Raw genomic sequence first — 63,632 nt, 5'->3', positions numbered from 1 at the left:
GAACGGCTATTGAAGAAGGCCGAGATGCGTGGTTTTCCTGGGATGATTGGAAGCATTGATTGTATGCACTGGACGTGGAAAAACTGTCCAAGTGCATGGCAATGCACTTATGGGGACAAAAAATGAGCAAAAAGTATCATTCTGGAGACGGTGGCATCTTTTGATACATGGATTTGACACGCCTTTTTCGGGGTCCCGGGAGCTCAAAATGACATCAACGTCCTTGCCCAATCCCCTGTGTTCAACGATGTCTTGCAAAGAAAGGCACCAAAAGTCACGTATGAGGTCAACGGACGTATGTACGACGGGCCATATTACCTAGCTGACGGCATTTACCCGCGATGGTCAACATTTGTCAAAACAGTGCCACGTCCGCGAATTGTAAAGGAAAAACACTTTGCAAGCTGTCAAGAAGGGTGCAGGAAGGATGTGGAGCGTTGTTTCGGTATCCTCCAAGCTCGCTGGGCGATCGTCAGGGGTGCTGCCAGATTGTTTGATGTAGAGTCGCTTCGATCCATCATGATGACGTGCATCATTCTTCACAACATGATTGTGGAAGATGAGTACGATTATGAAGCCGTTGATGAATATGAGCCACACACGATTAACAATTCAAGAACACGTATATATTGTGCTCATGACGCCACCGATGAGCCCGTGCAACATGAGCCATTACAAAAGGATGAACGTTACAATGAAAGGCTCATTCAACGATATACTCCATTTCAAAGGCCAGACATGCACAATGCCCGACAAATTGACTTGATAGAGCACCAGTGGGCATTGAAACAAGCTGAAGATAATTAAGTTCATTTAGTGTGTTTTTGAATTTGGCATGTTTATGTTATTTTATTTGGTGTGTTTTATTATTTGGTATGTTTATGTAATTTTTTTAATGAGTTTTTAATTATTCCGTATGCTTATGTAATTTTATTTGGTATGTTTTTGTCATTTCAATAAATATTCTCTTAGTATAAATAACTTACCAAATTAATTTGAATAAATATTCAATAAATTGAAAACAACATAAATAATACAAACAATAAATAATAAATTACAACCCAAAGTGATTGGAAAATTATGGGCTCCAATTACAAAAAGTACTCTATTCATCATCACTTAACCAATTTGTGGTGCTAGGATGATCTTCTCTTGTGGTGCTAGAACCACCTTGGCTTGCTATCGCTTCTCTTGCACGCCTCCTTCGCACCATGTCCGCTTTCTCTGACTTCCAAAAAAATTTAGAATTTGGAGACTTCCCTTCTAAAGGCGTGTTCATAATCTCACGATCTCGTTGAGCCCGTCTTTCTTCTCTAACATGTTCCCTTTCTTGCCTAAGTAGCTCTATTTCTCTCTCATTAGCCTGAAATTCTCTCTCAATAGCTGCTGCTTTTGCGTCATCTCTAGCCTTATCAGCCTCATATTTCGCCAGTTCCCTCGCCAAAGTCAATTCACCTTGGCAAGTAAGTTCTTCCATGAACTTTGCATAATCATTCTTGGACGCACTCCCTTTTCTCTTTGAAGCCTTCTTATCTTGAGGCCTAATTGGATAACCGGTCGAACCCGACGCTTGTTCAGGGAGGGGCGTTTCGGGCACTTCTTTTGCATCATCTTCATGAACATGCGAGACATGATCGGGTGTAGAGTGTAGAGGGGTGCTGTTCATGTGCACTTCTGGACCGACTGGCACAACTCTAAATTTAGGACAATCTTTGACAATATTCCAACATTCCCACTGGTTGAATGATTTATTTTTGCTTTTGGTTTTGGCAGCGTACCAAGCTTGTGCATGAAGTTCCTACACAATGAAAATAAGTAACAAATAAATAATACAAATAAATAATTATAATGAAAATAAGTAACAAATAAATAATACAAACAACATAATTATAATGTAAGTAGGTAACAAATAAATAATACAAACAATAAATAATAAATTATGTAGGTAACAAATAAATAATAAAAACAAATAATTATAATGTAAATTTGGGTATCAAATAAATAATATATTGTTACCTGATCTGAGTAATTTTCCCCACTTTGAATATTACTACTAGCTTGTGCCAAGGTATCTCTCCACGTACTAAACGATTGGCTAAGTAATTTCCAATGACTGGACATCGATTCTTTGGTTCTTTTCCCACCAATTTTCTCAAGATAATTGGTATGAATAAGACTCCACATTTCTCGCAATTGCATCTCATTACCCGTAAGCGAACTATGAGTAACTTCAACCCAGCTAGTACACAACGCAACATCTTCAATAAGCGACCAATTCGTACCTGCACCAGTGGTCATTTTGTTGAAAAAAAATGGATTTAAACTTTGAGACAAAGAAAGGAATGTGATTGAAAGTAGTTGAGAAAATATGAAATTGTTGTGTAAGGTAGATGATAATGAGAAGGTATTTATAGAAAAGTAAAAACAATTTTTTTTACAATTTTTTTTTCAGATTTTTCAGATTTTTTCAGACTTTTCAGATTTTTTTTTGAATTTTTTTGAATTTTTTTGAATTTTTTAAAATTTTTATTCAATTAATTAATCTCTGCCATTGGATATAAAAAAATTTGAATTCCAACACTCCAGATTGTGCCACGTGTCACAACGGTAACTTTTCTTAATTTTAAAACTATTTTTTCTTTTATTTTTTTATTTATAAAGCATATTAATATCCACCGTTGATCTCAGATCGAACGGTGGATATTAAATAAGACTTTTTTATTTTTTTGACCGTTGAGATCGAACGGTCCAAATTAAATAACCGTTGAGATCTAACGGACCGTGGGAAGCCATGTGGCTTCCCAACGGTAACTGACAAAGTTTTTTTTCTTTTGATTTTGTGTCGGCGACGCGCCCCCACGCACGAGTGGGGTGCACGCGCCTGACACAAAAAAAATTAAATATTGCCTGACGCCAGACTGACGTCAACGCTGACGTCACATGGCATCAGGCTCTCGGGCTAGCAATTCCCCACAGGCCCAGAGCTCGGGCCTCCACCTTCACTCGGGCTTGCCCACACTGGAGCTGATCCACCGGGCCTCGGGCCCTTGTTCTGTCCCCTGTCCCCCGAGCTTGCACCCAGGCTTGCTCTAATAAGTAATCTAATCCTAATAGGAATATATAATACTTTCCCAGATTTCATAATATTTACACAATTACATTCCTATTCTAATATGACTGCAACAAAAATTACTATTTTAACTCATTTTAATTTAATTGTAATTTTTAGAGTTCTAGAGGAACAATTTGTGGTATTTTAAATGCTTGACCCTTTTAGGCTACTCTGTTTATATATAGAAAAAAAGAAAAACAAATTTACTGCCTTAAACTACCAAAAAAATTCCATATTCTTAAGGTCTTTCAAATTATTATAATAAAGTTCTCAAACTGCACTATTATTGTTGTAAATTGACAATATTAACAAAATTGTAGTAATCAGCAATATATCGATACTTTTATTGAGACAATATCGACTATATAAATAGCAGATCGAGATGATATTTTATTACATTTATAACACTACTAACAATAATGCTATTTAAAAGCATTTTTAAATTTGGAATCACTTCCTTTTTCTTTTCTCGTTGCTTTGGGCAACTAGTAATGAATTACCTATTGACTTTCTTCATTCTCAGTCCCACCCAACCCTTAGCACGTAGCCCACGTGTATTTGGGTCGAAGGTGTCCCTTCCATTTCTATACTCTTCACATGCCCTTCTGTAATATATGGTCACGATTAAGCCACGTCAACATTTTATATTAATTTTTTATAGAAATAATAAAACAAAAAGTAATATGTATATAAAATGTTGACGCATCTTAACCGTGACCACACAAATAGGAGGATACAAGAAGAGTATGAAAATGAAAAGGCAAACAATTCATCTTCATTTGGGTTAGTGCCCGGTTTTTTCTCTTCTTTTTTTTTTCTTTCTAAATAATACCTAGCTAATCAAACAATGAGAGGAAATCTTTCTGAAAACATTTCATAATCGATTTACTAAACTTTATACTTATGGCTGAAATAATTCATATTATAAATTGCTATATAAAAATTATTTATATGAAAAGAATCAAATAACATATGAGATCGTTTCGCGATTGAACTTTATAAAAACTTGTGGTTGTAATGTATTACGAGTGTGCAGTTATCATTTGCTATTGTTGATTGACTAAACGACTTTTGTTGAATTAACTAAACATTATTTCTTTTTTAACGTCAGTGTGGCTCGTAAAGTCTCCTACCTCTTATGTCACGATTGTATTAGAAATTTAATCACCCATTGACAATTAACCATTTTCCAGGTACACCAGAAAAATGCATTAACGTTAAATATACAAGTGAGTTGTTTTCATCCATTTAATAAACCATGTTGTAGAAGAAAAAAGTACAACCACTCGGAAATATTAAAAAGTACCTCAACGAACAAAATAAAATATTAAACAGAAAAGAAAGAAATGAATAAATAAACAAACACAAACACTAGGCTCCAAATCAAAATTAGGTAGGTTGGAAAAAAAAAATCCCATCAAATAAATAATGCCATTTGTTTTTGTCTTTTTGGTCAGCTGAGCAGCATCCTTATCACATACCTCCAAATACTATTATAATATTTACAATCATGATTAAATAATTACACCAGTATATATAAAATAATACAGTAATGATAATAATATGAGAAATGTTAAGAAAATTCTCTCAAATTGAGATTCTTAATAATCTTTTTGTCACATTATATTTTTGATATAATTTCTCAACATTATAAAGTATTGTTCCCAAAATATGAGGTGACAAAAAATTTACAAATATCTCAATTATAAGAGAATTTTTATTTTAATATTATAAAATATAAAGTTTTACTGTGTTACTGTTCACTTTAACGAAAAACTATATTTTAACACTAAAAATTCACATTATTCTTTATTTTATCCTTATCATTAAAATTTAATATAATTTATAAAAAATCACCTCAGAGCCTTTTTAGTATTTCTCTAATATTATATGTGCTGCCGACACTATCCTTCGATCAATTTATAACATGTGAGGGCACAGCTTCTTATTGGTTCTTAACAAAAGCGTCACTTCACTCTCTCTCCTTTTCTTACCGACACACAGAGAAACACATTGATTTGTGGCGGCTGTTGATTTTTTTATCGCCGTCTCATCTGTTCAAGAAGTTTTCTGGTGAAATTTTCTGAAAGCGTTTTCAAATTTATTCATTTATTTTTCTCTCTCCAGTACTGAATTCCAAGTGATCAATTTGTTCAGTTTCTCACCCGACCATGGAAACCAGCTCATATTTTTCAAAACCCTTTTCTGGGTACCCAAGAATTTGATGAAAGTTTTAATCTTTCGTGAAATTCCACTCAATTTCTGTGTTTCTTTTCACTTGTGTTTCCAAATTTGTGGTGGAATTTTTTGGCACAAAACTTTGACTTGTAAGTTTGTAATTCAAATCCTGCGTAGTTATTACTAATCAGGCAATGATGCATTCAACAAAATCTGAGTCTGATGTCACAAGCTTAGCTGCATCATCACCATCAAGGTCCCCAAAGGCACCTGTGTATTATGTGCAGAGCCCTTCAAGGGACTCACACGATGGGGACAAGTCCTCGTCAATGCATGCCACTCCAATGTACAACAACAGCCCCATGGAGTCACCCTCACACCCCTCTTTCGGCCGCCACTCGAGGAACTCCTCCGCGAGCCGATTCTCTGGGATTTTCAGGTCATCCTCCGGTAGAAAAGGCGGTAGGAAGCCGAGGAATGACAAGGGGTGGCCGGAATGTAAGGTGATTATGGAGGAAGGGGGTTATGATGACTTCAACGACAAGTCGCTTTCGCGGCGTGTGCAGGTCTTGATTGCTCTTCTTAGCTTTGTGTTGTTGTTCACTGTCTTCTGCTTGATCATATGGGGTGCAAGCAGGCCTTACAAACCAGAAGTTGTAGTTAAGGTAAGCCAATTTTTGAACTAGTGTAATATTTTGTTCAAGATGCCCATAATATTTATTACACAAAAAAAAAAAAAAAAAAAATTGATGCTGAATTTTGTCTAAGTTGTTATTGTGATGATGTATAATGTGTTTCGTTTTGCCATAGTTAGTTTGTAATTTGGAAAAACCGAAAAGGGTGTCTGGGGTTCTTCAATTCAAGGAATGTAGCAGGAAAAATGGGAACTATGCAGTTTCAATAGGATGAAATTGTTTCGATCTAACGGAGGACTTGTGATTCTTGCAGAGTTTGGATATCAGTAACTTCTACATTGGTGAGGGTTCAGACTTCAGTGGAGTTCCAACAAAGCTGGTGACGGTGAATGGCTCATTAAGACTCAGTGTACGCAACTCTGCTTCAATTTTCGGCATTCATGTTACCTCCTCACCTATCGGTCTCCTCTATTCAGAGATTGCGGTAGCAATTGGTCAGGTTGGATTCGCTATTCCATGACTACAATTTTAATCTCTAAGAAAATTTATGAATGTATAGGGTAAACTGTGCTATTTCGGTTTCTGTGCTCTCACATGTTGGTGCTTCGAGTTTCAAATTTTCATATGTGCGCCTGGGTTTTTTTGCCGCTTACCATTCGAGTTCCATTGACAATTTTCGGACGAAGTAATTTACTGTACAAGGACATAATGTTGCCGAACTATGAACGTTCGGTCTTGACTCTTGATTCATATAGTCTAGCAACTTACAAAATTTTCTGGATTTTGTTATCGCAGTTGAAGAAATATTATCAGCCAAGAAAGAGCCTCCGAACTATATCAGTAAACTTGCAAGGAACCAAGGTTCCTCTATACGGGGCTGGATCAAGTTTGACGTACTCAAAGACTGGTGCATTGGTTCCAATTCCGTTGACCTTAAAATTTGAAATCCGGTCTCGAGCGTACGTGGTAGGGAAGCTAGTGAAAACGAAGCGTCGAAGGCGAATCTCTTGTCCTTTGGTTTTGGATCCCACTGTCACCAAACCCATCAAGTTCAACAAGACTTCATGCGCTTATGACTGATGATCCCCTTCTGTGAATGCTTGTGAAAATCGAGTACAGAATTTACTGCAATTTGAGTTTACTTTTTGGCCAGGGACTGCTAACCGAGTTGAGTTGTTCATTCCACATATGACATCCTTTTTCAAGAAATAAAAAATAAACATTTTTTTGGCCAGCGTAAACTCTTTACTGTAATAATTCCAGTAACTGGTGGTTTTTTTTTTTTTTTTTTTTTTTTTTTTTTTTTGTTTTTAACTCCAAATTCATGTCACTGATTTAGTTATGATTTTCTGTAAAATAAATGTAAATAGGTTTGTTTGAAATTGTGGAATGCATGTTGTATGTATGTTTTTAAAGACGGAGATTTGGACGAGCAGAACAATGTTTGGAGTGGTTGTACGTAGTCAACTTGAAATATGTATCTATTGAAAGCTATGTGAATAGACAACCCATCAAGTCGTTCTCCTAAAATACCGTTCTCTTTTTTTTCTTCACTAATTCTCTCACTGCACTATTTGTTGAAATATCTCACATCGGTCGTATCTTTGAGAAAAGAAGAGTTTTAATATCCTAACTTCAATCCAATTAATATCGAAACCTTTTGTGATAAAACTGCACACTTGTCAGACTGGGCAGATGGTAATTATCGAGTCGGTTTTGTTGAAGTGGGATCCTCGGCCCGTCGACCTGGAAAATTCAACAAGTATCTCTCTCTCTATCAATTTTTGTTTTATGGTACTACATGTTAGAATACAAAGAAATCTTCATCATATATGTTCTTGATATAGAGAGAGAAATCTGAGAGAATAGCAATTTAGAGAGAGAAAGGAATTATATCTTGTATGTATTGAATTGAATGAATGAAATGAGTTACAACAGTTGCATATATATATATATATATATAGACAAGGCTATCTTAGTCACTAAGTAAGCTAACTACTAATAACAAACTTAACTACTTAGCAACCTAATCTACGTACACTTGTCAACATCTGAAGCTTCTAATGCATCTTTACATCCCCCCGCAATCTCATGCTTGGATGAACCAAGCATTAGATTGGAACAATGAGACTGAAACAAAGGTGCAGCAAGACCCTTGGTCTGTTCTTTGGAGGACACATGACAAACATTCAAATCTCCGCGAACCACCCTTTCTCTGACAAAATGATAATCTATTTCAATGTGCTTCACTCGAGAATGAAACACTGGATTCGAAGACAAAGCAATTGCTAAAATATTATCACAGTAAATCACTGGTGCAGTGAACACAGAAACATGAAGATCACACAATCATTGTCTAATCCAGGCCAGTTCTGCAGCTGTAATAGCTAATGCTCTATATTCTGTCTCAGTTGAAGATCTTGACACGGTGTGTTGCTTCTTGGAAGCCCAAGATATTGGACTTGAACCAAAATATACAATATGATCAGAAGTTGAGCTACGATCATTAGGATCACCCGCCTAATTTGCATCACTGTATGCTTGCAGATGTGGTTTTCCAGGTTTGAAACTCAGACCATAGTCCATTGTTCCACTGAGGTATCTAAGAATTCTCTTAACTGCAACAACATGAGAATTCATGGGATTATGCATAAATTGGCAGCATTGATTTACTAAAAAGGCTATGTCTGGCCTTGTAAAAGTCACATATTGCAAAGCCCCAACAATGCTTCTGTATTGCTCTGGACTGTGATATGGAGTGCCATCATCTTTAAGAAGTCGATGATATAGTAAACAAGGAATAGGACATGGCTTGGAATCTTGCAAATCAACTTTGTTTAACAGATCCTTGATGTATTGAGACTGAGAGACAAACAAGCCACCAGAGTGATAAGTAATTTGCAACCCCAGAGAGTAACTCAACTTGCCTATATCCTTCATTTCAAACTCTTTGCTTAATTCCACAATAACATCATCAATCATTGTAGAGGAGCTGCCTGTAAGAATAATATCGTCCACATAGAGTAACAACACAACTGTACCAGTAGCAGTATGTTTAACAAATAATGATGGATGTGCAAAAAAGGACTTAAAACCCAAACCAGGCAAGTAGCTTGTAAATTTTCCATTCCAAGCGCTAGAAACTTATTTCAATTCATACAATGACTTATTTAGCTTACACACATACTGAGAAGAATGAATAGCACTCTGAAATCATGGAGGTTGGGCCATATACACTTCTTCAGTTAACTCACCATGTAGAAATGCATTCTTGACATCTAATTGTCTCAATGACCAATTGAATTGTGCTGCCAAAGCAAGAATCAACCTCATAGTGGTAGGTTTAACTACAAGACTGAAAGTCTCACTATAATAAATACCTTCATGTTGATTATATCCTTTTGCAACTAAGCGGGCTTTGTATCGAGCTATAGAACCATCATAGTGTGTTTTAATCCTATATACCCATTTACAGCCAACCAAATTCTTCCCAGAGGGTAAAGGAACTAGATTCCAAGTGTTCTGTGCATGAAAGGCATCTATCTCTTCTTGCATAGCTGCTTGCCACTTAGGATGTTTACTAGCAGATTTGTATGAAGTGGGTTCAATAGCATTTGCAGATGATTGAACAGTTGTTGTGAACACTTTCCTTTTTGAGATTCCACTTTTGAACCAAGTTTGCATGAGATGCAAACTAACTGAGGGAATGGGAAGAACAACAGATAGATTTTCTGTTTGAAAATCTAGATCAACAGGGATTTGAGACTATGTAGAACTCTGAGATGCTGGCTCATAAGATGGATTATGGTTAAAGGAGTCCAAAGATTCTGAGGCAGTAAAAGGAAGGTGTTGCAAAGACTATGTGGCTCTAGTGGTTATGGAATTCAAAGACTCTGACTGTAGGGGATAAAGCAAGTGAATAAGATGGGTGAGAAGGAATGACTATGTTTTGGGAAGTGACTAATGGTGGTACTGATTGTGGTATATGGACAGATGCTTGTGGTAGAGATGAAATGTTATGAGATTGAGTGGATAAGTGCAAAGAATTTGAAAATGGAAAATCAAATTCATCAAATAACACATGTCTGGAAACCATGATTTTTCCAGTAAGTGGATTAAGACACAAATAACCTTTGTAATGGCCTGCATATCCTATAAACACACACTGAGTTGTTTTGGGTTGTAACTTAGTGGTATTATAGGGTTTCAAAAGAGAATAGTATGCGCAACCAAAAATTTTTAGATGAGAAATCTGAGGAGGCTGACCAAAGAGACATTTATATGGTGAAAACATATGCAATGTTTGACAGGGCATTCGATTAATAAGGTACACAGAAGCAACACAGGCATGAAACCAATATTTAGAGGGCATATAAGCATTTTGTAAAAGGGTAATAGCAGTTTCTAAAATGTGTCTATGCTTTCTTTCTGCAAGACCATTTTGCTCAGGAGTGTGAGGACATGATTTTTGGTGAACTATACCCTTGTTAAGCAAGAAATGTTTGAACTAATGACTGGAGTATTCACCTCCTCCATCACTTTGAAAGACTTTGATATGGGCAGAAAATTGAGTATTTAAAAAAATGATAGAAATGAACAAAGATATTGAACACTTCACTTTTATTTATCAATGGAAAGATCTAGGTAAACCTGGTACATTCATCCACAAAGGTAACATAATATCTGTAACCTTCAACTGAAATAGTAGATGAAGGTCCCCAAACATCACTATGTATCACCTCCAAGGGTTTTACATTTTTATTCGCAGGAAAAACAAAAGGAATCTTTGTAAATTTACCCTCTAAACATGATTTACAAACTAAAGACACATGAGAAACAGGCATAGGTATATTAGATTGTTTTAACATTGCGGATGTCACAATGTTGGAAGGATGTCTTAGCCTGTGGTGCCACAACGTTATTTTGACTTGTTGTCCAAGAAAACATGAGTGTGTTGAAGTGAATGCAGATGATTGTTGTGCTAGATTGATAAGATGTGGTGGAATGTAGAAGGGAATGGGATATAAGCCAGCTCTATACAGTCCCTAAAGAAGGATTCTCCTTGTGACCTTGTCCTGAATCCAATAAGAGAACTCATCACATATAAATCGACATTTGATATCCTTACAAAGTCTATAAATGGATAATAAATGTTGAGTTATATGAGGAACGTGCAGAATTTTCTTCAGTTCAAATTCATATTTAGGTGTCCTTAATGTACTAGAGCCAATATGGGAGATGTGCAAACCTGAACCACTAGTTGTAGTTACTGTATCTGTGCCAGAAAATGGAGTTGCAAGATGAAGGTTTGCCAAGTCAGAAGTCATGTAAGATGTTGCTCCTGTATCAGCTACCCAAAACTGGTCATGAGGTGTTGATGGTTGAAAAGTTGTATGCATGGCAGATAGATGAGGAAAGGGAGCCCTTCTTTGGTATAAGAAATCAGTTATATGCTAACATTGCAAGGCAGTATGTCCAAATTTCCAACAGATTTGACACTATGGCTTGGAAGATGGAATAGTGGAAGATAAATGTCTCTGGAAGCAATCAACAACAATGTGACCTTTTTTGTTGCAAATTTGGCAAGTTGGAATATCATAACCATGATCAAGATATGTAGAAACATATGGTTTTCCTGGACCAAGCATTCCTGCACTGGAGTTTGAAAAACCAGAATTGAGTCTGTTATTAGAATTGTAGGTGTTTCTGCCTTTTCCTCTCCCTTTGTAATTGGAACTATACCCTCAATTATGATTAGAATAACCACCATTATAAGTACCAGTGTTGGTTGATCCATTAAGAGTATAGTTCTGTGATTGAGATTGATTAGACCTTTCTCCCAACATCAGAGTCTTTCCCTTGCCTTTGTGCTCATTTGCCATCATCGTAGACACAAAGGTTTCACTCACATAATTATTTTCAACAACAGCTTCTTCTGCTAATAGCTGGCACCTGAAATCCTTGAGTCAAATGACATTATCTATCCCCCTTATAACAGTTCAAAAAGTATTATACTCAACAGGCAAGCCTTTAAGTGCCAAAATGTCAATATCATCATCTTTAAAAAGAACTCCTGCAACAGAGAGATGGTCCCTAACTTCCTTGATCCACTGAAGATATTGAGAGACTAAATTAGAACCTTTCTTTATATTCTGCAATTCAGTTTTCAACTGAAAAATACTGGCTTTTGTTACTGTGGATAACCTATCCTTCAAATTTGTCCACATATCATGAGAAGTGAGATAACCAATGATACAAGACATGGATGTGGGAGATATAGTAGCAATGATCAACTGCATGAGAGCACGATCATGCATTTTCCAAATCTGAAACTCCTCAGTTTTAACACCTTCAACATCCGAATCATCGTTAAACTGAGGAAGACATGGATGAATGCCAGCAACAAAGTCAAAGATTCCATGACTTTCAAGAAGTAACCGAATTTGATAGTTCCATACAAGATAATTTGTATCATCAAGCTTCACAATAACAGAATTAGAGACATTCGTAATGAGATTCATAATCGGAGACTGTACAATCTGTAATTGTGCAGCAGTCACCATATTTGCAGAGATAACTATGCAAGAATTCAAGAATTCGTGAACAAAATCATAGAATCACATAATTAAGGTTTTAGAAAGAGGAATCGTGCAAAATCACAAGGAATTCAACTTGCAGATATCTTGTAAACTGATATCAATGCAAACAGATCTTGTAAGGAGCAATTAATCGAACAATTGGTGTGCATAATCATGCATACACTTCACATAACAACTTCACATATACTTCTCAGAACCACTTCGCAGATACACAAACGCACAGAGTAATGGAGATAGAGAAAAGATTAGAAATTCACACCAGAAGAAATTGATCAGGAATGCGGAAGCAAAACTACAGCTCAAGATCGAGAAATCTTCATCCCCGGCGAGGATACTATGTCAAAGTACAAAGAAATCTTCATCATATGTGTTCTTGATATAGAGAGAGAAATATAAGAGAATAGCAGTTTAGAGAGAGAGAAAGGAATTATATCTTGTATGTATTGAATTGAATGAATGAAATGAGTTACAACAGCTGCATATACATATAGACAAGGCTATCTTAGTCACTAAGTAAGCTAACCACTAATAACGAACTTAACTACTTAGCAACCTAATCTACGTACACTTGTTAACATTTGAAGCTTCTAATGCATCTTTACATTACAGAGCCCAAAGGCCAACGCCAACTCGATCATGATGTATTCTACCGAAACCTCTTTTGTTCTTTCTAACGAAACCTCTTTTGTTCTTTCTTCCTTCACCTCAACTCAAACGTCACAAAACTCATCATCTTCGCTTATGGCAGCTGTTTCTTCTCTCCTCACTTCTTTCAATACTTCTCACCTATTCACCACTCTAATGGACCGCACAAATTTTTTGTGTTGGAACTTGGAAGTCACAATTCCAAGATGTTGTTGAGTTACATAACCTTAACCAAGTTGTCACCACTGCAACTAGCAATACCTCTAAAGAAATTACCTGATGGCACCATCAATCCGGCTTACTCAAAAGACAAACTTGTCTTTAAGTTGGGTCAAAGCTACTGCATCCCCGTCAATCAAGACTATTCTAATTCATTGCACATCTGCTTATAAAGCCTAGAATCTTTTGGAGAAGAGTCTGTCTCCTCTTTCAAGGACCCATGTCAGAACCTTGTGCGATCAGATTCGCACTCTCAAGGTACCTGAACAAGTTGTTTCTGTAGAAGTGCAACAACTACAATTTCCAATATTATATTTCTTGGTTCTTAGTGGCTACCATGACAATGAGTGTATCTGTGCATGTTCCTAAAAATGCAAATCTAATTTTGGTTGTGCTCTCTACCTTACTTATTATCATTAGATGAGTTTAAATTTTAAAATTTATATCCACTACATATATATCAAAATTCAAATTCATCTAAAGACAATAAATAAGATGGTGAACATCACATCATCACTACTTGAGAGTGATGAGAAAAAAATTCTCGAATTTATATGAACATAACTCAATGTATGCACAACCAACAATGATTATATATATGCATGATTTTTAAAAAATGCATATTAATGTTAATAAATAAGAATTTTAGACTCGACATGTTACACATCTCGGAAGTAAGAGTCATTTTATTCAAAAATATTATTCAAGCTACCTATTTGTATCATTTCTTCAATATAAATGAGACCCATATGCATTGACGAGTCCTAACCCTTTTAGAAAGATGGTACAAATGATAGTACAAATAGGTGGAATGACTAGCATTACTACAATTTATATACACACAAACACAGTTAATGAAATGATTACTGTGGTAATTCACAGGCCATTCATTGTGGATGGCCACCTATCCCACTACCAATTCACTGCTCATCCCACCACAACTTTGTCTAAAGCTTTGTCTATAAAATGGATGAGAAGAAGGATAGCAAATATACACAGATAGACATACGGCTAGTAGAGGAAGAAAGAATAGAGGAAGAATAGAGGAGATAATAGAAAGAGTTATCTTTGTAATCTTATTATTTCAGATTATAATGAAAGCACCACTGCTGCACCGAGGACGTACTCCAGTCACACTGACTGTAGAGGAACCTCGTAAATTTTGTCTTGTTTATTTATTTCACTACACACACCATTAGTTTTACAACACGTTATCAGCACGAGAAGCTCTTATGTCAGTGGAAAGCACAAAGCCACAAATCATGTTCACCTATGTTGACTGGAATCTCACAGATAAGAAAATCTTTTCATTTCATCATAAAATCTTCGTACTACTGATTTTCCTGAAGCAAATATATCTTGTTGTATGACTGTATATCATCCCTTGTAGAAGCAAAAGAGTACAGACTCAAAATTCGTAAAGAATCTGACAGCTATGTAAACAGCCTCGGAACTCCAACTTGCCGACCTCAGATTGAAATACTTTCTTCTTCAAAGTTGTTCGTCCGCCCAGTATCTACAACATATCAAATTTTTATAAAATTCCAACGATGCTATCATTGCAGATGCCTGAAATACCAAACCAGTTTCTAATTTTCGCATAAAATTGGACAAACACCTTATGAGTACCAAAACTCCATTTCGGTAGCTCAGATCAAAATTGTTTCTTCATGAAAGTTGTTCGGTATCCTCTTATCCATATCATACTAAAATTTGAACTAAATATAACGGTTTGATCTTCTCATAAGTTATAGACACTCTTGACTCCAAAACTTATGGGAACCGTTTCAAATTTTTCGAAACTGATAGGAGGAGGAACACCAATTGGAAATTAGTCTTACTATTATTTCCTGGATAACTAAAATGAATTCGAACTGTGAAATAATAATAAAAGTAAAAGAGATGAAATAAAAGAAAATGGCAGACCAAGAAAAAGAAAAAAGCAAAAGATAAGGACTTAATCATTGCATTTTTTGTTTTGGCATATTTATGTGCATGGTGTTGGTTTAAAGCCCTATCACAAGTTCTATTTATTTAAAGCAATTTATTTACCATGGTTCGAATTACCGTCTATTGCTTTAATTTATTCATTGTACTTTTTTTTTTGTTACGATGAATACATACTGGACCCGAAGTTCCTTGATCAGATAAGAACCTGAAGTTTCTTGATCATCATCACATAAAATGATTAGACCTGAAGTTCCATCATGCAAAAAGATCAGGAATGAAGTCATTGGATCCTCAAGATTGGACATGAAGTTTCTTGATAAGTACCTTAAGTTTGAAGAGCCGAAGTGCCACAACTTAATTGTAATAAAGGCCAAGAGAGTCCCAATTCATAGGCTATTAAATAAGGACCATAAGTTCCTTGATATATGATACATTTTGCTGGAGAGTTTACATCTCGAAGTTTTGATGATTATTGCATGTCATTGGACATTGATGTTGAAGACCATGTTCCTCATGTTCATACTCAAAAATGATTTAGTAGAAGAATTTATTAAGTGGATGAAATTGATTGCCCACACTATGCTCATGAAAATGAGATTGCAAGTTTTTCTACATGTGGACATACCATTATACATAATTCACTATTAAGTTTGGTTGAGACCAGTTACCAACCATCAATATTTCTCAGTACAACTCGTGTTTGGGCACCAGCCAAACATTACACATGTACGAGTTTTTTTATTATGTTATCTATGTGCCTATTGCACTGCCACAGTGTACTAAAAATGAGGCCTGAATGCAAACTGGAAATTTATGTTGAATTTGATTCACCATCTATCATTCAATATTTGGAACCCTTGACTGGGGATGTGTTTACCACGCAACTTGCAAACTAGGATTTTGATAAGACAGTTTTCCCGCCGTTAGGGGGAGAAAATAACATCATTCCAGAAGAATGATAAGAAAAGACCGTTCCAGAAAAACGAAGAAAATTTGTCTTATTTTGATTCATGAAGCAATCAATATAAAAACGAAGTGAGAATAATTGAATGATGCAACGATATGCAAATCAAATGTCAGATGCATTTAATGATGCAACAAAAGTAATAAAATCACATATACTTGTTGCAAATGTGCCTACATGAATTGATGTTCCTGTTGGACAAAATAATGTGGTAACAAATCTATTATACGCCTGAAGCATGGCAAACCTTTAGATTCAAAAGGTTCAGTACTTCGAAAGAAGAAGAATATGACACTACTGAACTATTGCATTCCCAAAGCATAACTGTTGCATGTCAGAAACATGACAGTCGTCGTATGGATACATGTCCCAAAAAGGACAATCCGCGGACATGGGAATGTTGATGTCTCATGCATGAAGCATGATAGACATATAGGTTCCAATGACTCAACTTCCGGAAGTGGAGATTAAAATCCCAGCTTTATAACGCTCTAGAAGAGGTTATGATCCACATTCTCTAAATTATGACTATCCTAGAAGAAATAATGTAATGCCCTTGAAGAGGCAATGGATATCCAAAGAAATGAAAAGCTTTTATGCATGTGCATGCACATAAGAATATGGGATCAATGATTGATGACAACCAATGGTAATTTTGGTTTTTACAAGTAGCTACTAAATTCATCAATGAGTTGTATTGATATTGAGTCATGTTCTTTTGTTCATCGACGAAAGGAAATATTATTTGCCAAAAATGGAGAAAGGCAATTCCATTACAATCTTGTAAGAACATGGAAAAACAGACTTATATATATATATATATATATGTGTGTGTGTGTGTATATAATACAAATAGCCAAAAGATGTTGAACCGAATAAGGTTACATATGGGCATTTGTAATACAATGAATTACACTACATGATATAACATAAGGTTACTAATTGAAACCTAAAATTATACTTGTTTGACCATATATTGGGCCTCAGTATTTGGGCTTCATTACTTAGCCCATGATTCATGTAAGAAGGGAGAAAACCCTTATTCTATAAAAGGGCTCCCTCGCACTCACTAGAGGGGAGAGGCAAACAGAATAGCAAAGAGAGCAAACACTGCCTCTACAGCCTCCATGTATATTCAACATTCATTTACATAGTGAAAGAGAATCAACACTAGTGTGGACGTAGCCTCAACTTGAGGTGAACCACGATATATCTTGTGTTATTTGCTTCCGTCTCTATTCATTTACATAATTATCCACACTAATGTCCAGAGCAACCTAGCGAAGGTCATAAACTTCACACTTTCTGTTGTACCAAAGTCCTCGCCGATTTTGTGCATCAACATTTGGCGCTGCCTGTGGGAAATCGACACGAAAAGCTATGTCGGTTCTCTTTCATTTTTTTTCATCAAACCACTTGTCTCTACCGTGGATCTGCAAAAAACCAAATTCCATAAATCCCAGAAAAACCCAAATCCCAGCCTCGTCATCTTCATGCAAATATCCGGCCATATTCAACTTCGGCAACTCAAACTCCGACACCGCCGGCTTGTCTGCAGTTTTCGGTGAGATGCAACCATATATTTAGTTTTGCAGGCCAGGGAATTGGATAAAATCAAAGTTTGCGGTTCGAAGAGTAATTCTATGCTTCTCAAACATAGGACCATTGAGGCAAAGGTAGCTGCCAAGAAAGCGAACGCATCGGGTTTGATCTTTGTGGCATCTTTGACAAGGCGGGTTGTCGTCGACATCATCCTCTCAGTCCATGTCAACCTTTAGCAGGGGACTAAAATCAAGCACTACCTTGCTCAATCTTCCACTTTTCGGTGAGATGCGTTTGCCCCACGGAGAGTCCTACTTCCACCGCCATGCCGGCTACCAGTCATTACTGCAGTTGACAGGCTCGCATTACCGTATCTTAGTGCATATCTTGATTACGTGGGAAACAACTTCACGTACGGAGCCAACTTTGCCACAACGGGCTCAACCATCCAGAGTGGGTATAGTCCCGTCTCCTTGGACGTTCAGCATAGCGAGTTCTGCAAGTTTCAATCAAGGTCCCAAACCGCTCATAGTCGAGGGTGAAACTTTAATCATTCATGGCATGATACAATCAGAGAAGTCAGGTCCTTATTCCACTATCTGGAAAAACTCACGAAGAAGATAAGAGCATCTTTATCTTCCTTTACAGCTTATTGTTTATTATTTTAATATTATGTTGACTAAAAACATATCACATCATATACATTTTATTATTTTAATCCATTAGACACATGGGTATCATTATTTAAATGATAAAGTGAAACTTTAATCATTCATGGCATGGTACAATCAAGTCCCTATTCCACTTTCTGAAAAAACCCAGGGAAAATCAGGAAGAAGATAAGCTTTCTTATAATAATTTTATTATTATCCCCCCTTTGATATTGTCGGCCATGCCTGAAAGAAACCCATCATTACGTTTTCCCAATATCATTGTCTATTAATATTTTATATTATTATTTAATGTTTATTACAAGACCACTTGTCTGACACACGACTTAGTCTTGCCAATTTTATTATAATTATTTTCATACATGACTACTGAGACATCCACCTAGAACCCTCATTATTCTTTACACCCAAACTACACCATTTACATTATTTAATGATTTTATCACATGATTATACTACAACACATAATGCCTTCTGATCAAACCATTTATTTTCATTATTTGAATGTTAGGGCACAGTACACAATACAGGGTTATGCACGTATATATATGTATAGTTATGCATGTATATATATGTGTGTATTATCCCTACATCCATCACGTTAAGATTATTATGCTAAGAATGCTTCCCAAATCCATAACTCGGATTTCACTAATCTTAGTCGCATCACACATGTTTAAATAGGCATTTATTTATGCAACCTTAAAGTGCTGCCTAGTGTCATATGATTGCCTTTAACCATGTCACTTATGCAACATGTGATTTACCACATAATTGAATAAATTATTTACTTATAGTAGGCACATAGTACAATATTTTACCTTGACAAACTTTGTCAATTTGATTTATTCATTATGCGTTCATACTTATACTGTCATTTATTGTCAGGAATTATTGAGCAACTAGCTCTATTGATCAACAGTGTCACTGATTAAAGAAGCCTACCAACCTATAGATCGATGAGCCACATTCTTATGGTGACAAAGATTTAGTCTGAATAGTAATCTCTTGTCTGACTGGACACCCACTTCCTCGGACACTCGCTCATTTGGACACCTATGTGCTTGGACACCCTCGAGCTTGGACACCCATTCGTTCGGGCACTTACGAGATTAGACACCGTCAAACTTGGACACCCTTGAGCTCGAACCTTGACTCACGGACCCAACTCAAAGACCTTACGTATGGCCCCGATTCAAAGACTCGACTTGTGGACCCGATTCGCAGATCCGACACATAGACCCAATATGCGAACCCGACAAGCGGACTCGAGTCATGTCAAGAGTTAACTCATAATGAGCTCACGCTGACGTCGAGTGCATACTCGCAATGAAGAACGCCACAAGCCGAGCCACCTCGTAACGAGCACTACCTCCAGCCGAGCAACCGCCTCACCGCAAGTATTGCTTCTAGCCGAGCAGCCTCGCAACGTGTGCTACTTCTAGCTGAGTATTGCTTTACGCTAAGCACTGTTTCATGTCGAGTACTAGTTCTAGACGACATCTAGTCACTTCGGCCCGCACATGGATTGAATTTGAAGTCTCCAGCCAAAAAACTCTCTTGACTGAAGACCTGGGGGACTCCTGTTGTACCATATATTGGGCCTCAGTATTTGGGCTTCATTACTTAGCCCATGATTCATGTAAAAAGGGAGAAAACCCTTATTCTATAAAAGGGCTCCCTCGCACTCACTAGAGGGGAAAGGCAAACAGCATAGCAAAGAGAGCAAACACTGCCTCTACAGCCTCCATGTATATTCAACATTCATTTACATAATGAAAGAGAATCAACACTAGTGTGGACGTAGCCTCAACTTGAGGTGAACCACGATACATCTTGTGTTATTTGCTTCCATGTCTTTATTCATTTACATAATTATCCACACTAATGACTAGAGCAACCTAGCGAAGGTCATAAACTTCACACTTTCTATTATACCAAAGTCCTCGCCGATTTTGTTTATCAACAATACTCTTATAAATAAGTTCATATGAATGGAGAATTATATACGAAGGGTTATGAGTCGCCCACATCATATCTCCATAAGTAAATCCCTCAAATATACATGGAAGCAAGTTGCTCTATATAAATTCCAAAGGAAAATGTATCATGAAGTGTAGAAAATCCCGGAAGGATTCAGATTGCTTGAAGAAAACCCTGGAAAGGTAAAACATAAAATATGTACTTAAATACCAATGGATGGTATAAATTCCCTTAGTGAGTACTATCATTATGATATTGTTGTAACATACTAAAATCTCTTGCAAGAGTCGGTAATATTAGATTTAGACTCCTGAAGAGTCTAGAAAGTTTATAAAGTGTTAAGAGAGATATTGTCTCGAACTACAGAATCGAACAATATACCAACACGAATCTTATCCATGATGTTTATAAAGAATCATATGGATTGAAGATTATGAGTTGAATACTCAAATTATTTAGACACTAAGAATGATCATTTATCTTCGTGAAGGTAAAGATAAATTGATATTTGGTCCAGAAGTACTACATCTTAGTGAAGTATATGCTTTATTGTATTTGGCACAAACAGGAGGGAACCTTCACAAAGGTTGCTCATGTGAAGCCTCAGTACTCGAAAGTACCCCAGAAGGGGAAGGCACCAGAGGTTGATTATTTAGAGCCTCAGCACTTGGTGAAACTCCAAACTGCTGAGACAATGGGTGTTTTTGGAATAAATACTCAAACCCTTGATTGTCATTTTGAGTCCAACCTTTGGGTTCCAATAGCTGGTCGAGCTTTCTTTCATGCTCGTCGAGTAATTATTTGCAAGCATGTGTAACACTCTATTCTCGTGCTTTAGCCCTCTAATCTCTTGTTTAAGACTTGCAACCTCAACCATCAATGATTCAACTTGGTGAGTTCGAGCAAGTAAGCGTTGACTCATATTAGAAACAGAGCCTGCACACTGATTACTGAAAGCCAAGGAGTCTTGAACGACCAACTCATCAGACCGGTTTGAAAGGATTATGTTATCCTTGGGAGTGAAAAGATTCCTAGTTACCACTATAAGGTTAGGTCATTCTTCATCACAGAGTCCCCAACCGTAAGAGGACCATTAGAAGATAAGAAGGACATGCGACATATATTATCCTGACGCGGCTCGTATGCACTACTCTTAAGACTCAAATCTAAGCAAATGTTAGATGGGCAAGCCATTTTTCAGAAATGATGAAGGAAAAAGGAGGTCAGATAAAATCTCAAAAGTGCAAGAAAGGGAAAATTCTACATGCAGTAGTTTTTCGAGCATATATTTTGAGCACAATTGATGCCTTTATAAAAGAAGAAGCAACAAGGCCACTTGTTTAAAAATCGAAGAGACACTCCTCTCCGAATTTCAAAAGCCAAATTTTCAAGATAAAGTTCATCAACATTTCTCAGAAGTAATCTTAGCTTTTGGATATCACGTGCAACTTTGTCAAAGATCTCTGATAAAGTTGAAAACACATGAATCTTACTGTTCTAATTACACCACAGTTGCTTATAAGAGTAAAGGCATAACACCACTACTTGTTATTGGGAAATTCTTATATATGTCGACTTCTATACATCCATAACAAGGCAGACCTACAAAAATATCTAACTTTTCTTCCTCTCCGAGAATGCATCTTGAACAAAGCATCTCGAAATACTCAATTTTCTTCCTCTCCGAGAATACTTCTTCAAATAAGTCACACCAGAGCAAGAATATCTCATATCATCAGGGACGAGAGTAAAAGTATCTCATATCATGCAATCTCCCTGTCATTTTCTTTGTCTTTATTCTCACCTGGAGGATTAAAAAGAAAGAAAGCGATCAGTCGGAACTTGAAATCAAATTTCCAGTCAGGAACCGACTGCCTGGAAACTTTCCTGATTGCTTACCTAACATTGCTCTCAAGTACTTATTTTCAAACTGCTGATATAATGATTGGAGCTGCCAAGCATGACGAGTCCCTGAGATGTGATTTCAAATGCAAGGTTTGCATTCCACTCCTGCATCAGAGGACAAATACTGCAAGAGAATATGCCAAACCTGCATAGGGAAAATACCACTTCTATAAGGGGAACAGATAAGGCAAGCAAAATTGATACATTGAAGCATGTGGAGACAAGCATAACAAAACACAAACTGATTCATCCCCGAAGAAGCTGAAGATCACTTGTCATGTGAAGCTATTCGTGCTTCCATTTCATTCAAGGACAAGTCCCAAGGATCTTGAAGAAATCACAAGTCTGATTCAAAATCAAGTATCCACCACCCTTGAATCAAATTTCGTTCCAGATAAAATAAGTAAATTCAGACCTTTGGTGCAAGTCTAGCAGAAAGTCCTACAACTCAGTTCAAGAAAAAGCCTGTGGAAAGTTAACAAGTAAAGCACCTCATTCGGCAAATCTGCCTGCTAAGAGACTAAAGCAGAAGAATCAATGATCAACCTAAAGAATTTGAAATCAGGGGGAAATACTCATTAGGGGGAGCATCCAAAACAGATCAAGATTTTAACAAGTCAATTGAAGACTTGTGGCCATCGAAGATGAGTGTTGTAATTCACAGGCCATTCATTATGGATGGCTACTTATCCCACTACCAATCCACTGTTCATCCCACCACAACTTTATCTAAAGCCTTGTCTATAAAATGGATGAGAAGAAGGAGAGCAAATATACATAGATAGACATACGGCTGGTAGAGGAAGAAATAAGAGAGGTGATAATAGAAAAAATTATATTTGTAATCTTATTATTCTAGATTATAATGAAAGCACCATTGTTGCCCCGATGACGTACTCCAATCACATTGACTGTAGAGGAATCTCGTAAATTTTGTCTTGTTTGTTTATTTCACTGTACGCACAGTCAGTTTTATAACAATTACGGTTTTTTATGAGTAATTGCCGCCAACAAAGGGAGTGAAAGGTAAATAGAATCTATGAAGCCCGAATCTCACTCCTTCATTCATCCCTCACCTTCTCAGTTCTGAGTCTTTTCACTCCATAGATCTCACAATATTCACAAGAACCCCACTTCCCTCTGCAAAAATCTGCAAAAGCCACAGCCACAACTACCTCAAAACCATGTCCAGATCAAAACCCACCTCCAGGTTCATCATTTTCGTCCTCACTCTCATCCTCACCCTCCCACTCCATTTCCCGACCCCCATCAAATCCTCTGAACCCCAAAACCTCACCGCAGACGAAACCGAAGATGGCGGACTTGAAGAGCTCCTGGCATTGGACCAACAAGTCGAGCAGGAAGAAGACCAAGACAGTGCGCCCACCACAAGCTCCTTGGAGGCCCAGCTTTTATCCAATGCACAGAGGATTGTTCTGGAGCTTAATCATGACAATACCAAGAGGGTTGTTGAGAACAATGAGTTTGTTCTGGTTCTTGGGTATGCTTCTTAGTGTTCCAGGAGTGCTGAGCTGATGCCTCAGTTTGCTGAGGCTGCCACTGCGCTGAAGGAATTGGGGAGCCCCCTTTTGATGGCGAAGATTGATGCCGAGCGGCACACGAAAGCTGCCTCGTCTTTGGAGATCAAGGGGTTCCCTACTCTGCTTCTGTTTGTCAATGGCACCTCCCAAGCGTACACTGGTGGATTTTCTGCGTGAGTGGCTCTAAAACTTTATCAAGATGTTTAATTGGGAATATTTTATGTTAACTTGATTTGAATATGGTATGTGAATCATTTTTTTTGGCTAGTTACTTATATTATAAGTTATAATTCAGATTGTGTTTTGTCATTTCTGTTATCTGTGTGCTTATATATTGTCCTTGTGTTTTGTCATTGCCGTAAATTACATAATTTATTATTTGAGTTGTTCTAATTTATTCGAGTAACTTTTCCTTTAAGGTTTAATATCGGTTTTTCCTGTACATTACCCATATATCTTTGAATTCATTTGTATGCAGTATCAGTATTTTGTGTGTATGGCTATGAATATATGTACCAATTGAGTTGTGCATTTCCATTAATGTGCTTGTGGGGGCAAATTGTGATTCAGGGAAGAAATAGTGATATGGGCGAGGAAGAAAACCGGTGAACCTGTTATTAGGATAAGCTCGGTGACAGAGGCTGAAGAATTTCTCAAGAAGTCTGACATATTTGTTGTTGGTTTGTTTGAACAGTTTGAGGTATGTACATTGTTATTGTTTTCAAAATTCTCTTAGAATGCTAGACCTAGGAAATACTGAAAACCTAGGATTAAGTCTGGAGTTAGTATGAGGCCTCTGCCTTGATTGTATATTTTGTTTGTACATTATGGATATTTTGGGCTTGTTTGTTATCAAAATTAATCAGGGGCCTGAGCACAAAGAGTTTGTAAAAGCAGCGACAGCTGACAATGCAATCCAGTTTGTAGAAGCAAGCAACATTGAGGTTGCTAACGTTCTCTTTCCAAATATGAAACCAACTAGCCCTTCCTTGGAATTGTGAAAAGTGAGCCAGAAAGATACACTGCATATGGTGAGTTGCTTAATTTTCTTACTGAAAGTGATGAAATTTTTGTTGTTTTCTTACTTGCATGTGCAACTTGGCCAATGTATATTATATTTTTTGTTAATCTGTCTCAAATAAATCAAAGTTTAGATTCTGTAAACCATTAACGAGACTTATGTATGACTGTGTCAACTTGCATATTTGACTGTACTTGGTTTACATTCGATGAATTTTTTGCAAGTCAGGAAGAACAGGAAGAATTACTAACATAGTTATTCTTATTCATGAATGTTTGGCTTTGCAGAAGGGACCTTTAGAGCGGATGAAATACTGCAGTTTCTGGACAATAACAAGTTTCCATTAGTTAACAGACTTACTGAAGCGAATTCTGCAAAAGTGTACTCCAGCCCTATTCAAATTCAGGTCGTTGATTCCTCCAGTACATCACATCTTCTTTTACGGTTGAGCTGCATACACATCCACATTTATATACATTTTTTTTAGTCTTGTTACAAATGAGATTTTTAAGTCTGGACAATAGTAAAAGTACACGATCATGTATTTTATCAATAAATAATGCATATAAAACAAGATCATGCATAGAGATGGCCTAGATGACTCAAAATTATAAACAAAAAGTAGTACACATATTGGATACAATAACCAGAAGATATATTTAGGTTTTTCTAAAAAACTGGCAAAAACTGTTCTTCAGGTGTTGCATTTCTCTTCCTTCTGGAATTTGATGCCTAAAATTAGAATTTGTTCTCCGTCATTTAATGCAAATCAAACATTAAATCATATTTGCGTACTTACATGGCCCTCTAAGCATTATATCTTTCTTTAGCTTGAGTCATATTTAAAGAATTAGAAATGGCATGCTAATGACTGTCATTTAATAACTCGCTTTTATTGTTGACAGGTTCATGTTTTTGCAGACGCAGATGACTTCAAGAAACTTCTTGAGCCTCTTCAAGATGTTGCTAGACAGTTCAAGTCAAAGGTACGCAAATGGACTATATGTTGAAGCAATTGTGTGAATCAGTTAAATCTACTAATGTTTTTCCTCTTTTATTCTCTTGATCCAGATACTGTTTATATATATAGACATTACGGACGGAAACCTTGCTAAGCCTTACCTAACGGTATTTGGGCTTGAAGAATCAAACAGCACTGCGGTCAGTTTCCCAGTCGTGACCTACACCTTGACCGTGAATTCTTTCTATCAAGGAATTTGCTGCTGAGGCTATTTCTAATCAGGTTTTGTCTGTGTTCTGCATAGGTCATTGCTTTTGATATCAGAGGGAGCTCTAAATATCTATTGGAATCAGATCCAACACAAAGCAATCTTGAAGTAATAATCTCTCACGTTTTGAATTTTTCTCCTGAAGATTATCTACCTAGACTACTGATATTATGAATTGGATTTTGTAGGAGTTCTGCTCAGGGCTTCTACAGGGTACTGTATCTCCACACTTCAAATCGCAACTAATACCTGATAACGTGAGTCCTGTTTCTCCTTAAAAAATATTTTTTGATCAATGATGGCAATTTAATTTTGGAATTCTACCTTAGTTTTGTTTTCTATAACTTTGGACAATAGTTGTTTGTTTTGGTTCCCTTTGTTACATTATCCTTAAGCCAAAATCTTATGTTATTCTGAAGCTGATCAACCAACCAAAACAGTACTGCAGAGTGCTGGTTTTACATAGCCTTGAAATGGTAAATATGAAAGCACTTCCTGCAACGTTGTAGTTCTATCACATTAAATGCAGTGCTAAATCAGCTCACAAAGCTGGGAATTGTTAGTTATATTCAAGTTAATATTCTATATATATAATTATATACATGTATATTATTATTGTATCACAAAGCTTTGATCTCACTTCGGTACTATTCTGAAAAATGCAGAAGAATGAAACCGTCCTGAGCGTTGTAGGAAAGACTTTTGATGACTTGGTTTTACATAGTCACAGACTCACAAGAATACATATTGTATCACAAAGTTTTGATTACTTCTGTACTATGTGAAAAATGCAGAAGAATGAAACCGTCCTGAGCGTTGTAGGAAAGACATTGGATGACTTGGTTTTACATAGTCACAAGAATGTTGTACTAGAGGTATGTGTGTCTTCCTCTCCTACATCTATTTTATTGCTGCTCACACGATCACATCCAAGTCAAAGTTCCTGAAGTTTGAAAACAAAATAATGTTTCTTATAAATCAGAACGAAACAGGGAATGAGCTTTATCAATTTCCACACACAAAAAAATGGGATCGTAGGAAACTAATGAGAAACTACTACTTTTCAAAGAACTGTAGTATTCATCAGATAAGTACTATTAAAGTTCTAAAAGATGCTCCATAAACCAAACCTTAAAAATTTGTACATTGTATATAAGTATATACATATACATATATATAAATATGTAACTAAATGTGTATGTGTGAGTATCACTTTTTCTTTATACACATCACATCTGTAGGAAACTTGCCCTTAAGAACTTGGGGTTGATCAGTCGTGTACAGCTTATGCCTTAGCTTGAGCATTGTGTCTTTAAACTTCACCCTTGAGGAATTTAGAGAGCCACTTAGCAGAATCTTTAGGAATGCGCTTGAGATTGTCTTTGGAATCAATGTGATGTAGAACTACGGTAGTATTAGGGTGAACAAGGGTGTGACGGGACCGAGAAGAAGTAAAAGATCGAGGAGACGAATTAGGGGTCGAAGAGACGAAAGGAAAGGGGAAGAAATCAGGGAGTTCCAGTAAGGAGATTTTCATTCATCAAAAACTAAAGTAAAAGATTACAATCTGCTCTATTTATAGAGACAAACTTTGAAAAATTAGGAAAGCAATTTAACTAATAAGAAATCCTTTAACAACGGAGAATTCTTAACTAAAATAGGAAAACTAATAAAAGGAAAGCTAATCCAAGTAGAATTAGGAGATGCATTCTGCATCATTCTCCCCTACTGAAAAGAACTCGACACAGGCGAGTAAGCCAATATTAAGGACAACGACGACGTTTGTAAGTATGGATGATAGGAGGACGGGATGCTGCCAAATCAAGATCCTGAAGAGCATCCTGATAATGGTGCAAAAGACTGGAATCCAACTCGCGAAATTCAGCTTCTGTAATCCAAGTATCCTCAATAGCAGGCTTTCCCACCCAACGAACCAGATAACGGGTCGATCCTCCAGTAGACGAAGTCACAACTTCATGATCCAAAACGTCAGCAATCTGCTCTGTAAGGGCAGAAATAGTGGACGGAAGTCGTGGTACCATAGGAGGAATGGAACTCTGAGCAACATCCATCGACAGAGGTGGTGAAAAGGTTCCCCGATAAGGAGATAAATCAGAGACATTAAAAATGGGACTGATCTGCATCGTGGCAGGTAACTCAATCAAATAAGCATTGGACCCAAGCTTCCTAAGGACACGATAAGGACCCATCGAACGAGCATGAAGCTTTTTAAAAGATTGCTTAGGAAAACGCTCAGGACAGATCCGCACCATAACAGAATCCCCGTGCTGAAACTCCTGGTGACGACGATGAGCATTGGCGGCCAGTTGATAACTGTCGGTGTGCATGGCTATTTGCCGACGGACGTCATCATGCAGTTGACTAATATGTTCAGCAAACGACGTAGCAGAGTCGGAGGCGCGGGCAGCCATAGGAAGAGCAACTAGATCCACAGGTGATCGGGGAGAAAACCCGTGAACAACCTCAAAAGGACTTTTACCGGTGCTTCGATTAACTGAGTTGTTATAAGCAAACTCAGCCACAGGCAACAAGAGATCCCAATTACCAGGCTTATCCCCAACTAAACAGCGAAGTAAATTTCCAAGACTGCGATTAACCACCTCCGTTTGTCCATCCGTTTGGGGATGGAAAGCAGAGGAAAACTTCAAAGTAGTCCCAAAAAGCTTCCACAAGGTTTTCCAAAAATAACTAACAAATTTGACATCACGATCAGAAACAATAGAGACAGGGAGGCCATGCAAACGAACTACTTCCTTAAAAAATAATTTGGCCACATGAGAAGCATCGGTATTTTTGGCACAAGGTAGAAAATGCGCCATTTTAGAAAAGCGATCAACTACGACAAAGATAGAGTCATGGCCGCGACTAGTCTTAGGTAAACCAAGCACAAAATCCATACTAATATCCTTCCAAGGAGCATGAGGGATTGGTAGAGGGGTATACAGACCTGTGTTACGTTTGCGAGCTTTAGCTAGCTGGCATGTGCGGCATTGGGAGAGGAGCCGAGCAACATCACGTTTTAACGACGGCCAATAGAAACGATCTTCCATCAAGGCAATGGTTTTGTCTTTACCAAAATGTCCAGCCAAACCACCACCATGTAGTTCCCAAATAAGGAATTCACGAAGAGAAGTACGAGGAATGCATAATTGGGTTTTCCGAAACAAGAACCCATCCCTTGTAATAAAATCCACATACTCACGACGGTTACCGTTGGAAACTTCATGGAAAATAATTCCAAAATCTGGACACGACGAATACTCGGTCTTAATACAATCAAACCCAGTGACCTCAACTGTCATTGTGTGCAAAATAGTAGCCACGCGACTAAGGGCATCAGCTGCCTTATTGTCAATGCCGGGACGGTGTCGTAAAACAAACGTAAAGATCTGTAGATATTCGGACCACTTGACATGTTGGCTGCTGATGGTGCGTTGAGAGTGGAGATATTTCAAAGCTTGATGATCGGAATATAGCACAAATTCGTTTGGCAATAGGTAATATTGCCAATACCGAAGGGCCTGTACCACAGCATAAAACTCCTTATCATAAGTAGAATAACGTTGCTTTGCTGCATTAAGTTTCTCACTAAAGTAGGCTACTGGATGTCCTTCTTGGCTAAGCACGCCACCAATTCCGACTCCGGAAGCGTCGCATGCCACTTCAAAGACTTTAGTCAAATCAGGATGTCGAAGAACAGGTGCTTGACTCATCTTTTGCTTCAAAATTGTAAAGGCCGTGGCAGCTGCAGGGGTCCAAAGAAACGCTCCTTGTTTCATGCAATTAGTTATTGGTGCCATAATAGTACTGAACCCAGGAATAAATCGGCGATAAAAAGAGGCGAGACCATGAAAGCTGCGTGCCTCTGTTAATGTCGTAGGTGTTGGCCAACGAGTAATAGCCTCCACTTTAGTGGGATCGGTGCTAACCCCAGCCGCAGAAATATTGAACCCCAAAAATAGAACTTGCGGTTGAAGAAACGAACATTTGGGTAAGTTAGCATACAGTTTTTCCGCTCGTAATGTAAAGAATAGCGAGTGAAGATGTGTGAGATGTTCTTCTCGAGAGTGGCTGTATACAAGGATGTCATCAAAATAAACCACCAGAAATTTGCCAATATAGGGCCGTAACACATGAGTCATCACCCTCATAAACGTGCTAGGTGCATTGGACATGCCAAAGGGCATAACAAGCCACTCATATAAACCATCAGGGGTTTTAAACGCGGTTTTCCACTCATCTCCTTCACGAATTCGGATTTGATGGTAACCACTGCGAAGATCTATCTTAGAAAACCATTGGGAACCAGCCAAATCATCCAACATATCCTCAAGTCGCGGTATTGGGAAACGATACTTAACGGTAATTTTATTTATGGCGCGACTATCCACACACATTCGCCAGGAGCCATCTTTTTTTGGTGTAAGGAGAACTGGAACAGCACAAGGACTTAAACTATGACGAATAAAACCCTTAGCCAGCAACCCCTGGATTTGTTGATTTAATTCCGCTCGCTCAGGTGGGTTCATACGATAATGGGGAAGGTTAGGAAGTTGTGAACCAGGAACAAGGTCGATGGCATGCTGAATCTCTCGTGCTGGAGGTAGTTCATCTGGTAAGTCCTCAGGTATAACATCAGAGAATTCCGTGAGTAGCTGCCGTATGGGTTCGGCAAATGGAGTGGGGGTACATGTAGAGACCGGTTTAAGCAAGAGAGCAAAGACCACACCCGTGTCTTGTAGTTCATGTGTAAAATCTACAGGTGATAAGATACTTAAACGATGCTCCGAAGCCTTCCCGTTTAAGGGCAGTGTCGGTTGAACCTCCTTAATTGGTTTGATGGCTGGGTTGGAAGGCTTGAGTGTTATGTTTTTCCCTTCATGTTGGAAAGTATAGGTGTTCTCTCGGCCGCAACTTTTGACTTTACGATCATAAAGCCAAGGCCGGCCTAGTAGCACATGTGCAACACTCATAGGTAGGATATCACAATAAAGCTTCTCGTGACAGGGACCCAATTGAAGAGGAACAAGACATCTTTCAGTAACAGGTAACCGAGTTTTATCTACCCAGCCAACTTGAAAAGGATGGGGATGTGGTTCGGCCTGAAGGTGAAGACGATCGACGGCAGCTTTAGAAATAACATTCAGCGTACTTCCCCCATCAATAACTAGCTGGCATCGAGTGGTACCGCAAGGGACATAAGTCTGGAAGATACTTGTGCGTTTCCATGAATCAGGAGGTGGAGGTGTAGATGCTGAATAAATACAACGCATAACTCTCAGTTGTTGCAATGCTTCTTCCTCACAACAATTATCAAGGTCGGGATCATAAATAGGTTCAAGGGGCTCCACATATTCGTCCACACGAGGGTCCTCAGTGTTGGAGCTAATATTTAAAGTTCTATGGGGGCAACGGGAGGCGATGTGGCCCTTAGCATGGCAACGATAGCATTCGAGGTGAGTAGCCGTGGATAGGGCTGGTCCCTTCTCTGTGGCAGGTACCGTGGGAGCAGGTGGACCAGTGATGCCATATTTGGAGCTTGGATTACTGCGGTTTGGAGCAGAAGTGGAAGGATACCCGGGAGTCCCGGTGTACCTACGTTGTGGCCGCAAAAAGGTTTCAGCTTCCAATGCATGGCAATATGCATCTTCCAAAGTATACGGACGGAACCGACGGACTTCACGCTTGATATCGTCACGAAGACCATGAATAAAACGAGACATGGTGATGTCGGGTTCTTCACGAAGCCCCGCACGTATTTTGTGTTCAATAAAACGAGCGTGGAATTCTGTAACGGTAAAACTTCCTTGTGAAAGGGTCCATAACTGATCATACAATTGATGGCGATAAAATGTAGGAAGATATTGTTCGCGAAGCTTGAATTTCATCTCATCCCAAAGAGTCACCGGCTGTTGTCCCAGTTGGTATAGTTGCTCCTCCACGGAATTCCAATATTGTCTAGCGGCTCCCTGTAATGTCATCTTCCCAATGCGTAGTTTATAAGCATCCGTCAAATCATACCAAGCAAAATAATCTTCCAGGGCTTGGATCCAATCAAGAAACATCGTAGGATCCCCACGACCATCAAAAGTAGGAGCGATAGGTTTGATGTGGCGGATGATCTCGTTGTCAAACTGGCGAGGGGGAGGAGGGTACTGATCATGTGGAGCGGGTGGGAGGTTTAGAGCCTGAGGAGTCACTAGAGGAGGACCTATCGTGTGTTGAGTATAATGGAGTGGCGGCAAAGACCCAGTGGAGCTAAGCGGCCTTCCGTAGGACACTGCCTTTAATTTAGGATCCACCGGTGGAGTGGGCAAAAGGCCACTTGTTGGTGGTGGCGTAGACGAACTTGGGATCACTGTGGAGGAAGACGAAGTTGCAGCGTGTTCAACCCGAAAGTGGTTGATAAGTAACTGAACGGAGTTTTGAAGTTTAGTGATGGCAAGGTCCGTCGTTGAACGATGGGCGTGAGCCTGTACCAACTCTTCTTTGAGGTCAGTGCTGAGTTTAGAGAGTTGGGTTTCTATGCCCGCGATATCGTCCGTGACTTTGTTTTGGAACGTATGACATTGTTCTGCAAGGTTGGCCACGGTTTGGGGTGCCATGGCAGGGATCAAACGCCAACGAAAGGGATTGTAGGCTCTGATACCAAATTGATGTAGAACTACGGTAGTATTAGGGTGAACAAGGGTGTGACGGGACCGAGAAGAAGTAAAAGATCGAGGAGACGAATTAGGGGTCGAAGAGACGAAAGGAAAGGGGAAGAAATCAGGGAGTTCCAGTAAGGAGATTTTCATTCATCAAAAACTAAAGTAAAAGATTACAATCTGCTCTATTTATAGAGACAAACTTTGAAAAATTAGGAAAGCAATTTAACTAATAAGAAATCCTTTAACAACGGAGAATTCTTAACTAAAATAGGAAAACTAATAAAAGGAAAGCTAATCCAAGTAGAATTAGGAGATGCATTCTGCATCACAATGTAATAAAGCCCAAATCTTGTGGTATAGCCATCACCCCATTCAAAGTCGTCAAGCAGTGCCCAATAGAAATATCCTTTCACATTCACACCAATCTTGATTGCCTTGCTGAGCCAGTACAAATGCCAAAGAGTATTTTTAACTCTATGCGGATCCTTCAGTGCCTCATCAAGTCTGCGAGCATCCTTCTTTGCGTCGTTGATTCCATTTTCAGTAATGTAGATTTTAGGACTTTGGTAGTTTTTCTTCATGAAGTCGATGTTTCTGCAGACCTTGCTGACAAATGGACACGAAACTACTTCCTTCAGCCTTAGGCCAATAGGATCTCCATTTTTATTTTTTCGGGTGATTCAGCTAAAGCATTAGTTGTATAGCTAATTGGCTTCTGTGGACTCGGTAGGGAGTTTTTAGCATATATTGAGGTATAATAATTGATGCCAATAAAGTCAAAGGACCCTTTGACCAAGTTCTTCTCTTCATTGGTAAAACTAGGTAGTCTGTCCTTAAACAAATCTTTCATACTCTTTGGATAATCTCCATAGACTAATGGCTCCACCTACCATCTCGGACTGAAGTCCAGAACTCTCGCTGCAGCTGTCTTCTTCTGAGTCTGAAAAGGCTCAACATATTATCCTACAAGCCTGATTCCAATTTGTCCTCCTTGGTTTGCTTGGAACTTCTCTTTGTATAGCTTAACAACAGTAGTACGGGCAAGGAGAAGGTTGTGGCTCACAATGTAAGGCTCAGTAGACGAATTACCAGATGTTCATACGAATTTTGTATGCAAAGAACATCTGCCTGGTGCAGCGAATCCAAGTACATACCTGAACGTGGAAATGATAAATGGTTCATTGATTGTAATCCAGTTTTTGAAAATATCTCCAATTGTTTTGAAACACATTTCGCTATAATCCTTAACATCGTCCACAAAGGAATGGTGCAAAGGGCCGCCATACTTGTCTTGCAAGGTTTGGGGTGAGTCAAAATGAAAAATGGTCACATAGGGTGTGATGCCATTCTTGATTAACTCGTCAATTAGGTTGTAATGGTCAATGGCTTCTTGGTTTATTCCACCACTCAAGGTTCCATTCGGAAGAATCCTCGTCCAGGGGATGGAAAATCTGTAAGAATCGACTCACATCTTCCTTGTATCGACTATACGAGTCGATGGCAATGAACATGTTTGAGTGGTCTGAAACTCTCTCTGGGAATTTCTCAACAAAGTTGTCCCAAACACTTGGTCCTTTTCCTGAATTTTTTTCTGATCCTTCTATTTGTGTGGCAGCAGTAGAGACGCCAAACACAAAATCAGTAGGGAACTCAACCCTCTTGACTGCCAATTCTTCTGGGTTTGGATTTGATGCATTGTCATGCAATTTCTCCAAGTCACCAGCATTCACAACAACTTGTAACGTAAATATTAACCAAGCAATCGCCATCACCCCTGCTCCTAAAGCCTTGTTTCCCATTCCTCTCTTCCGATATTGCTACTATAAGAGTAAATTTTAAATAAGTGAGTTTTGTGAAGAAACTCTCAGGTTCAAGCGCATGTCTTACAGAGGAATAGGATGTCGTTCATATAGACATGCCTTCGAAAAAAATTAATTAACAAGAAAGAACAAACTAACAAAGGGTGACTTTCTATCAACCACAACTCAGCACATGTAGTTCCAACTGAACCCATAACAGACTCTTTACTTCTCTCTACACAAGATAACTCAAACTAAATAATGAACTAATTAAAATTAATTGCAAACTTACATAGCCACACTCAGAATAGAGGCTCATATGAAAATAACACTACTAATTCAATGGTAACACCACCGGCATGTTTTTTCCAACCAAAAATAAAAATTCGTATTATTTGGTTCATCAATGTTCCAAAAATAGGAAATCACTAAATGAAGAAATTGCATGCATCTATATGTAAATATATTAATTAAACAATTTTTTCTGTGGGCCCAGATGATATACCGATCGAAGTGTGGAAAGTCTTGGGAGAGACGGGTATAGCATAGCTCACAGACCTTTTCAATAGGATTTTGAAAACGAAGAAGATGCCAAATGAGTGGTGAAAGAGCACTTTGGTGCCTATCTACAAGAATAAGGGCGACGTACAAAATTGCATGAACTATAGGGGTATTAAGCTAATAAGTCATACAATGAAGCTCTGGGAGAGAGTCATTGAGCATAGATTGAGGCAAGAGACACGGGTTTCGGACAACCAATTCGGGTTCATGCTAGGGCGCTCAACCATGGAGGCAATCTATCTCTTACGAAGATTGATGGAAAGATATAGAGATAGGAAAAAGGATTTACACATGGTATTTATAGATTTGGAAAAAGCATATGATAGGGTCCCAAGAGACATTCTTTAGAGGATTTTAGAGAAGAAAGGAGTACCAGTAGCATATATCCAAGCTATAAAGGATATGTATGTTGGAGCAAAGACTGCTGTAAGAACTCATGAAGGACAAACCGAAAGCTTACCCATAATTGTAGGGTTACATCAAGGTTCATCCTTAAGTCCTTACCTTTTTGCATTGGTAATGGATGAGTTAATGGGACATATTCAAGATGATATTCCTTGGTGTATGCTTTTCGCAGACGATATAGTGTTGATAGATGAAACTCAGGGAAGGAGTAAATGCAAAGCTTAACCTTTGGAGAGAAGTGTTGGAATCTAAAGGTCTTTGCCTAAGCCAATCAAAGACAGAATATATGGAGTGCAAGTTCAGTGCAAATGGAGGCCAAAATGAATTAGGGGTGAGGATCAGAGATCTAGAAGTACCAAAGCGACTGCTTTCGCTACCTAGGATCTATCTTGCAAAAGAACGGAGAATTAGATGGAGACCTCAACCATAGAATACAAGCTGGATGGATGAAGTGGAAGAGTGCATCCGGTGTGTTGTGTGACCGCCGTATGCCACTAAAGCTCAAGGGAAAATTTTATAGGACGGCAATAAGGCCTGCAATGCTGTATGGCACGGAATGTTGGGCGGTAAAGCATCAACACATACAAAAAATGGGTGTAGCGGAGATGAGGATGCTTCGTTGGATGTGTGGGCACATGAGAAAGGATAAGATTAGGAATGAGGATATCCGAGGTAAAGTAGGAGTAGCCGAAATTGAAGGAAAGATGGGAGAAAGTCGGTTACGGTGGTCTGGACATGTGCAAAGAAGGCCTACTGACGCTCCGGTTAGAAGATGCGACTACGGGACAGAGGTCCAGGGCCGAAGGGGTAGAGGAAGACCTAGGAAAACTTTGGAAGACTCTAAGAAACGACTTAGAGTACTTGGATCTAACAGAGGACATAACACAAAACCGAGCGCAATGGCATTCTAGGATTCATATAGCCGACCCCACTTAGTGGGAAAAGGCTTTGTTATTGTTGTTTTAAACAATTTTTTCTGTACTGGAATCAACCTAATAAGTTATTTTTCGAGGTCCGATAATCAAAACTAGAACTGCTAATTAAGTTTGTACTAGTTTCGAATTGTATGGCAAATTGCCCTTAAAATATCATTAGAATTGATGATAAATCTTATCATTGTTGTATAGCAAGTTATTGTGGTTTTAGAATTTTTTTAGGGGGAGAGAATTTTGACCATGCAGTATGCCCGTGAAAAATATTATCGGTGTTATGGAACAGGTACACACACCATGGTGCATCATCTGTGAGACCACTGCTAAGCATGTACAAAAGTTGGCTAAGCACTTTAAACGTTTGGATAATCTACTCTTCGCAAGAATAGATGCGTCTGCGAGTGAACATCCGAGACTGCAAGTAAGTGTTCTCTTTTACATCGTAATTTGATTTTGTGATATTGGGATGAAAACCTTGCTTTTTCGGTAATCCATAACCTTGGACATTAGATTAGCTAGAGCATTTATGTAAGCTCTCAATGAACACTTGGAAGCTCGGTGGTCGTCTTTTTTGTTTCAAATAGCTTGACGAATAATACATTCTAATGCTTTCTGTCAATCCTCTGAAAATTGCACGATACATTATAAATAAAAGAAGAGGGTGTCGGGTGTGAATCACAACGAATTTTACAACTCAGAAACATTATCTATCAATGAGAACTGTCTCTGGCCATGAAAGTTTCAGTTGATGAGATGCCAGAGTGATGATTCTGAAATCTATCTTGGTTATTGTTGTTTGTTATTTATTTGTTTGGTTACTGTTATTCAGGTAAGCGACTACCCAACGCTCTTGTTATACACAGCCATCGATAAAGCCAACCCGGTAATTAGTGATTACAACAAATCCCAGTTTTTTCTGTTATGATTCATATGTGTGCTCTATAGCCAACTTGTGCAAGAAATTGTTTTCACTGTGCAGATCAACCTTTCTACAAAATCGAGCTTGAAGGACGTGGCCACAACCATCAACAAACATTTGAAAGCCAAAGATAACGCCACTAAAGGTGAGTTATAGAAATATATACTGAATGTTATACTTAAGTGTTCGAAATAGGATCTGATGCTGAATACTGATTGATTTATAACTAGAACACCGAGGAAATCGATAGGCGAGAGGAATTGGTAAATATTTAGTCATTTACTGTGACATTCTTATCAAAATCACTGAGAGCCAAGTTAACAAAGATTTTACTGCAATGGTTTTAATGTGGAGAGGATCCATCCACAAACTCAGGGACTAGTTGTGATGAAAACCCTTCATTTATTTACAAGACTTTTGTCACTTAGCACTATTGCCTTATCTGCTTATAAGTGGGATGCCAAAGGTTTGACTTCAGTTGATGATAAGTTGAAAGCAAAATTATTAGTGTTAGCCCTTTGTATGATTCATCCCAAATTTCTCACCCCTTGACGTAAATATATCATTTATAAAATAAAATAAAAAATTATAAGAGTCTTCAAAACACAAGGATTTTTATGAAGAAATAACCAGAAAATATCATCAATCAACACTTTCAACAAGAACATTTCCGAAATTCTAGAAACAATGATCCTTTTTCGTATTGACAAAAATAATTACTGAACAAGGCATCTGTGGCAGCAGATGAAACTATGCATCCACTGGTCATCATGTCCAGATGCTTAAAGCTATTAGGCCACTGGTGTCAACAATGGTTTCTTCAAGAAGTGAGCCTCAAGATTCCCAACCACAAGGTCAGCCATGGCATTGCGAGTTTCAACCGTGCCGCTTCCGACATGAGGCAAGAGGACCACATTCTCGAGAGCGAACAGCTGCTCAGGTACTTCTGGTTCATTCTCATAGACATCAAGCCCCGCCCCACCTAACCGGCCTTCTACCAGAGCAGATACCAACTCAGCTTCGTCAACATGAGGGCCTCTCCCAATGTTGATGAGAACACCCTTTGGTCCCAAAGCATTAATGACTTGGCGGTTGATAATGTGGCGGGTCTCTTCAGTTAAGGGGCATGCAACAACTAAAACATCGCAGTTGGCGGCCAACTCCACGACAGTTGGGTAGTATTTGAACTTCGAATCTGGCTTTTCTGTCCTGGAAAAGTAAGCAATTGGGCAGCTAAAACCCTCGGCTCTCTTCGCAACTGCTTTGCCAATTCTTCCGAGACCGATGATCCCAACAGTTTTCCCAGTGAACTGAAAATGAAAGGGAACTATTACACAAGAGGGGAACCAAATATATCATATGGATGAAAAATTAAAATCAAGAACTCAAGGCTTTACTGCTATACATATACACATAGCACATAAACTAACAAAAATGCGCCAAAATCCTTCAAAGTCGAAACGATACACGAAAGAAAGACAAGCAAAAGAAATTACACAATATTGAGATACCATGAGATTAGCAACGACAAAACCACAGAGAGGAACACAACGGATAGAAAAATCGTACGCACAAGCTATATAGAATGCACATTAATTTGGCTACCAAATTTCAACTGTTGGAAACTCAGAAACTCCAATAAGATACTAAGATAATTTTCAGTACATCGACGACTAGCAGGCAAAGCAGCGAGTAAGCAGTTGCAACCAAAGATATATAAAGTGATCGACACTCCACAAATAAAAAGGCAAACAAAGCATATATGCAGGCAACAATGAGAAGCAAGCAATCAAGAACACAGTCTCGTGCGTCACCAACAAGAACCTCTTCATACAAGAACGAGAAACCAACAACCGACACCGACTACCATCGCTTTCTCTTTCCCTTTGGTGATGTCATCCTAAATACATCACTACAACAGAGAATTGAACGCATCTTTCACTGAGAAATGAACTTTGACTGACTGAAAATTTACACAAGCACAACAAGTTCGTGTCTTCGAATACAAAATTAAGCAAAGAACATCAAATTCAGGACTTCACCCTCTTTCCCTTAACAACAAGCTTTAGCAGGAATCACCAGTTCAACTGTTTGTTCCTTAATCTTTTCCCATTGACTTCAACAACTGGTAAATTTTTTTACCATACTCTCCAACAGGGTATTAAATAACACCAGAGTTATAAGGATTCAATGTAAGAACAAAGTTCCGACTGTCAACTACCTGATGCGCTCCCCCTCCTCCTTTATCCAGCCTTGGGACCCGCAGTATAAGATAAACAAAATTTTACACTTACCCTAAACCACAGTTAACACTTACAAAATTTTACCATAACTTCAAAAATAGCCCATCAACTCACCCTCAAATCACGAGCAGCACGATCAAATATCAATATCCATTCAAACCAATAAAAATAAGAAAAGCAAATAAACCCTATTGCAAGTAATTGAAAATTAAATAAAAAAATAGTTGAGAAAAAAAAAAAAAAAAAAAAAAAAAAAAAACCTTGGTGGTCAACTTGTAGTCGCCCTTCTTCCACTGCCCACTCCTCACATACCGTTCACTCTCACAGAGCCGTCTCAGCACCGCCAACGTCAGCCCAATAGCAAGGTCCGCCACGTCATCGGTCAAAACGTCGGGCGTGTTGGTTACCCGAATACCCTTTTCCTTACACGTCTTCAAATCGACCTTATCGATTCCGACGCTGAAACTGGAAATAATCTCCAGCTTCGGCAGAGCGGCGATGAGCTCGCCGTCGGCTCCGGCGGAGGCGTTGCCGACGATGGCGCGGATGGAGGCGGAGTGATCCTTGATGAACTGGGTTTTGTGGGGGACAGTCCAGAGCTTGAGGAGGTTGAAGCGCTTCTCGAGCTCCTGCTCCAAGTAGGGGGACATGGGGATCGGCATGAGGACGCCGATGGACTCCATTGTTGTGGGATTTGGAGAAATGGGGCTTGTTTGGTTTCGGGGTTTGTGCCGTCCCCGTAAGGATTGGAGAGGATGGGATTTGAGAATGTGGTGGCCGTGGGATTATGGGAAGCTTTTGGTAGCGATGGGTGGCTTGTTATGCGTGGTGATCGGGGAAGTGGACAAGAGAATCACGACGTTTGATTAAATAAATAACACAAAATGTTTGAATAGAAAAATTATAATAAATTAAAGGGCTAAGAGAGGTGTGTCATAGCCATTCGAGGCCATCTCTAACATAAAGGTCCAGAGAATTGAAAATAGTCCAAAAATTATCTCCAACAGAAGGTTAGGTCAGAGGGTATGTGGGCTCCACGAAATCTGAAAGGGTCAAAAGGTTGGCCCTTTCTAGCCAGCTAGGCCCGGGCTGGCCAAAATTTTTGCTTAAAACTGTCAGATATAACCGACAGGAATAAGAACAATAATGTCGGTTATAACCGACACGAATAGTTAGGAAAATATTTGAATATAACGGCTAGCTGACGTCAATTTTTGTTTTTTTTTTAACAAAATTTTTTTCCTATAACTTTTATTTTAAATTCTATTTTTTTTCTATAACTTCTATCTTACAAAATTTGTTTCATATTTTTTTTAAATTCAAATTTTTTCCTATAACTTCTATTTTACAAAATTTGTTTCATATTTTTTTTTTAAATTCTATTTTTTCCCTATAACTTCCTAAGCCATTATACAACATTAAATTAAATTAAGTAACTGTTGACCCTATAAATTACAATGCCTACGTGGCGCGCATGCCGAGTAACCAATCGGCTAACTAAGTCCTTCGATTGAATGCGGGACGTGCCAACTCGTCGGCCGAGCTCGGCCGAGGAGTAAAATTCGTTGTTGTCGCGTTGCTGACTTCTTAATTTTGCGACTGCGACCAAGGAAGGAGCACTCTCGATCTTTGGATTCTAGAGCCTGAAGACGAGGCTGCTAGTTCTGCGAAGTTCACAAATCGTCGATACCTGATTCGATCACCGTGATTATATACGTAAGAGTATAAGCACGTCGAATCGACACCAGACTATACGGACACAAATATTCAAAGGCAATGTATGTCTTGACAGTGAACGTGGTTCAGCCGTCAGAATGCCGAACTCTAAAACTCACCCGTGAATACCCAATCATAAAATCACTCGGCGTCCGATACGCCGAATGTCGTAACTCGTGACACCTTACTTCGCCGAGAAGGCTAATAAGATGACCTCTGCCAATAAAGATCCGAAAACCTTCCTCGGCCGAGACTTGGATAGGTAACCAGTCGGCCTCGACGCAGTGCTGTTTATCCAAACTGAAGATGCCCCTTGGTCGGCTGATTCTACGGCGACAGTGCTGTTTATCCAAACTGAAGATGTTCGCCGGTCGCATTCACAGTGCTGTTTATCCAAACTGAAGGTGTGTTGGCAGAAAGAGAAAAGGTAAAATCTCAAGGTGTTTGAGAGGTTTTGTGCAGGGCAATTGTAGGTTGAATTGAAGATCCTTTTTTTTGTTGCATGATTTCTTGTATTTATAGCACCCATTCCTTGAGACCGAATCAAACCCTTATCTGGATTGGGAGTCCTTGTCCCGTTCCAACTTTACTTCGAACAAACCTACTCCCATTTGGACTTTGAACTTTCCCCCCTTCCGAGGCTTTATTCCTTGCTGGCCGGGAATCCTGGTTGCACCAGGACTTCCTCGACCTTTTTTATTTATCTGGACTACTCCTTCTTAGGATAGGACTCGATCGACCCTACTAACTGGCCCAGTATCTATCATTCAGCCCATAGCATTTGACACAGCTTTGGGCTGAGCACAACCTTCTGCTCGGCCTAACAATATTATTTCGGGCCCAAACAGTAACATGAAACAACATTAAACAATATGAAACGACATTAAATAACATTAACCAACATAAAAATTATACAACTGTTAATATTCCTATTAGGAGTAGATTACCTATTAAATGTTGTAATCCTAAACGGTAAGGAACTAATCTTCCCTACTACTATAAATAAAGGCAGAATGGGGTGGAATAACACACACCTCACAATTACACAACTCTTTTCTCTCTATGCCGCACTCTCTCCCTCTCTCTATGGCCTCCATAATTGTTTAGTAAATTATGCCTACAACACGTTGTCAACACGCTCTTGACGCTACGCTAAAGAGAATTTGATCTTCAATCAGGGGAGTATTATGTTTTAATCATTCTGTTTGTGATTAATTTATTATTTTGAATTGATCTACATGTTATTGATTTAATTTAATTTTTCTATGTTGAACGTGATACAACACATTGGAGATGAAATTCTGGCTTTCCGAGAAGAATCTTGTACAAATTCAAAGGCTTTTGTTGTTTTCTGCCAATCAGGTACGCTTAAAATAAAGTAAGATATTTGAAATAACCGTGAAGCATGAAAACATTCCCCATGATGCATGAACCCCCATATGTTTATATTTTCCTTCCCATATATATATATATATATAGTATATGTTCATATATTTGTCAATATATATATATATATATATATATATTTGTTTCATGCATTACGCAATTTTTGCTATGTATAGTATATGTTCATATATTTGTCAATATATATATATATATATATATATATATTTGTTTCATGCATTACGCAATTTTTGCTATGTATAGTATATGTTCATATATTTGTCAATATATATATATATATATATTTTTGTTTCATGCATTACGCAATTTTTGCTATGTAGAATTTGTGAGTCAAAGAATCGAAGTAAAATAGAAGCATGATTTTTTTTATTATTGTTTGGGGCTTCTGAAAACCCTAAAAAATAGAAATCGGAAAATTTGAAAAACAAAGAATGGAAAATTTTTTGGGCAGGCCACGGCCTGGGTTTTTGACGTTGTTGGACCCGCTTGCTTGGGTTCCACAAGATTGGCCCTGCAGCCTCAATCTGTGCATGCCTCACCAGACGCCAGCCCTACCGGGCTTCTGAATCCTGTCCCAAAGCCTTGCGCTGACTGGGTCTACTCCCGCGTCAACCAGAAGCCAGCGAAAGCTGGGCTTATTTCACGCCTTAGCCCAAAGACAGCGAATGCTGGGCTTTTGTTCTCCTCCAGCAGCCTATGAGCTGCTGGGTTTCACCTACTCTTTCGGCCCAAATGCTGCAGCAAGCCTGCAGCTTACCCTACAGTAGATTAGGCTGCCTGGTAGCCGTGCCCCCAAGCCCAATGGCCTGCAATTTTTTTGCAGGGCCATGTGTTGCAGCCAGCCCACACGTGCTAGGTTGCATCATTTTTACGACCCCGATGCCATATTTTGGCATCCGCCTCTTCTTAACCATACCTAAATATTTTTGGTACATTTTTGGTTGAAGCCACACTAGGCTATATTTTCGTTATTGCTTGGCACAAAGTCAATCGAAGTTAATATGACCCGAATGTCATTATTTTGCTTCTACGATCGACCCTGAATGGTCTCGATCTATTGAATTAATTAAAAGTGACCTGATGTCCATTAATCTGATAATTAATCCAAAATTATTGACCTGAAGATCGCTTTTGGACATTATCGATTTAATAATTTATTTCTATTCTTTGAACCGTTGACATCCTTTCATAGTCCCGAAGCGCTCACACTTGAGTTCTGAAGAACCTCAAATTCACTACACTTAAACAGCATATTGCATTATGTGTTCTTGTAGGAACCTCTCCTTTATGAACTAAACTTTCATAAACTAAATAGAACTAGTCGTTTCAAATTTAGTGCCTTTGGAAACCCAAAGTTTTCATAAAACAATACACTCATGAAAACCCGACGTTTTTCATGCAAACCATGTCATAGAACTCGAATGTTCTAACTTTGATGCTTATGGATTATTCATTCCCATAGCACCAATCACAATTTTGTTCCCTCCATTTCAGTGGATTGTCGAACCGTCACAAGTTTGATTTTCCTGCTTTGGACGTTTCTATTAGAAACCACTTTATGTGGGTACAAGACGTGAATCTCCACTTGACTATTAAGAAGCTGAGAAACCATTGAAGCCAACAATGGCATGGAAGAGCTGAATAAGCCTTCGCCATGATCTTCATTCGAAGACTTATGCCCAAAGCATTATAGATGGAAATACCTCCCAAACAAAGATTTCATGGCTCTTTGGCTCGCTCCTATGGACTGTGTGATCATATGACATATTGCCCGAAGCACACCATGATTACATCCATAAATGAGTACAATTCTGAAGTTTATAAATCCGATCAAATTTCGACTGGAGAATACTTTTCTCGTCCTTCTATGTTTCTAACTCGCCCTTGAAGCAGCAGTGTAGAAAGCGAAAGTTTACCAAATTCTCGAATCTGATTACTATCACAAACATATGGTAGAATCAGGGCCTGCCAAGGTGTGGCATCATGCCCGAAGCGTGATCCTTGGCACCTAAGACCTAAAACTTCAAGAATAGGGGATAGTATTCCCAAACCTTAACTTGCAGAATCTACTTTTGTCTTAATAGAATAGATCATTGGTTATGCACCGATTCGTGCATCTACCAATGTCGTTGAGGAGTACCATTCTCGTAGTCAATATGTGAGACTAATTTTGCCCCACCAAAAATCGTTGGAAAAGTAGAATTTTGACATGGATGGCCTTGTTGGTCGAATCCCCTTAGTAAACCATTTACTTTGTGAACATTTTTCTACGTTCTTAGATTCAAGTTTGGTGTATGTTTTACTTATGGATAATCTTATGGATGTTGTCCTCAAATATGAGTTAATTGAATCATGTTTCTTAATACATGTGACCGATTCAATTAAACACGTGATTAGGTAGGAATGTGGGGAAGTTAGTTGTCTGGATGAATCCGTACTACGCACACTAACTTTACACCTAAATCACATCTTTAACAACGACTTCAGGTCTATCCAACCTGATTAAGAGCACTGGAACGCTCCTCGTTGTATGAATGGTACTGAATCCCCATTTAAGGGACCTTAAATTCTCCTTGTCATTGAGTTTTTTAAGGATATTCGAGATGACAAAGATCATAAATGAAACCACTGAAGAAAATAAAGTGAAATATCTTGGCACCACCTCCAAAAATAAGCCTGAAGCTTTGATTTGGGGCCAATGGGTTGTCCCCCAAGTGGGAACACACCATATGTGGTTGACCTAGAGCCTGATGATTGAGTAGTTTACTTGCTTTGGCACGACCTTTTGGGACACTTAGGTTGAACAATGATGCTACAAAGCATCTCCTTACCCGAAGTAAAGATCTTGTGCCTACAAGCACACTTTGCCAAGTCTGCTCATTTAGGAAATTGATCTTCTAAACCATCCCTCGCAAAGATTAGAAATCACCATTTTTTCATAAGTAGATTCAAGGGAATATATGTGGACTAATCCAACCAAAATACGGACCGTATAAATACTTATGGTTTTGGTTGATGAATGGACAAACTGGTCACATGTTTGTCCACACACATTGCTGTTAAACCTCTAGGCCGATTAAGGGTTCACCACCCTACTTATCCCTTAAGGTCCGGGATACTAGATAATACCGGAGAGTTTATATCAACGGTTTTCGATAAAGTATTGCATGTATTTTGGGTTTATAATTGAACATCAAATTCCCATGTTCACTCCCAAATAGCCTTGCCTAACGATTATAAAGCGCAATTTAAATGATCGCTCGGATTTTGGTAAACGTATCAAGTTTTAGGTTTTTGCCTAGGGCTATGCAATATTGTAGGCAACTATATTGGTCCGCCTTAAGACCCAATGCCACCTAACCTATATGACGTTACAGTTGGTTACTGGGTACGAACCTGACGATTTTCGTATTTACGCATTTGGGTGTGCATTCCATGTGCCAAGTTGCGCCACCACAACGTACCAACATGGGTCTTCAAAGAAGGATGTGAATCTTTGTCGATTATGATTCTCCTTCACACTAGCTCTATTAGAGCCCTTGCATGCGATCTCTTTACCGCTCATTTGTGGGTTGTTACTTTAATAAGACAGTCTTCCCTCCGTTAGGGGAGATAAGAACGTCAACTTTCCTGAAGAACGACGTGAATTTGCGTGGACATTGCCCATTATGTCTCATCTCAATCCCCGTATCGCACAAGTGTGATAAGCAAGTGCGATGAATTATAGATTTCAGACTCTTACTCCAGACGCATTCCTCTGATCTAGCTAAAGTGACAAGATCATATACCAGCTGCAAACATGCTTGCAATGATAGATGTACTTAACAGACGTCGAGTTAACATCCCTGAAGGGTGTGTCGCCCCTATTGGATGGTTTGGACGCCCATGTTGGACGGTCCGGTACACCGACGGATAGCCAATCAATCTGTCTTAGCTTGGAGCACGACAGATTACTCGGTTCGTATGATTCACTTCCCTATAAGAGGAAAACACGACACAACAATGATACTACACTTGATTGTTGTCTCAAATCATTTCCATCTCATGAGATTAATTCGGATTACTCCCGAAACTTGAAGTTTTTGGTCCAATATACTAGTTTGGATGAGCTAAATGGAATTGAAATGAGATTACCATTGATGATGTTTTCACTTATATGGTAGCTACCGACATAAATGAAAAGCAACGATATTGAATCGTGTTCCGTTGATTAAGTGACAATGTAGAAATGATTGGATAACCAAAATAACAATCCAGGTCAAATTCCTTACCAAAGTGTGTTTTGGACCTGTCATTCCTACACTGCCCAAGGTAACTCTATTATGTTACAAGTGGGAAAGGAAGCGTTATGAGATGAATGAAATAGTGTGATATGATGCATGCCTTACAACACAAGGTTTCTTTCAAAACGTCCTGTGATTGATAGCATCATTATGAAATGTGGTTAGTGTTTTTTTCATGGGGATATAGATACGGAGATTTACATTTAAGTTGCCGAAGAATTACATGGACTGGTTCAAATAGTTCCAAAACCACGGAACACCCTCTTAACTTGTTTGAGGCGTTCACTTACAATTCGACGGATGTGGTATACCCGTCTAAGTAATTATTTGATCAGTCAGGGATGAATTATGCCCTTGCGTGTTAAACTATGAAGTCTTATTCCAAATTGCTAGAGTTACAATTTATGTCGTTGACGCGAATCTCATTAAGACTCCAGAAAAGCTTGAGAAAACTGCCTCGCACCTGAAGATGGAAGTTGAGATGAAGGATCTTAGGAAAACTCGTTTATGCCTTAAGCTAAAGTTCAAGCGTTGTTCTGATGGTACCTTGGTCTACTTGTCGAACTACACCCCGAATGTGTCACCTTTGAGTATACCTTTGATCGTCTATATGTTATATGTAAATGAGACCCTTGAAGAGGTTATGGAATCCGAAATTCCATGTCAGAGTTCAACTTTGCGATTCGTTGTACTTAGCTCATTGTATTTAGACAGGACATCTCATTCGCTGTTGATCTTGGTAAAAATGCAGCACCGCGCTACATGCATCCACTGAATTGGTATTAAAGACGTACCCTGAAGGTACTACGAATTTGGGCAAATCAAATCCCGACGCATCTCGAGCAGATCCGACCCCCTGATCCTCGAAATAATGATTGCCTTGTTTGTTATGCTGACGCTGGTTACTTATCAAACCCGCACAAGGTAAAATCCCTAAATGGTTATGTCTTTACCGTTAAGGATATCGCAATATCTTGAAGGTCCAACAATATGTCCTTAGTTGCGAAATCTTCAAATTGTTCCAAAACTCATCTCACTTCACTACACCACAAGTGAGACATGGTTAGAAGTTCTTGTTGAGCATAGTCAAAGTACTTGTTGTGTCTTCATCCATCGTTGAGTCCCAATGACGGTCCATGAAGACTATACCGCATGTATCTACACAACCAAGACATGATACATCAACGAAGTCAACACCAATACATATTGCGTCCACTTCTACATCAGCAAAGCATCAAGATATTCAAATCATGCAAGCCAATCCCAGACAACCTTGCATACCTCTACACGACGTCACTGCCGAAGTCAACCTTCCAGAAGCTTGTCCGAGGAATTGGTATACTTAACTATCATATGCAATGCTTATAGTTCTCATTTGGAAGTTATGTCAAACTCAGGGGGAGTGTCAAGAAGTATACTCACTTGATCATAATGTACTCTTTTTCCCTACGATTAGGAGCATTTTTCCCACTGGGTTTTTGCTACCTAACTAGGTTTTAATGAGGCACCCATCCTAGGCTGATCATACCTTTGTGAGCTCTTCTACTTGCGTCCAAAAGACATATAATTTTGACTTAATGCAATTTCTCACTTTTCTCCTTAGTCTATGAGTTTTTCTCCCACCTTGGGTTTTACCATAGAGAGGTTTTGTGAGTTTTACCTTTTTATGCATTCTTCCGTTGATCTGAGACTTGCATTTGTTCATTATACCAACGACTTCATCAACTGTACTTACTTCATCGCTGAAGACTTGATGCGCCATTTGTTTGGGTATTTACACACTCAAGGGGAGTGTTACAGTCCTATTAGATTAGGAATGTGATTATGTAAATCCTAGTAGATATGGGACTATATCTTATATTCCTATTGAATGTTGTAATCCTAAAGGGTAAGGAATTAACCTTCCCTACTACTATAAATAAAGGCACAATGTGGTGGAATAACACACACCTCACAATTACACACTTCTCTTCTCTCTCTATGCTGCACTTTCTCCCTCTCTCTATGGCCTCCATAATTGTTTAGTAAATTATGCTTACAACAACATAAATTTAAGTTGTAATTTTTTAAATTTAAGTTGTTGTAGTTTTTAAATTTAAATAATAAATTATGTTTGGCCCTATGGCCCTTTGACTGTTGGTTAGAGACGGTTTTTTGTGACAAGGCTAAAATGAGTCCTATGGCCCTTTGGCCTTCGGTTGTAAATGGAGGCAAATATGGCCCTGTACAGTTCATTAAAATATTAATATCTTGGAGGGTCAGAGGGCTAAAACGAGCCCTCTGGTCAGCCTTCGGTTGGAGATAGCCTATGGTCTGATGATATTCTTCTTCAATTGGAAGTGAAAGGTCTTAGTTTCGAATCTTGTGGATGGCGAATTCAATACCAAATTAAGCTACCAATTGTGTGCCTTAACCGAATTCTCATTCCTCTTAGTGTAATAATATCGATATAATAAATAAAAAAAGGTGTCATAAAATTCAAATATTTTTGTTTTTTTTTTTTTTTCAATCAATATTATGTACACTAAGAGAGAAGAGATGAACTTAATCTCATATGGGGCTAGCAATAATGTGGTTCAAATTTACCTTTGGGGAAAATCGAACTTAAGACCTCTTATTTATAAGTGACGAAGGATACCAATAAATCGTATTACTATGTAACAAATATTTTTATTTTTAGTAGTTTGGAATAGCATAATTTTAAAAATAGGTAGGTTTTAATCATTTTACTATGGAAAATGGGGGAATAGATGGAAACTTTAAAACAAGAAATTTATATGAGCGTTGATCTACTCTAAATTAGAAGAATGAAGATTCAAATTTGGGTACATAGAAGCAGAGACGAAGTTAGAAAATTAATTCATCGATGACACAACTAAGTAGTGACGGATGCAAGAGAATCACCGTTGCATCCAACAATAGTGCGCACAATTGCCAGAAATTTTTTTTCAATGTTTTTTACAAGGCATTTTGTCAACTGCTTGGGCGATAGCATTGTGTGTTTAATATCTTTAATTCCTTTTAATTGTGTGTGTGTGTGGAGAGAGAGAGAGAGAGAGAGAGAGACTAAGCGCTAATCCGGCAGCGAGCTGGATTCTAGCGCTTAGGCGGTTAGGCGAGAGTTTAAGCGAATTTAAGTAAATTTATTATATATCATATAAATAAATATTAAATAATACTTTATATTATTTTTTTTTAAAATAATATTTTTTGAAAAATAATACAACATTTATAAATAATGTGAGAGTTTAAAATAAAAACGAACTTCTCATATACAAATAACTCTAATATCCTTACAAGGTGTATAAAAATAAATAAAATCCTTAAAATCTCTCATCTAACATAACCTCAGTTTGTCCACCCTTCATTAATCTTGTACCGAACCTACAAGGTCTAAAATGTATAGGGTGAGCGAAACCACAACTTAATAGGGACATAATGTCACGCCCCGATCTCAACCAACGTCCAGGATAAACACACGATGCTACTGTAGAAGGTGCGAGGAATACAAATAAGAAATACACAAAGGAATAATGATATTAAAATTTACAAATAAAAGTAATGTGGTGGGTCTCTATCACAAATACACCAATTGTTCAACAAGCTACATGCCCATAGGCACTCAAAAGAAAGTCTAGAAGAAATACAAGGAAATGTATAAGGGTAACCTAAGCACTCCATTCTCTGAACTCTGACTGCTACCCCAAAGCTCCTCATATCAACTAAAATCTATCACTTGCATAATCGCCCCTACACCGTGGGAATGGTGCATCGAACAAATCAACAAGTCGGTTAAGCTACAAAGCTCGTATGAGTGACAACAATCCGACGTATGTGATAATCATAAAACAAGTCCATCAATCACAATTTATAAACAGTATTCATAAAATCATAAACACATTGAAAATCCTGAATGAGTCACCCAAAATCCATCGGCCTTTCTAAATCAAACCACAAGGGTTCTCAAATCTAGGGCTAAAGTGATTCAATTGATAAATGCACTGAAAACTAGGGCTACAGTGATTCAGTTCAGCCGAAGCCTACATCTCCTAAGCTTTCACATTCTAGACCGAATCCAGGGAATCAACGAACCAACGAAGACAGGGGATGCAATTTTGGACCACTCAACGAAGTCCAACTGAAACGAGTTTCGGACCATTCATCGAAGCCGAACAGGATACGATTTTGGACCACTCAACAGAATCGCAGAGTATGAGGGATTCTTTATCACTCATCAGAATCCGAATAGGATACGATCTGGACCACTCAACGGAATCCACATGGAGCAAAGAACTAAATAGCCCAACAAAACCCTAGTGAAACTCGATTCGGGACCACTTAACGGAACCAAGCAGAATCCAATGAACATAATTCAAAACGACTTAATGAAACAAGACGTAATATAAGGTTCACAATTCCCCATGACAATGGGTTAACAATTTAATATAAAACACATTTATAAAACCATGCCATATCCACCAAGGATACTAACATGGGGATTCATGGGTAATCAAATATCCACCAAGGATACTAACATGGGGATTCATGGGTAATCAAGCATATCACGTACATTAAAGTCACTCACTTGGAGTCCAAAAAACAGCTCCTAACACAAATATCAAGACGGTCACGCACAATCATCGCATAGAGCAAATCACAAGTCTCGTTTTAGAATTCTTTCGATAGAACTCGTAAATCTCGCTTGAACAGTCAACTACAACAATCTAGAGGGATTCGAGACACGTTGACCAAAAATCAACCATCGGTCAAACGTGAACGGTACGGTGTACACTCCATGTCATTCAATCCGAAAGATCCGCACATTGAATTTTCGATCTGTAACTTCCTAAGGCCTTATTATGCTTCTAGAGCAACATACTAAAATTTTGTGACAATTCGACGATCGGATCTCCGCGCAAATTTAAGTGGCGGGCAACCATAAAACTACGTTAAAATGATTCGGGGCATCAAAATTAGCTAAGAATGACATTTTGGGTTTTCGGCCCGAGCCGCCGCCACGCCCCGTCATTGGTCTTCGTGAGCACGGGGTGCGCCATTGCACGCGCCGCCACGTGCCCCACGCATGGTTGGAATCGGTTGGAATATTTTGTCCTAATACGAAATATTTCGTTAACTATCATCGGACGAAATATTTCGTTAACTAACAGAATATCACAGAATATACGTTGACGTTGTTAAGGAATATTCTAGGAATCTAACGAAATATTTCGTGTCTTTTCCCTCACTCCGATTGCCGACGTCGGCGACGTCTGACGTTTACCATCATAATCGTCGGAAAAATGGAAATTCTCGCCAGTTTCTGAAAAAAATTTAAATCGCTACAACTTCTTTGATTCTCACCAAACAGTCGTATGAATATTATCACTGCATATAATCAACATTATCACGATATGCACATTATCGAAAATAACAATAGTATATCAAAGTTTCATACAAATGATTATATCAGTTATAAACATACCAAGTATAACATATATTTCACAAAGCTTAAACAAGACCTACCCCAATAATAATAAGTTCCACAAAAAACCTCCTACTTTGGTTCCAAGACTAAAACAAAAGATCCACGTCACTACCGTAATAGCTAAACTCAGCAAGCTCCTTGATCACTCCTAAATCACTGTGTTAACTCTTCTACTTTCTTTATTTCTTTTTCCCCCACTTTCTGCTGCCCTAGGAGAACCATATTGCATGCACCACTTGCAGCCGATTCTTTTGCGCGATGTAAAATAATGGGGCATGTTGCTCCTAATCTATTACTGCGTAGTGATCAAGCAAATGCATGGAAAAGGTGTCATACACTATCAAAGACCACCTCTCATCTCCCTTTACACGAAAAGTGCTCACAAGCACCTTAAAACCTCAATATAAAATATAAAAGGAGAGAGCTATAAACCATGATGTGCCACGTTAAAGTATAGCTTCCAACAGTAAGCAAACTATAACTAATGAAATAGCACCTTTTGCCCTCATCCTAATATTAGGGTTCTCCTACCAAAAACTCCATCTTATAACCAATCTAAAGTAGCCACCTCAATGTCACTTAATACTACAGTCTAGTGATATTCTTTTTTACTTATAAGTGAGTGGTCTTAGATTTGATTCTCACCTAAAGACGAATTTTAATTACATTATTGCTAACCCATTGTGAGGCTAAGCCCATCCCCTACTGATAAATAACAACATATGGCTCATACTGGAGCTTAACTCATACGAATAAGATGGAAAGTTCTAAAAGAAATTACAAGGATAAATTAATGAACATAAATATTGGTGGCTTACGGTGAAAATGAACGGTTGACAATTTGTTATAGTGGCTCTTAATGGCTATAGACCACATAAACTTACACACACACACACACACACGTGTTCTCATTGAGCGTAAATGGGCCTTTTATTATTATTTTTTAAAAATGACTAACTTCAAAATTTACTAAAAAAATAATGTTGTTTCGCTAAAAAAATATACATTTTTCCTTTGGTAGTCTTGTATGAGGATCTAGTGATAGAATTGCATTGGAGAGACGCCGATATTGTTTAGTTTTTTTTTAACTCGTCTGTTTCCCAAAAAAAAAAAAAAATTGATTGAAAAAGAGATATTAAAAGTAGTTCTGATAAATTACGAGGGGGCATGTGCCCTTGGGCCTCATCAAATTCAACCTGGGAAGGAGCACTGCTCTAACTAATTTAGTTAAGCTCGATCTCCATAGAAGAAGTGGAGTACATTAAGAAAATAAAACAACAATTAGTATTCAATTTACATCCTTCTAATTACAATACTTGCATATAATCCAAAGGCTTAAAAGCCAAACAAACAAACAAATAAGCAAAACAAACTTACAACTGCTTTCATCACATTCTTTTTCTATTTCTCTCCTCTCATTTGCCTCTTTCTTCTTCCTTCTCTCTTTTGAGGGAACTTTGAAGTTGCAGTCTCTTCTTTTTAGGTTAAAGGAGAGATCTTTTGGCCTGCGAGTATCAAGCTGAATGCATATGAGAGGTTCCAAGCAGCTGCGAAGCAAAGCAAAAAGACTTGTTAATGAACCATCCTTAGTCTAACTACATCCAGAAAAATATAACTGATTGGATAAACGGGTGAAATCATCTCTAGTCAAGCAGAAGCCTGTTTGCCTTTAAGATTCATTTGCCAATTCTTGGAACAACGGTTCTTAATTGAAGAAGATTAATGGTATCTGATCAAGACGATGCTGCCTTCAACAAACTTTTCCTTTAGATACCATAACTGTTAAACCACTGGCGTCAACAATGGCTTGTTCAAAAAATGAGCCTCAAGATTCCCAATCACAAGGTCAGCCATGGCAGTGTCTGTTTCCACAGTGTCACTTCCTACATGAGGTAAGAGTACCACATTCTCGAGCTGAAACAGTTGCCCAGGTACATCTGGTTCATTTTCATAAACATCGAGCCCAGCACCACCTAACCGGCCTTCTAGCAGTGCAGATACCAGCTCAGATTCATCAACATGAGGACCCCTCCCAATGTTAATGAGAATACCCATCGGACCCAAAGCATCAATGACTTCACGATTAATAATGTGGCGGGTCTCTTGAGTTAATGGGCATACAACAACCAGGATATCACAGTTGGAGGCCAACTCCACAACACTTGGATAGTATTTGTACTGTAAATCTGGTTTTTCTGTTCTGGAGTAGTATGCGATTGGACAGCTAAAAGCCTCGGCTCTCTTGGCAACTGCTTTTCCAATTCTTCCCAATCCAATGATGCCCACTGTTTTTCCAGTGAACTGAAATGAAAGAAAAACTATTAAAGTTTTAACGAAGAACAGATTCAGGACAGACATGTAACTTGCTTGCAGTTACTAACTTCACAAATAACTCTGTTTCAGGAAGAAAACACAAACTACTGCTGATTTTTTTTTTTTTTTTTTTTCAATATCAACTTAACATTTCATATTAGAGCTGCATCTAACTTCTGTCACAAAATTACTGCACTTACACTACCCTATAAACACATCATGGGCATCCTGCCATGATTAGTTGAAAAACGTCTCCGGTTACCATTGAAAATATATAGCATTTCTTTCATTAAATGCGCAACAACGCTGAATGCAGCACATCAACAGTTTACAATTTCTTTGCAAACCAGTTTTACAATGCAGTATGTTAAATTGAAAATTCAGAATGAACTACATTAGTTCAATCTACGAAATTCAGTAATTTAATCAAATCAAGACTAATAATCTGCATTCTCTCATGTTAAACACGGAGCTTGGAATGCATAAAATGAACAACAACAGTAGACCTATGCCTTCCCAAACCAATTTTCAAATCTATCATTGTTAAATTTGAAACTTAGAACCTCAGTTATGCAAACAGCAAAGCTTCAACATACACAAAGACCAAGAATAAAGCAGCCAATGAGTCAGAATTTTCCAACCAATGAACTAAACGCGGTACACTCCATAACCAAAAAGGAAAAAGATGTGCATACACAGACTCAGAGAATAAGAAATCGACAACGCCAGCAAGAATGCCTTGTTGCATTGGTAGAAGGACCAGTCCAGACAAGAATCAAAAACAGATGACCTGCAGTACACTGACTAGTGACTACAATCTCACCCATTTTACCTTAGCTGGCTCAGTGTCATCCTAAATGCATCACTATTACAAAGTCGATTTCAATAAAGACTAACAACTGGAGACATCTTCGAGTGAGTAATGTTTTTCGAGCAACAACTAATTTTCACCTGCAGATGCAGGCACTACTTAGCTCTTGGCACTGCACAACAAGTTGAACATCAAATCCACAACCTCATGTCATGATGTTCTTGAATCTTATCAGTAAAGTCATATAAAAAATCACCCTTTCAACTTTTCAATATCCATATCACATTTCTTATTCCTCTCTTTTTTACTTCAACAATTGGTTTCTTTACCACAATCTCCAATTCTCTTAAAACATTTTAAGAAATTAGTTGTCAATCCACAAGCAATAATTATAAAAACATATCAAATTCAAATTATGTCTAAAACGGTAAAAAAACAAAACCTTGGTGGTCAACTTGTAGTCGCCGTTCTTCCACCCCCCACTCCTCACATACCCATCAGCCTCACAGAGCCGTCGCAACACAGCCAACGCCAACCCAATCGCAAGGTCCGCCACGTCGTCGGTCAAAACGTCCGGCGTGTTCGTGACCCGAATACCCTTTTCCCTACACATGTCCAAATCCACCTTATCGATTCCGACGCTGAAGCTGGCGATGATCTCCAGCTCCGGCAGCGCCTCGATGAGCCCGACGTCGGCTCCGTTCCCAGCATTGCCGATGACGGCTCGGATGGCGCCGGAGTGGGCCTTGAGGAACTCCGCTTTTTCAGGGGCGGTCCAGAGCTTGAGGAGGTTGAAGCGCCTCTCGAGCTCTTGCTCTAAGTACGGGGACATTGGGACTGGCATGAGGACGCCGACGGACTCCATTGATGGATTTGGAGTGGGATTTGATTGGTTGTGGGTTTTTTGGGTGCCCCAGATATCAAAACGGTTCGAGAGGTTGGGATTTGGTGAACTGATGGTGGTAGTGACTGGTCTGGGTGGCAGTGTTGGGTTGGTGGGTGGGTACCGCGCCTCTGCGGGAGGACAGGTAAGATGATGACGTTTTGTTGGATGGAGTCAAATTGCAGAACTAGACATGATAAAAAGTCAAATTACAAAGTGGAACATAATATACCACAAATTACACTTACGTCACCCACTATTTCTTGAGGTTTTACTTTCGTCTCTCTAAGTTGAATTTTCACAATATTTTGAACTGCGAACATCTACATTCGCAATACTCCAACGTCAATTCTAAAAGAGATTCCTCTCCAAGTTGAATTTTCGTCTCTCTAAGTTGATTTGTTATCATAATTTACTATATAGTTCATAGTATTGACTGTTTAAAATTTATTTGATTTTACGCCGTATAACTTACTAAATTTCTTTGTTTTTCAAAGGTAAAAGTTCTCAATTATTGTTCATTGAACATTAATTATTTCTTTTTTGATATAAGTATTCGTATAAAATATAACATTTACTTACTTGTTTATGAAGAAAAATAACAAAACCAAATTGGATGGGGTAGATGGATTGGCTTGAGCCCTAGGCCAATTAAAATTTAATGAGTAAATTAAAGTTTACACTCTCAAGTTTATGTGCAATTACAATCTCGTACTACATTTTTAAAATATTATTATTAATCGCATAAATTTATAGTTGTTTAACGTAAAATTTGAGGACTAAAATGTCATGTAAATGTTTAAGATTTGACTTGACTTGTCTAAGTCTTTATTTTGTCAAGTACAGGCGCTCAATTCCAGCCGCAGGATCAAATTAACGGGTGTGATGTAACAGAAGATCAATCTGAAGGAAGATACTTGACAGGGAGAGAGGGAGGAGAGGAGAGAGAAAACACAGCGTTCATTTCGTCGCACCATCGATACGGAAACAGTCTCAGATATTTGTGCATATCTTCGCCTTCTCAAGGTTAGGGTTTTCCTTTTTGCACTATATATATATATATATATATGTATGTATGTATGTATGAAATATTTTTGATGGTTTTATGAATCTGAAGTTAGTGTTATCTTTGTTGTTTCAAGTTTCTGAATTTCCTGCTGCAAAATAAGACTAGTGTTTTTCTTTCATATTTATTTTTTTAATTTGAATTTACTGATTTTTGAGATGATTAAAGTCTGATCTTGGCTTTAATTTAGCTGACTATTATGGTATTTTTAATACGGAATTACTGATTGTTTAGATTCAACCAATGATCATCCTGAAATCGATGGATTGGATTCGACCTCGAATTCGATTTTTGAGTATTTGAATTGGGTAACTGTAATTGTACAGGAAATAAATTGGATTGAAAGTTTAAATATAAAAATATATTTGTTTTTGTTTTACAAAAAGATTATATCCGAGTGATACTGTTGTTGAGCTGATGTGATCATGGTTATAAATTTTGTTTATTTGTTTAATATGGAATTACTCAAGCAATGATCAACCTGAAATAGATGGATGCAATTCGACTCGAATTCTATTTTGGTTTGGAGTATCTGAATTGGGTAATTGTTGTAATCGTATAGGAAATAAATTGGAGTTTGTTTATTTGTTTATCTATTTGGATTTTGGAAACCAATTGTAACAATTTATTTATTTATTTATTTTGTGCATAAATATCTTATACAATCTGAGTTCTAAGTTCTTATGTTCCTGTGTAAGCAGTACGGAATGCAGTTTCAAGTACTTTATATGAACCGCCAATTTCGAACTTGTTTAGGTCCATACTGTATCTTAATGATTTTGAATTTGAAATAGGCGGCTTGACCTTGAATTGCGATCTCCTATGTCACTATGCTCAGGTGATGCTTAAATATTGAGGAGTTCAGGGACGAGACTTGTTTGTACCCATAAATTTCTAAAAGAGGAGAGGATGTCAGGTGGCCGAAACACCCACTGGTGTTACAATTGCAGGCACCCATTTCGGCTGAGAGGGCGAGACGCGGTTTGCCCAGGCTGTGATGGAGGATTTATTCAAGAACTTGATGATATGGTTCATGTCAGCCCAATGGATTTCTTTGGACTGGACAATGATGATGATGGTGACAGGAGGTTCTTGGAAGCTTTCTCAGTGTTGAACCAATTGACAGACAGAAGGCGTAATGATAGCATTAGGGCAAGATCAGATTTAGTTCCTGAGCGCAACCCGGCATTTGCTCCTCTCTTGATTTTTGGTGGCCAAATTCCTTTTCGATTGTCTGGGAACGGCAATTTTGAAGCTCTTTTCAATGGGTCTCCTGGAATAGGCGTGACACGAGGTAACGTGCGTGATTATTTTGTAGGTCCTGGCTTAGAAGAACTATTTGAGCAGCTTTCAGCTAATGACCGGCGAGGCCCTGCCCCAGCCTCCAGAGGTTCAATTGATGCAATGCCTACCGTTAAGATCACAAACAGGCATCTCCGTTCTGATGCGCACTGCCCTGTTTGCAAGGACAAATTCGAGTTGGGATCTGAAGCAAGGCAAATGCCTTGTGACCATCTATACCACACAGATTGTATTGTACCATGGTTAGTACAACACAACTCATGCCCTGTTTGCCGTCAAGAACTCCCTCCACAAGGTTCACCAGGAGCAGGAAGTGGTCATACCACAAGTAGTCGAAGTAGAAGCAGTAGTTTTGGTAGTAACACCAGTGCAAGGGAGAGTGGTAGAGAAAACCAAGGAAGGCGAAATCCTCTCTCTTATTTGTGGCCGTTTCGCTCATCTAGTTCTAGCTCCAGCTCCAGCTCCAGCTCTAGCCATGACCCGACAACTGAAAGTAGTTCATCAACTATGCGCGAACACAATAATCAGATGGGGTATTCAGGATGGCCGTTCGACGTCTAGGGTTAACGGTGTTCACGTTATTGCTTGCTTTCGTTGGGATCAGAATCCATAGCTGTCCATTGAACTAAGCAAATTGCTAGCGGTGAGCAAGGGTTTGAGACCCGTCATCTGTATTACTGTATGTTGTTAAAAGGGTGCTTTTGGTGTTTATTATGCCTCTTTCCATGTAAATGACTGTTTCCTTCTTTTGTGTATTTCTATCTTTTGTGAATCATTTGTGCTTCTAAGTTGTTCTTGATTCCCATTTTATGTTTCATACTCGTTGACTTTTCTTTCGAAGATCCTCCATACAAGTCAAACTTTAATCTAGACAAGATTACATTAGAAAATTATTAGATCAGATACATGAATGATTGTGGACTCGTAATTATGATCGCTTCTCGATGAATTATAGCTCAGTTATATGTTGGAGATGAGTTTTTGGATAAACCAGACCTAAAAAAGCAAATTCATCTTAGCTTCTCAATGAATATGATTAAGAAGTTGCCAAACATTTTGTAAAATAGTAGTGAGTTTGAGTTTGTATGCTTCATGCTGACTTTTATGCGTAAAGTTTTGAAATTAGGGTTTTGTTAGGTCGCTTTGCTAATCTTTACATAAGCATATGGATATTGATGGGAACTTTGCTAATCAGAAAATACAGCTAAGGATGACCTGGAGTAGATTAAAACAACAAAATCAAAACTGTTGATTAAAACAACAAAATCAAAACTGTTGGCTTTGAATGGTTTGTTAAACATGATCAAATGGAAGTTTCAACATGTTGGCTTTGAAATATCCTACTTTTTTTTTTTTTTTTTTGAACAAATGATATTATCTACACCAAGGAGAGGGGTAGGGTTTACTCATAATAGGTTAGCAATAATGTAGTTTAAATTCGTTTTTGACAAGTAAGGATGAATACTACTAGATGGTAGTATTAAACTATATTTCATTGTTTTAAAGAAAAACAAATTACAGTATGCTTTTTTATTCTTATTCGATATTTTTGAACTAACTCACTACTACGTGATAAAATTAATAAATTCTTAATGGGGATCAAAATTTGGAATCCAACTTGTATTGTCCATTGTCGTGCTGAAGGGTCCACAGTTGTTAATATGTTTACATCAAGCAAAACAACACCGTCAAGTATCAATCATGAATAAATGATATTTTTCTTTTAAATAAACAGAAATACCACTAGACAATCATAATTAATATATTTTTATTACATTCTTAAAACCAAAAGACTCTTTGCTGTTAGATAGGTAGGTCGTTAATGCATTGGAGAACTGGTAATCAACCACGAATGAATGATATTTCTCCTTCCCTCCTACTTATAAGGCCATCTCCCATTGAAATGGCTAAATATAATCTTGTTTAGAATTATAACCCTTCAAAAAATTATTTTTAAATAAACAGTGTCAGACCATACTGATATACCATCTCAGGGGCCAAACATAGCTCCCTAAATTAAAGTTTTAAGCTTATATTTAAATTTATTGGTCAATTTAATTAAACTACCTTTGAATATTTTCAAATTTAGTCGTTGAATTTGAATCAATTATTGCAACTAAGCAGCTGGGCTCCAAAAAGAAGGTTAAGAGGGGGCTACATTTGACTAGTGATAGAGATTTTACCACACACACAAACGGGTTAAAACCTCATATATTACTTGCAAGAATGACAAGGTTGTTGTAGTATAAAATGGTTCTCGCAAGGTCGTTCTCCACAAGGATTATTAAACAATTCGAAACAAACCAAATTCCAATTAATTATTGTAAAGCAGAAAATTGAGATGATTAGTTTTATAATCTACTTAAATTAAAACGAATTTAATTAATAAAAATAAACTAATCTGCAATATTCAAGATGAAGGAAAAAGAAAACTGTTTTGGAAAAATCAAATTAAGAAAGCACTAGGGTTCCACCATCACCTAGCAATCCTATGTATTTTTACCAATTACTTATGATCTACACATGTCACTTTGAAGGTTAGGTTTTTCTAATTTATATTCTACTTGGAACCTCCAACATAGAACGTATATCTAACATGCAATCCGTCCGGACGTTCGGATCAAATCTGAACATGAGAGACTCATTATGTTTTATGAAAACCCTTTGAAAAACCATGCAACCCTTAAGATGTGGTGTTTATCTTAAGTGAAATTACAATTATTAATCACAAGAAGCCAGCATCAATTTCAGGGAACCTTTCGACCAAAATTGTATCAAATTACTTTTCTAAAGATCCTAATGGTGATCAGGCATTAAGACAATTAGATAGTTTTAAGCATGGTGATCAATAATTCAAAGTATGCATGCAATCAATCATAAGCAATTAAATAAAAATCACATATTCATGCTAAGGCTTACGGCTTCACCCTAGCAAAAGGAATTAGTTACGCATATTTATAGTTGAAATCATAAAAAATATTCTTAAGAATAAAAGGAATGAAAACACCTTAAAGTAGAAAATCTCTAAGAACCCTAGCCAAGTTCCCTGTCTCCCAAGGTAGCATAAAAGAAAGCATTCCCTAGATTAAGAATGGCCAAGCCTTTTTAATATCTCCCTAAAGCCAGCACACAAACCCTAACAACCAAGTAATTTATTCCCACTAAGAAACTAAATAATAATAAAACAAAATAGAAAATAAAACCCTAATTAAACTAGGAGAATCTGCCAAGTACTTGTCCAGCCACGTTTTAGCCTCAAATCTCCTCCAAATCCGGCCCATAATAGCTTTTCTTAAGGATTATGACGTTTTGAACACATTTCCAGAAGGCCATGAACTCATCCGAAGTCATCTTGGGCTCCAAAAACGCAATTCAAGCCCAAAACGTCACTATTCCAGCACTGCGCATTGCTCCTTTATTTCATCGCCAGAAAATAACCGATTGGTAGAAAAATCTGATATTTTGATATGATCAAGCCAAGTGACTCACGAACGTCCTGCAATTAAAAGTACTCCAAAATTCGTCCATTTGACTATGTTTTGCTCCAGAGGAAGTCGAAAGTCCTATATTAGAAATACAATTCAAAGTATCACAATTCTTCCAAATTATTAACCAAAATATACTAAGAATAGTGTAAAATATATAATATAAAATATACTCATCAACTAGCCCAAGGCCATCTCCAACTGACCCGGCTAAAGGGCCAAATGGCTAAAAATAGCTTCAAATGATACGAAAACTATCTCTAACCAAGGGCTAGCCCAAAAAGCTTGTAGGCCTCACCATGCCAAAACCCCCAAATCAAGCTAGAGGGCTAGCCATTTCCAGCTAACCAGCCTGCCCTCCAACCCAGCCCACTTGCACTCCAACAGTAACTTGACGTCAGCTAGCCGTTGCTAGCTAGCATCATGCAGACGCCAGGTAGCCGTTGGAATTTGAATTTTTTTTTTTTTTTGGACAATTTTTTTTTCCCTATAAATACCTAAGTCATTCCTACACCATTCCATACTATCTTACCTCATTTTATTTCAATTCTTCATATTCTATTCTCTTATCTCTTCCAATGATATTTCCTTTAATTTTTTCAATAATTTTCAAATGGCCACATTTGCAATGAAAGAAATGGCTTGGACCCGAAGCGGAGCCAATTACTACGACGGAGTAAGTGTTTGATTTAATTAACCATATTAATTCGCAGGCTTATTCATTTGGTGACAAGTGACACTCAAAATATGTCTGAAAACCTTATTTTAATATGGTAGTTTAATTTAATTAAAATAATAAATTCTGTTTGGTCTATGGCCCTTTGGCCCCCTCAGTTAGAGATGATTTTTTGTCAAAATACTATGTTTGGCCTATGACCCTTTATCCCCCTCGATTGGAGATCGTATAAAATATAGTCTGATATTATTCATTAAAATATAATTTATGCAGGGCTATAAGGCTCAACATAGCCATTTGGCCCTCTTTCGGTTGGAGATGTCCTAATACCCCTATGGCCAAATAATGGCCTAGTGGGCTCCATAAAATTATAGCGCAATCATCAATTGAAAATGAGTTTTTGAACAAATCAGATTATTTTTTGGCATTTGAACTTTTAGCCCTCTTCATCGGAGATGGCCTAATGAAATTGAATATTCTATGG

At 38.1% G+C, this 63,632-nt stretch overlaps 5 protein-coding genes, 1 long non-coding RNA gene and 1 pseudogene across 7 annotated transcripts; 4 read left to right on the top strand and 3 right to left on the bottom strand.

The window, feature by feature from the left end:
- The first annotated feature begins 5,355 nt into the window (after positions 1 to 5,355).
- Positions 5,356 to 7,154, top strand: LOC137740216 (uncharacterized). The gene is made up of 3 exons (XM_068480053.1): positions 5,356 to 5,955; positions 6,239 to 6,424; positions 6,721 to 7,154. Exons 1-3 carry the CDS (start codon positions 5,485 to 5,487, stop codon positions 7,003 to 7,005), a joined length of 942 nt encoding a protein of 313 aa, XP_068336154.1. The 5' UTR covers positions 5,356 to 5,484; the 3' UTR covers positions 7,006 to 7,154.
- Positions 7,155 to 23,587: 16,433 nt separating this feature from the next.
- LOC137740617 (protein disulfide isomerase-like 1-5) lies at positions 23,588 to 26,633 on the top strand. Its single transcript, XM_068480457.1, has 10 exons — positions 23,588 to 23,896; positions 23,948 to 24,117; positions 24,515 to 24,644; positions 24,811 to 24,863; positions 24,950 to 24,975; positions 25,253 to 25,371; positions 25,871 to 25,951; positions 26,037 to 26,126; positions 26,231 to 26,302; positions 26,383 to 26,633. The coding sequence occupies exons 1-10, from the start codon at positions 23,588 to 23,590 to the stop codon at positions 26,470 to 26,472; spliced, it is 1,140 nt and encodes a 379-aa protein (XP_068336558.1). The 3' UTR covers positions 26,473 to 26,633.
- Positions 26,634 to 27,444: 811 nt separating this feature from the next.
- On the bottom strand, positions 27,445 to 34,376 carry LOC137741059 (beta-glucosidase 12-like; annotated as a pseudogene).
- Positions 34,377 to 35,166: 790 nt separating this feature from the next.
- LOC137740122 (uncharacterized) lies at positions 35,167 to 37,902 on the top strand. Its single transcript, XR_011069137.1, has 3 exons — positions 35,167 to 36,983; positions 37,392 to 37,445; positions 37,542 to 37,902. It is a non-coding gene; the product is annotated as an uncharacterized lncRNA (long non-coding RNA).
- A 216-nt stretch (positions 37,903 to 38,118) lies between these two features.
- Positions 38,119 to 40,590, bottom strand: LOC137740121 (glyoxylate/hydroxypyruvate/pyruvate reductase 2KGR-like). The gene is made up of 2 exons (XM_068479929.1): positions 39,985 to 40,590; positions 38,119 to 38,791 (listed from the first exon to the last, which is right to left on the bottom strand). Exons 1-2 carry the CDS (start codon positions 40,405 to 40,407, stop codon positions 38,273 to 38,275), a joined length of 942 nt encoding a protein of 313 aa, XP_068336030.1. The 5' UTR covers positions 40,408 to 40,590; the 3' UTR covers positions 38,119 to 38,272.
- A 13,260-nt stretch (positions 40,591 to 53,850) lies between these two features.
- On the bottom strand, positions 53,851 to 56,728 carry LOC137740348 (glyoxylate/hydroxypyruvate reductase A HPR2-like). Its single transcript, XM_068480213.1, has 2 exons — positions 56,179 to 56,728; positions 53,851 to 54,913 (listed from the first exon to the last, which is right to left on the bottom strand). Exons 1-2 carry the CDS (start codon positions 56,599 to 56,601, stop codon positions 54,395 to 54,397), a joined length of 942 nt encoding a protein of 313 aa, XP_068336314.1. The 5' UTR covers positions 56,602 to 56,728; the 3' UTR covers positions 53,851 to 54,394.
- A 768-nt stretch (positions 56,729 to 57,496) lies between these two features.
- LOC137739655 (probable E3 ubiquitin-protein ligase RHC1A) lies at positions 57,497 to 59,804 on the top strand. Of its 2 annotated transcripts, none has more exons than XM_068479305.1 (2): positions 57,497 to 57,645; positions 58,524 to 59,804. In XM_068479305.1, exon 2 carries the CDS (start codon positions 58,595 to 58,597, stop codon positions 59,546 to 59,548), a length of 954 nt encoding a protein of 317 aa, XP_068335406.1. In that variant the 5' UTR covers positions 57,497 to 57,645; positions 58,524 to 58,594; the 3' UTR covers positions 59,549 to 59,804. The 2 variants fall into 2 exon arrangements, with proteins under 2 accessions (XP_068335406.1, XP_068335407.1); XM_068479306.1 differs by having other exon boundaries at positions 57,501 to 57,645; positions 58,480 to 59,804.
- Positions 59,805 to 63,632: the final 3,828 nt, after the last annotated feature.

This window comes from Pyrus communis, chromosome 7 (assembly GCF_963583255.1).
Source record: "Pyrus communis chromosome 7, drPyrComm1.1, whole genome shotgun sequence".
In the NCBI taxonomy this organism is placed as follows: Eukaryota; Viridiplantae; Streptophyta; class Magnoliopsida; order Rosales; family Rosaceae; genus Pyrus; species Pyrus communis.
The sequence above is the reverse complement of the archived record's forward strand: the minus strand, read 5'-3'. Positions and strand labels throughout refer to the sequence as shown.

Coding starts and splice junctions, on each gene's coding strand:
- LOC137739655 (XM_068479305.1), top strand. CDS start 58,595: ATGTCAGGTGGCCGAAACACCCACTGGTGTTACAATTGCAGGCACCCA.
- LOC137740617 (XM_068480457.1), top strand. CDS start 23,588: ATGTCCAGATCAAAACCCACCTCCAGGTTCATCATTTTCGTCCTCACT. Junction 23,897..23,947: donor AGAACAATGAGTTTGTTCTG/GTTCTTGGGTAT, acceptor CTGATGCCTCAG/TTTGCTGAGGCTGCCACTGC. Junction 24,864..24,949: donor ACAGCTGACAATGCAATCCA/GTTTGTAGAAGC, acceptor AATTGTGAAAAG/TGAGCCAGAAAGATACACTG.
- LOC137740216 (XM_068480053.1), top strand. CDS start 5,485: ATGATGCATTCAACAAAATCTGAGTCTGATGTCACAAGCTTAGCTGCA. Junction 5,956..6,238: donor AACCAGAAGTTGTAGTTAAG/GTAAGCCAATTT, acceptor TGATTCTTGCAG/AGTTTGGATATCAGTAACTT. Junction 6,425..6,720: donor TTGCGGTAGCAATTGGTCAG/GTTGGATTCGCT, acceptor TTGTTATCGCAG/TTGAAGAAATATTATCAGCC.
- LOC137740348 (XM_068480213.1), bottom strand. CDS start 56,601: ATGGAGTCCGTCGGCGTCCTCATGCCAGTCCCAATGTCCCCGTACTTA. Junction 54,914..56,178: donor ACTACAAGTTGACCACCAAG/GTTTTGTTTTTT, acceptor CTTTCATTTCAG/TTCACTGGAAAAACAGTGGG.
- LOC137740121 (XM_068479929.1), bottom strand. CDS start 40,407: ATGGAGTCCATCGGCGTCCTCATGCCGATCCCCATGTCCCCCTACTTG. Junction 38,792..39,984: donor ACTACAAGTTGACCACCAAG/GTTTTTTTTTTT, acceptor TTTCATTTTCAG/TTCACTGGGAAAACTGTTGG.